Raw genomic sequence first — 72089 nt, forward strand, 5'->3', positions numbered from 1 at the left:
GCTTATACAATCATGCCTAATACGGTGTACCAAACGAGCCCTAAGAGTTCAAAATTTCGTCATTAGTGCTTATGAGAGAGAGAAAGAGTGATTTTGTTGGCTTATTTCAAATTTAAAGAGATAATCTTATACTTATCTTAGTAAATCTTATAAAATTAAAGAAGAGATGATATTATTGGATAAATATGTTTTGGTAAGTGAAAATAGTTATAGTTAGTATTCTTTTCGTGATTGTGGAGAGAAAAAGAATTATTAGAAATATTTTGGGTTTTATTGATTAAAAATATGTTTTTCCTTATTTTATAGAGAGAGATAGAGAAAATATGATAAAAATAATTTTTTGTTAAAAAATTTAAAATATGATAAAAACTATATTTTGTTCAGGGAAGATTTTCTTATTTAACCCAAAATAAAAATCTCCGGCCAAACAACAAAACTCAAAAGAGGGGTAAAAGAGGGAAAGGGAGAATGGGACCAAGTTGATAGTGTGGGATTGTGGGAAGGATTATATTTGAAGTCCGGGGAAGGTTATTTTCCACATGGAAACTCCAGCATGACATTTAATGTGACACATAAGCACAATTATTAACATCTTTTAACGTTTTTAACCTCAGTGTCTAACATGATCGACGATTTACAACATTGAGGACAATAAGAAGTATTTCATTATTCCATAAACAAACCAGTCAACACCAACACTTTCAGTGACTAATCTAACTATTCACTCAATATCTAATGTTCTATGTTGAAGTACACACAAGCTGTGATGGACCTAAGACTTCGTTTTGTAGAGAAGAGAGAGATAGAGAAGAGAGAATAGAGAAGAGAGAAGTTGAGTAGAGAGAAAGATGTGAGAAATAGAGTAGATCTAGAGGTTGTTTGGTATGATAAAAAGATAAGAGAGATGGAGGGGAGAGAAGATTACTTTGTGTTTAAAAATATTTTTTTTCTAATGTTAAACACTTTCTGGCGGTTATAAGGAAATTACTGGTCGTCCGAAACCGCCAGTAAATTGCAATTTGGAGAGTGAAAAATCGACGAAAAATCAGATATTAGTTATGGCGGGCTGGTACGATTACTAGGAGTCCCAGACCGCCAGTAAATTACGAAACTCTGAAGAAAAAAAAACAAAAAATCAAGCAACCACCCATCTCTCTCCAATTTGGAAACACACATACTTCCTCCTAATTCTCTCTTTCCCATCTCTCTACCAAAACCTTCCTCTACTAAACAAAGTCCAAGTATCCATAAAATGAGGCTATCCTCCTAATTTTTTTCCTTAATATATTGATATTATGGTGCCCACCAGAGTAGATTGTTTACATTTTAGTCCACCGGTGCAACAAAGGTTATTTTGGACAATTTAGATACCACCCTCCCTTCCCATCTCTCTCAATGTCATCTTAACCAACCACCACACCACTTCTCCTCCTCCTCCTCCTCCAATCATGTTCTCCCCTTTATGCACCACCAGGAACTATTCATCCACCTCCTCAGACCTTCCCTTTGTGTTATCCCCTCTCTGTCCCAAATTCTTGGAGAAGCAAATCGGAACTTGCCGAGTTAATGTACCAAAATCAAGAACTTCAGTCAGAAACAAGCTGCAAACAATCAAATAATTTTTTTTTTGAAAAAGAAAATTTGTTTATGCTGTAGGAACAAGAAGCAACTAATACCATCAAAATTCTATGAGAAGCTAAAAAGGTTCATTCCAAGAGAGAAAAAAAATCCCAGCTCATAGTGCAACACTACATTTATTGCCTCATTGTTTACGGCTGTTCGGGCAACCAAAGCCAATCTTTCTTCCTTGTTCTTCTTTTTCTTTTAAAAATCAAACAGAGAACCAGAAGAAATGTCGAAATCTAATAGGAACTAGTATTTTTACCCCGTGCGCTGCACGGCGAAACTTTTTATTTCTCATAAACTCATTTAAAATTATAAAAAAGGTGCTCAAATTATAGAGTTTTATTATTACTTTGTACATGAAAGTATTTTATGTAAAATCCTCCTCTTGTATTTTTAAACATGTATCAATACATAAAATATATATACTACTAAAATTATTCTTAAAATAATGAAGAAGGAACTTAAATTATATGAAAATGAAGTTTACTATTAATTTTAACTTAAAAAGTATTTTCATGTAAAATGTTTCTCCCGGTGAGAGCTTTTTACATTGTAATTTGATAAAAAAAAAAAGGGAAGTAAAACACTTTCAACCTTGTTCTATCCAGAGAACATCAAAAGGGGTAGAGTCCCAAAGTGTGAGGGAAACAGTATGAACGATTTAGAGAGAGAAGCTCTAACCACCTAGAAAGAGAGAGAATAACTGAATTTCAATCTGAATATTTCTCAAATGAGCTAAGAGTCCATTACAATTGGTAACCGTCCCCTATTTATCGGTGTGGAGTTGGGCCTGGCGCCTCTAATGCACCTTATGTAAGATCAAGTTTTGATCGTGTAGTACAACTCTATGTTTTGATGATTACAAGTTAACATTTTAGTATGAACAATTATGGTACTCTAACGTGTTTTCTGAGTGTGCTTTTAACAGGCTCTGACCTTATCTTAGTTTCACACAAATCAGAAGCATTGTGATTAAAGAGTGACCCAAGCAACGCTTTCGCAATCTCTATGTTCAATATGAACAGTAGAAAAGCTTCAGAAGATCTGAAGTCAATCAAGCTCTGATATGGATTCAACTCACTTGAAGTTCTGAAGATCCAGACGTTCTGACAACCCAGACACTCTGAAGGTTCAGATGTTCTGATGGTGTAGAAGACTCTGAAGATACAGAAGCTGAAAAGTGAAGACTCTGAAGTCCAGAAGCAAAATGGCTCTGAAGACCAAGTACTTCTCCTCTGAGTTCAGAATCAGAAGATACAACGGTCAGAGGATCCATGCTTCCCTCTGACTCTGATCAACAAGCTTCACAAGTTTCAACACGAAGCATTCCTCTGATCAGAAGTCTACTAGGTTAAAGGTCAAGTCACTATCCAAAGTACCAAAGCAAATGTATTATCCTGACGACCTAACCTAACATTCTCAGCCACAACAGAAGCTGGAAATTCCATATCTGCCCTCCAACGGTAGCATTTCCATGCAATGTTCAAATCCTAATCCTTGGAGTATATATAGAGGCTGAAGATTGAAAGATGCGGTTGGAAGAATCTCATACGCGCAAGCTATACTCAAATCTTCTAAGCATTCTTTCTTCATTGAATTCATTGTGTTTACTACAAGCTTTTAAGAAGCAATTTCCTTGTAAACAATATTTCCTAAACAGTTGTTTAGTTTACCTTTAGGAGATCAAGGTTGATCGGATCCTAGAGAAGACTAAGAGAGTGAATCTTAGTGTGAGCTAAGTCAGTGCATTGTTAGTCACTTGTAGGTTTCAAGTGCAGTTGTAACAATTCTCTGATTAGTGGATTGCCTTCATTCTAAGAAGGAAGAAATCACCTTCACGGGTGGACTGGACTAGCTTGAGTGATTCATCAAGTGAACCAGGATAAAATCCTTGTGTGCTTTTCTAATCTCTTATCTTAAGCACTTTACTTGTGTCTCGAAAGATTTGCTAAAATCTTAAGGTGGAAGTTTTATTCTGAAAACGCTATTCAAACCCCCTCTTTCTACCGTTTTTCATACCTTCAATTGGTATCAGAGCGCAAGTTCTGATTACCACACCTAACAGTGTTTAGTGATCCGGGCCGGTGTGAAAAACAAATGGCTACCACCTGTGAGATGCAAAAAGATGATTACAATGCAAAGCCTCCCATGTTTGATGGTCAAAGGTTCGAATATTGGAAAGACAGAATTGAAAGTTTCTTTCTGGGCTTCGATGCAGATCTCTGGGATATCATTGTGGATGGCTATAAGCGTCCAGTTGATGCAGATGGCAAGAAGATCTCCAGATCAGAGATGACTGCTGAGCAAAAGAAGCTCTACTCACAGCATCACAAAGCTAGAGCTATTCTTCTTAGTGCTATTTCCTATGAAGAGTACCAGAAGATTACAGATCGTGAGTTTGCCAAGGGCATCTTTGAATCCTTAAAGATGTCTCATGAAGGAAACAAGAAAGTGAAAGAATCAAAGGCGCTGTCCTTGATCCAGAAGTATGAATCCTTCATCATGGAACCTAACGAGTCCATTGAGGATATGTTTTCCAGATTTCAGTTGCTGGTAGCTGGAATAAGACCTCTTAACAAAAGCTACACTACAAAAGATCATGTCATAAGGGTCATCAGAAGCCTTCCTGAAAGATGGATGCCTTTAGTGACTTCAATAGAGCTTACAAGAGATGTTGAGCATATGAGTTTAGAAGAACTCATCAGCATACTGAAATGTCATGAGCTGAAGCGCTCAGAGATGCAAGATCTGAGGAAGAAATCTATAGCCTTGAAATCCAAATCTGAAGAGGCTAAATCTGAGAAGTCAAAAGCTCTCCAAGCTGAAGCAGAAGAATTTGAAGAAGCATCAGAAGATTCTGATGAAGATGAGCTGACTCTGATCTCAAAAAGGCTCAACCGCATCTGGAAGCACAGGCAGAGCAAGTACAGAGGCTCTGGAAGGGCCAAAGGAAAGTCTGAATCCTCATCAGGCCAGAAGAAGTCCTCAATCAAGGAAGTCACATGTTTCGAGTGCAAAGAATCAGGGCACTACAAGAGTGACTGTCCAAAGTTGAAAAAGGACAAAAAGCCAAAGAAGCACTTCAAGACAAAGAAAAGTCTGATGGTGACTTTTGACGAATCAGAGTCAGAGGATGTTGACTCTGATGGTGAAGTTCAAGGACTCATGGCTATTGTCAAAGACAAAGAAGCAGAGTCAAAAGATGCAACTGACTCTGACTCAGCATCAGAAGAAGATCCTAACTCAGACGATGAAAATGAGGTATTCGCTTCCTTCTCAACCTCTGAACTAAAACATGCTTTGTCTGATATTATGGATAAGTATAACTCTTTATTGACTAAGCATAAAAAGTTGAAAAAGGATTTCTCTGCTGCTTCTAAGACTCCTTCTGAACATGAGAAAATTATTTCTGAGTTGAAAAATGATAATCATGCTTTAGTGAATTCTAACTCTGTGCTTAAGAACCAGATTGCTAAGTTAGAAGAAATAGTTGTTTGTGATGCTTCTGATAGTAAGAATGAATCTAAATATGAAAAATCCTTTCAAAGATTCCTGGCTAAAAGCGTAGACAGAAGCTTAATTGCTTCAATGATCTATGGTGTAAGCAGAAATGGAATGCATGGCATTGGCTATTCTAGACCTAATAGAAATGAGCCTCCTATGCCTAAGGCTAAATCTTTATATGAATGTTTTGTTCCCTCTGGGACTATATTGCCTGAACCATTACCTGTTAAAGTTGCTAACCCCCCTCTAAAAAAGGGAACCTTCTCCATGTCTAAATATCATGCTAAAATTCCTTTACACTACCATGTTGAGAAACTCAAGGTGATCAGAACCTCTGAGGTAACTAACAAGAGAGGACCCAGAAAGTGGGTACCTAAGGATAAGATTATCTATGTTTTAGATATCCTTGATAGCTCCACTGAAACACCAATCATGGTATCTGGACAGTGGATGCTCGCGTCACATGACAGGAGAAAGGCATATGTTCCAAGAGCTAAAACTTAAGCCTGGAGGCGAAGTTGGCTTTGGTGGCAACGAGAAGGGTAAAATTGTTGGTACTGGTACTATTTGTGTTGATAGTAGTCCATGCATTGATAATGTTTTATTGGTAGACGGCTTAACTCATAACTTATTGTCTATAAGTCAATTAGCTGACAAGGGTTATGATGTTATTTTCAATCAAAAGTCCTGCTGGGCTGTAAGTCAGATCGATGGCTCTGTTCTGTTTAATAGCAAGAGGAAGAACAACATTTATAAGATCAGATTATCTGAGTTGGAATCTCAGAATGTGAAGTGCCTTCTTTCTGTTAATGAGGAGCAATGGGTATGGCATAGACGGTTAGGGCATGCCAGTATGAGAAAGATTTCTCAGCTGAGTAAGCTCAACCTTGTCAGGGGCTTACCCACTCTGAAGTTCTCTTCAGATCCTCTTTGTGAAGCATGTCAGAAAGGCAAATTCACAAAAGTCCCTTTCAAGGCAAAAAATGTTGTATCTACCTCAAGGCCGTTGGAACTTCTGCATATCGACCTGTTTGGACCAGTGAAAACTGAGTCTATAGGTGGCAAGAGATATGGGATGGTCATTGTTGACGACTATAGCCGCTGGACATGGGTAAAATTTCTATCCCGCAAGGATGAGTCTCATTCTGTGTTCTCTACCTTCGTAGCCCAAGTGCAAAACGAGAAGGCTTGTAGGATTGTGCGTGTCAGAAGTGACCATGGTGGAGAGTTTGAGAATGACAAGTTTGAGAGTCTGTTTGACTCCTATGGAATTGCACATGATTTCTCTTGTCCCAGAACTCCTCAACAAAATGGGGTTGTTGAGAGAAAGAACAGAACTCTTCAGGAGATGGCTAGAACCATGCTCCAAGAAACTGGCATGGCAAAGCACTTTTGTGCAGAGGCAGTAAACACAGCATGTTACATTCAGAACATAATCTCTGTGAGACCAATTCTGAATAAGACTCCTTATGAATTGTGAAGAAAATAAAACCCAACATTTCTTATTTTTCATCCTTTTGGTTGTGTTTGTTATGTTCTTAACACTAAGGATAGATTGCATAAGTTTGATGCTAAGTCTTCTAAATGCCTATTACTTGGTTACTCTGATCGATCTAAAGGTTTCAGATTTTATAATACTGATGCTAAAACAATTGAAGAATCTATTCATGTTAGATTTGATGATAAGCTTGACTCTGATCAGTCAAAGCTAGTTGAGAAGTTTGCAGATTTAAGTATAAATGTTCCTGACAAAGGCAAAGCTCCAGAGGAAGATGAACCAGAAGAAGCTGGTCCCTCTGATTCACAATCTCAGAAGAAGAGCATAATCACTGCGGCTCATCCTAAGGAATTGATTCTGGGTAACAAAGATGAACCAGTCAGAACCAGATCAACCTTCAGACCCTCTGAAGAGACCTTGCTCAGTCTGAAAGGATTGGTGTCCTTAATTGAACCCAAGTCAATTGATGAAGCTCTTCAAGACAAGGACTGGATTCTGGCTATGGAAGAAGAACTGAATCAGTTTTCCAAGAATGATGTTTGGAGCCTAGTGAAGAAACCTCAAAGCGTTCATGTGATTGGAACCAAATGGGTGTTCAGAAACAAGCTGAGTGAGAAAGGAGATGTAGTCAGAAACAAGGCAAGGCTAGTTGCTCAAGGCTACAATCAGCAAGAAGGAATAGACTATACTGAAACATTTGCTCCAGTAGCAAGACTAGAAGCAATCAGACTGCTGATCTCTTTCTCAGTGAATCACAACATAATTCTTCATCAGATGGATGTTAAGAGTGTCTTCCTAAATGGTTACATCTCAGAGGAAGTCTATGTTCATCAAACCCCAGGTTTTGAAGATGAGAAGAACCCTGACCATGTTTTCAAATTGAAGAAATCTCTCAATGGTCTGAAGCAAGCTCCCAGAGCATGGTATGAGAGACTCAGCTCATTCCTTCTGGAAAATGAGTTTGTAAGGGGTAAAGTAGATACAAATCTCTTTTGCAAAACTTACAAAGATGATATCTTAATTGTGCAAATTTATGTTGATGATATTATATTTGGTTCTGCTAATCAATCGCTATGCAAAGAATTTTCTGAGATGATGCAAGCTGAATTTGAAATGAGTATGATGGGAGAACTCAAGTACTTCCTGGGTATACAAGTTGATCAAACACCAGAAGGAACGTACATCCATCAGAGCAAGTACACTAAAGAACTTCTGAAGAAGTTCAACATGATAGAATCTACAATTGCTAAGACTCCAATGCATCCTACATGTATCCTGGAGAAAGAAGATGCAAGTGGTAAAGTTTGTCAGAAGCTCTATCGTGGTATGATAGGATCACTTCTATACTTAACTGCATCTAGGCCAGATATTCTGTTTAGTGTTCATCTATGTGCTCGTTTCCAATCAGATCCGAGGGAAACCCACTTAACTGCTGTTAAGAGAATCCTGAGATATCTGAAAGGCACCACTAACCGTGGCTTGATGTATAAGAAAACATCAGAGTATAAGCTTTCTGGTTACTATGATGCTGATTATGCTGGAGATAGAACAGAGAGAAAAAGCACTTCTGGAAATTGTCAATTTCTGGGAAGCAACTTAGTCTCATGGGCAAGCAAGAGGCAATCAACCATTGCACTATCCACTGCAGAGGCAGAATATATCTCAGCAGCAATTTGCAGCACTCAGATGCTCTGGATGAAACATCAGCTGGAGGATTATCAAATCCTTGAGAGCAACATCCCAATCTATTGTGATAACACTGCTGCAATCTCACTGAGTAAGAATCCTATCTTACACTCAAGGGCAAAACACATTGAGGTAAAGTATCATTTTATTAGAGATTATGTTTAGAAGGGCGTACTTCTTCTGAAGTTTGTTGATACTGACCATCAATGGGCAGATATCTTTACAAAGCCCTTAGTAGAGGATAGATTTAATTTCATTATGAAAAATCTGAATATGGACTTTTGTCCAGCATGAAGATGGATCAGAACCTCTGACTATGATGCTTCTTTATCAGAAGATGTCTAGTTCAGAAGGTAACTCTATCAGAGTTTAAGTACCCATTGGTGCTCACTCTGAAGCTGAGACAGTAAACGTGTGTTAATAGGTATGATACATCGTTCCTTGTGCTCGTGCTGACAGTCTGTCGTAATGAGTGTTGATGTGCTTCTCTCCATCGTGTGTTATGTGTATTAACTATTGCTATGATGTCTTTAATTTTTAACCGTTGATTTTACTTTGTTTTTTAATCAACAACGGTTATTTTCAAAACCCACTATACACACACGTTCTCCATCACTTCCTGCGTTACTCTCTCTCTCTTCAGTTTGCAAAATCCCTTAATCCCCACGATCTTTCTCTCTCTTCATTCATCCTCTTTCTTTCTACCCAAACCTTCAACCGCTTCAAAGATGGTGAAATCTAACAGAGGTGAAACTGTCGATGGAAGGAGATTTCCAGTCATGGAAGTAGGTCAGATTACCGGCCAATCGAGCTCTGCAACACAACGAAATCAACCAGAAGCTCAAGCTACAGGGCAGATGATTCCTCTCGCACAAAGGGGTTGTGCCGTTACGTGTTTCTACTCTCCTGATGAACTCCAGGTTCTTGCTGAATGGAGATTCGACCTTGACAACATTGCTGCAAATGGGTTTGATCTTCGTCCTGAAGTTAAAGCTCAAGGCTGGGAAGAATATTTCAACAGGCTTCGTGGTCCAGTCTACATCAAGTTGGTAAAGGAATTCTGGAAACATGCCGACTGTGATGATAACCAAGTGGTTTCCTACATTGCTTGCAGAAGAATCATCATCACGGAGAAATTGATTGTTGATCTTCTGGGTGAGCACACTGGCACAGACTACAGATTCCAACAGACGGAATCAAAGGTGAAACCCAAGACCAAAGAAGGTACCAACAAAGCTCTCTACACAAACTATAAGTCAGGCAAGAGTGACTACAAAGTGGTAGAACTTCATCCTAAGCTGAGGATTTGGCACAAGATTCTGCTTCATTGCATCAATCAGAGATCAAAGGGAAGCTCTCCAGACTACATCAACTTTTGTCAGAAAGTGATGCTCTTCTTCATTCAGGATCGCAAGAAGATCTGCATTCCCTTCTTCCTGTTCTCTTACCTCAAAGAATGCATCAGGAAGTCCAGAACAACTGCTTCTTCAAAGTCTGCTATCAGATACATTCCTTTTGGAAGATTTCTCTCAGACCTCTTCCTTGAAAGCAAGTTGATAGAAGATCTGACTAAGGCAGGCTGCACAGAGGATCTGACAACTGTTGTTGGTGATGTCTTCACCTCCACATCCATGAAGAAGATGGGATTGATCAAGACAAAGGTTGCACCTGATCATGAAGATACCTTTGATGAAGTCAGACAGAGAAGAGTCCCTCTGACCAATTACCCTCTGTGGTCCCAAGCTGATGATCCAGTTGCTATCTTGCACTATCTAGCTGACTTGAGGGAACAAGGTTATGAAATAGATGTGGACGAGTTCTTCAGAACCCTGCCACCAGCTCCAGAGTTTGATTCTCCTCCCAAGAAGAAGAAGAAGAGAAAAATAATAATAGAGGAATCCTCTGAAGAGTCTAATCCCTCTAACGGTGTTGATCAGAAGAAGAAGAAGAATGACAAGCGTAAGAGGAAGCATGTGGAACCCACCAAGCTAGATGCTCCATCTGATGGCGATGATGATGATGCTCCTCCACCAAAGAAGTCAAAGAAGCAAGTGAGAATAGTGGAGAAGCCAACTCGTGTGGAACCAGCTGTTGAGGTAACCAGAACTGAGGCTCCTGCCAGGGTTACTCGGTCTGCAGTGAGATCATCAAGTAAGTCTGCTGTTACATTTATTGATGATGATTTAAGCGCATTTGATGCACTCCCAATCTCTGCACTTCTTAACCGCACTGCTACCCCACTCTCTCCAATTCAAGAGTCTCAACTAGCTGAACAAAACACCTCTCCACCCACTTCACCTAGATCTTCATTTTTTCAACCCTCTCATGAAGAAACACCTCTTTGGATCATGCTTCAGACTCCAAGACCCTCTGAACCTACCTCACCTATAACCATTCAATACAACCCATAAGCCTCTGAACCCATTATTTCAGATCAATCACACCATGAACGCAGAACCTCTGATCACTCTGTCCTCAGAGCATCAGATCATCCTGTTCGCAAAACAACTGATACAGAAAACACAACTCCTTGTCCCTCTATATCTTTTCCCACAAATGTTGCTGACTCCTCACCCTCCAATAACTCTGAATCCATTTGCAAATTTGATCAAATTGCGAAAGAAAAAGAGTCTGCAATTCCTGAGTACTACCATACCGTTTCAAGCCCAAGGAGATATCCTGGACCTAGACCAGAACGTCTAGTTGATCCAGATCATCCCATTCAAGTAGTCCCTCTGAATGCAGCATCTCCTTCATCTCAACCTATCCAACCAGCACTTCCCTTACAACCAGAACTTGTTCAACCAGAACCTGTTCAACCAGAGAACTCAGTCTCTAACCATTCCTCGGTTAGATCTCCAAACCCTGAGGTTGAAACCTCTCAGCCTAACCTTGAGATCAACACTTCAAATGTCCAAACTCTAGATGTTGGTTCTCCTCAAGGTGTTTCTGAAGCCAATAGCAGTAATCACCCTACTTCTCCTGAAACCAATCTCTCCATTGTTCCCAATACCTATCTCAAACCCAACTCCCTTCTTGAGTGCATCAGTGTGTTTAATTATGAAGCATCATTAATGATTCGCAATGTGCAAGGTCACACTGACCTTCATGAGAATCCTGACTCTGTTGCTGAAGAATGGGATCATCTGTGTGATTGGATGATTGCTCAAGTTCCTATTATGATGAGTCATCTCACAGCTGAAAGGGATCAGCGGATTGAAGCTGCTAGGCAGCGTTTCAACAGAAGAGTGGCTATGCATGAACAACAGCTAAGGGTTGAGTTACTTGAAGCTATTGAGGAAGCAAGAAAGAAGAAAGAACAAGCAGAAGAAGCTGCACGCCTAGAAGCTGAACAAATTGAAAATGCAAAGTTAGAAGCTCTGAAAGAAGCTGAAAGGCTACAGGCTGAAGCTGAAGTTCTCAGAGGTCAAGTTCTTGCACCAGTGCCTTTCACAAGTGCTGCCTCACAATCCACTCAAGCTCCTCACTCTGCTCAGGATGTTCCATCTACTTCTACTAAGCCAAGTTCTTCCAGACTTGATATTTTGGAACAACGTCTCAACACTCATGAGACTCTCCTGTTCAACATGAATGAAGCACTTCAAGAGCTCCTGCGTCGTACTGTCAAACCTTAGTTTTAGGATCTCTATCGTTTTCTTCTTTAATTGATTAACTTTTAGTTCTTTGTTTTCTTAACCTTAAGTTATTTGCTTCTATGTTTTATATCTATTTATTGCATTATGTGATTATTTATGGTGTGTTTCTTATTGCATTTATCATAACATATGTTTGAAAACTTTTTCTTTATATATATATATAGCCATTACATATTACATCATACATCTACGTTACTCTACAATGGAGGATCCTTCCTCATTCTTCTACATTCCTGGCGCTGCTCCACTCTTTCCCTCTCCAGACGATCGAGTGTGTATTATATGTTGCCGAGCCTGTTGCTCAGCTCATCCCTTTCCAGACTCTCTTCCATCGCCTCTAGTTTCTTCTCCACAGCTTCTTTTTCTTCCAGCAGATTCAGCTCCAGCTGGCACAACTCCTGAATCTCCTCCACGAAGCAGAGGAACTCCTTCAGATATTTCTCCAACTCTGGACTAAGATCCTCTTCCAGCAGCGTTGTGATAAGCTCATGTATGGTTCTTGAACCATCTGGATGCCTCACATTCATGAATACATCTTCTTCAAAGGCCTTCTTTTTGAGCTCTTCTAATGCAACCATGTATGATGCCATTTTCTTATATTTGGAATTGATCTTGTTGTGAAGCTTACTGTGTTCCTATTCGCTTTATATAAGCATCCTTTTCTCTCCGAAAGTTATTGCTACTGCAGTTTCTCGAGGATCAAATATTGGTAACTGAAGCTTCTCTTTACTCCCGTGGCCGGTAGTAAACGTTCTACACATGAATTAATTCCTGTCTTTAATTCGCTAATCTCTTTTTCATCATTAATTAATTCTCCATCTTTTTGAACTTAGTCCTTCCTTAAGGGGGAGTACCTCGTACTTTACGCTAGGTTTTTCACACCCCAGGCTTTTTGCTTATGACAAAAAGGGGGAGTATAACCCAGTTTTTTGATGTATATGCTGATTAGTGTGATTTTGTTTTTGGAGAATTTAAGAGTTCCACTGTTATGACCATAGATATGTCACTGGGCAAATACAAGGAATACATTTCACTTCTTCTGAAGTGTTTTTAGTTGACTCTAATACCCTACTCGTGACTCTGAATACTTATGCGCTCTGATTATCTCATTTTATCTATGTCATGCGTTTTCACTCTGAACTCTTATATTATTTAGCTCAGAATCTAGATATTACTAATGTTCTCATTAAGTCTTAGATTCAGGGGGAGCTAAGCTCAGAATAAAGCTGTGACTTGGATTCAGAATGAGCAAAATAAACCATTCACATCAGGATAAGTCTAATTCCAATTCTCTAAACTCTGAGTGAATTCAGTTTATTGTTTAAGAATTGTTCATCAAAATACTTGGTTTTGTCATCATCAAAAAGGGGGAGATTGTAAGATCAAGTTTTGATCGTGTAGTACAACTCTATGTTTTGATGATTACAAGTTAACATTTTAGTATGAACAATTATGGTACTCTAACGTGTTTTCTGAGTGTGCTTTTAACAGGCTCTGACCTTATCTTAGTTTCACACAAATCAGAAGCATTGTGCTTAAAGAGTGACCCAAGCAACGCTTTCGCAATCTCTATGTTCAATCTGAACAGTAGAAAAGCTCCAGAAGATCTGTAGTCAATCAAGCTCTGATATGGATTCAACTCACTTAAAGTTCTGAAGATCCAGACGTTCTGACAACCCAGATGTAACACCCTCTAAACCCCGCATAATAATATATCATAAATCAGAGTAAAATGCATAACACAGAGGGTGTCACACTTATTCTCCAGAAACATAAATCAAAACACCTGTCATGCTCATAATAAATATATAAATTTTCCAACTTTAATGTCGCAACATCATATGTATAGCACAGCGGATTTATTTCAACTCCAAAATTTAACATAAAGAGAGTTCATAGGTAACTCTTAACATCAAGGTACAAAACTAAACGTTTCACGGTGTTACATAACAGAGCATGACTCCCCTAACTAAACCGTAAATGAAAGACTAGCTCCTCCAACTAACCCTCGTGAGAAGCTCCACTATCTTCGGTACCTGAGCGATGTCGCATAGAACATCATTCCAACAGAAGGGTGAGAACTCATATCATATGGATAAGCATAATAATAAATAATGTAAAAGCTTATCTATGCCCCACATAAATTACTCACATTCACTAACAAATAATAAATTATGTAATTTTAACATAATTAATCAAGTTCACAGCTATGGCAAATACTCCATAAACTATAGCTCAATTAGAACATATATAATAGTCTCTAATTACCACCACATCAAATCTCTCCAAAAATATCACCATAACACATATGACTCAAGTGAGACCCGTGCAAATGCCTTTGGTACCAAAGTTGTTATCCTTAGCGGTATCACCGCGTCCACTCCAGACAGATAACCACCAATAAAGCCCTCGCTCTATGCTTCAAAACCACTCCAGTTTTGGGACAAGTCACTAGCCTCCACGAGAACTAGCAAACATTGCCTCTTGACAACTATGCAGTGTATTGTGCAAAACTCAACTAACATATGCATATTCAGACCATCTCCAAGTTCTAATTATTTTAGCATATTCATCACCAGTTGCACAAAACACATATTACATGTTATCAATTATACAACTTGCAATCACAACAACTTAGCATCTCAAACATAACATCAATTCAGAAACAACATCATATAATGATTATTAAAAATAGATGTAAATTAAATATAATTCATATATAACAGGTTCTGCAACTATTTCCTAAAGACTGGATTTCTCTCTAAATTTTCCCAAAAACTCGCGACATGCTCATGCTCGCCATCTCGCGACATCTCACTGCACAACTCGCCATGTCGCGACATCTCACGACATCTCCCTACGCAACTCGTCATGTCGCTGAATAACTCGCCATGTCGCGACATCTCACGACATCTCCCTACGCAACTCGCCATGTCGCGACATCTTGCGACATCTTCCTGCGCAACTCGCCATGTGCGCGCACCACACATCTAATGAACCATTAAACAGATGTAAATTATCAAATATACTCAGAAAAATCTAATATTTTTATCATGGTTCCGTATACACGTTTTGTAAACCTCTATAAATTTTCAAGTCACAATTCAAAGTACAAAAATCAGGAAAAATCGTACACTAACCGCAGTTCGTAAGAAACTGGACAGCTTAACCTATACTCACTAAAATACACATAACTCGAGCTACAGACGTCGGAATGACGTAAAACCAGTGGCAAAAGTTTCGTAACAGAAAAACCTACAACTTTTATGAAGACTACTTCTTCAAATTCGGCCATTAACATAGCACGAAAAAAAGGGTACAAGAGAACGTAAATTTCTGCGCATCATGCAAGCCTATCATCTACCCCCAAAATCATCTAAAAACCAAACCCTAACTATTTCAATTTGGGAATTTTTGCAACCTAGGGTTCCTAAATCATGCTTTCTATCATTATCCACTATCATACCAATCTATAAAACATGAATTCAAACCCTTACCTCTTGTAGATCAGTTCTAAGTTTTCTCCTCTTTTCTCCTCTCCTTCTCTGCTTTCACGTGTTTCTTGTTCTGCTTCTCTTCTAATCCTTATTTTTTTTCTTTTCTTTCTTTCTATTTCACTCCTCACCCTTAAATAGCCATACAATGGGCCCCACTCTCAATTACTCACACTAAACCCTAAAACCTTATTTATCTATATCACATAATCACTTAATTATCTAACAAAATCACTTAATTACCATATACCATAATACTAATTAAAATAAAATAATAAATAACCTAATAACAGAAAATGGGGTGTTACACCAGACACTCTGAAGGTTCAGATGTTCTGATGGTGTAGAAGACTCTGAAGATACTGAAGCTGAAAAGTGAAGACTCTGAAGTCCAGAAGCAAAATGGCTCTGAAGACCAAGTACTTCTCCTCTGAGTTCAGAATCAGAAGATACAACGGTCAGAGGATCCATGCTTCCCTCTGACTCTGATCAACAAGCTTCACAAGTTTCAACACGAAGCATTCCTCTGATCAGAAGTCTACTAGGTTAAAGGTCAAGTCACTATCCAAAGTACAAAAGCAAATGTACTATCCTGACGACCTAACCTAACATTCTCAGCCACAACAGAAGCTGGAAATTCCAGATCTGCCCTCCAACGGTAGCATTTCCATGCAATGTTCAAACCCTAATCCTTGGAGTATATATAGAGGCCGAAGATTGAAAGATGCGGTTGGAAGAATCTCATACGCGCAAGCTATACTCAAATCTTCTAAGCATTCTTTCTTCATTGAATTCATTGTGTTTACTACAAGCTTTTAAGAAGCAATTTCCTTGTAAACAATATTTCCTAAACAGTTGTTTAGTTTACCTTTAGGAGATCAAGGTTGATCGGATCCTAGAGAAGACTAAGAGAGTGAATCTTAGTGTGAGCTAAGTCAGTGTATTGTTAGTCACTTGTAGGTTTCAAGTGTAGTTGTAACAGTTCTCTGATTAGTGGATTGCCTTCATTCTAAGAAGGAAGAAATCACCTTCATGGGTGGACTGGACTAGCTTGAGTGATTCATCAAGTGAACCAGGATAAAATCCTTGTGTGCTTTTCTAATCTCTTATCTTAAGCACTTTACTTGTGTCTCGAAAGATTTGCTAAAATCTTAAGGTGGAAGTTTTATTCTGGAAACGCTATTCAAACCCCCCCCCCTTTCTACCGTTTTTCATACCTTCACCTTAATGGGTCGGTTGGGCCTCGGGGAGAAAGACCCAAACTCCTGACGCATTCTTTACCTAAGGCCAGCGCTCCTGGGCGAGGGGCCCTGGAGCCTCGCCCAGTCCACAAGTCCACAAGACACCGAGCTTGAGGCGCGAGAGCTAAGTGTGTCTTTAAGCAAAAAGCTAAGGCGAGCGCCGCATGAAACTAATCAATGCTAAAATCCAAAGCTTAAGGATGAAGAGCAATGGTCAACATGGCTCAGTAAACAAAGCATTTAAAATCTATATATCCCCAACTCCTCGCTACATTGTCTTTTCCTCGGGCGGACAAAGTCCACAAGCAAACTTGTAGCCATGGCTCTTGGCACGCTCGTTCCAACGTAGTTACACACATGCTTTGAACCGCAACCCTTTGACATGTGTCAAGCCTCCGCCACACGTCATGCCCGGAAGTGATGCTTAGGTCAGCGAATCCATTGTATCCCAACTGCTATCTTTGAAACGTCTCTTCGAATCGTAGTGAATCCTGAAAATTTGAATTTAATCCAATCAGCCTTAACCGTTGTAACTTTTCATTTAATGCGCTACCCTCGATTCTCGGAAACCGCTCTATGCTCCTCTGAGTAGTCATTTAACCCTCGTCATGATAAGGCACGACTTCCCAACCGTTTCTTATATCAACTTTTGAATTCCGCTTTCTCCTCTTATTCACTGCTTCTGAAATTTCAACAAATTGCTGATAACTTTGCATCCTCTACCTCTTCGTCCTTAACCCCCTTTGTTATCGAAAAAATGACTTCCCAACGACGTACCAAAGGATCTTCACGATTGATCGAGGTCGTACCCGATACAAATAATTAATTAAGAAAACTGTAGTAACTAGGAAGTGACTCCTAGGTCGTTTCCCAAGGATTATCGTTTCAACAAAGACTCAGTATTAAGAACGCACAACGCACACACACTAGGGGGGTTCTGTGATTCAGTTTCAAAATACTAGCAGAAAGTAAAAACAGATTAATATAATCAAGTAAAGACGGACGAATCCCTTTGTTCAGTATATCGCTGCTCAATCACGGGTATCTAAAGATCAATTCTTGTTATTAGTTTCCTAGTTCGTGAGAATTAATTAACTAAGCGATAACTAATTCACACATTCCTAAACTAAGCGATTAAGAATCGTTTACGCCCTAATATGAACTAAGAGAACATACATCATCTTCTATTTCTAATCATAAGGAATTAAGCAAACCTAAGCCAGAAGTAGAGATGAAGAAAACTAATCAGGCGAATTCTATTAAGCACTATACCTCAAGAGCACGATATACTTTGCAAAGGAATTCGTTCGAAGGGAATTAGCCTTCCATGGATGGGGCGAATTCAGCAATTAATTTGGAGGAAGTAGGGGATAAAAGCATAAACCCTAGTAGAGCTCTAATAATTACTGAAAAAACGAAATTATATTAAATAATAGCAGAAGGCAAAAGGTAATTGTTTCTCTCAGCACAAACCCTTAAATAAGAGCTGAGATCACAAATCCTAATCAAAATCAAATCCTAAAAGATAACAATAAATCCTATCAAATCCTAAAGATAGAGTTTTAAAATAACAACCTAAATAAGTTTGAATCTTAAAGATATCAAACCTAATTTATTCCAAAATTAAATCCTAATATTTCCTAAAATACAATCTTCCTTCCAGCACAATTAAATCTTCATTCCACAAATCTCGAAAATGCCCTTGATGTCAAATAAAACCTGAAAATAAGAATAAACGTAATTAGACCAAATAATAGAAATCTCTGTCAAGCAAGGTCAATTAATTACGAATAATCATTAATAATGACAAATTAAGGCTATATAAAATGGGTTAAATATTGCTCATCAACGATCTCGCAACACCACCCAAGTATCTCTATCTTCGGTTAACCCTCCCTCCGCCGGGGAGCTTCCCCATAATGAGAACGAGAAAAATCCTTTTTGGCACCAAATCTTCTCCTCCCTTTACCCATTCACAGTTCGAGATCCCACCCAGAAGGCCATCTGCCAACCTTCTGAGTTGTCCACTGAGAGGAACGTGACTTGTGTTTGAAGTTGGATTAGTATTATGAAGGAGAACGTTCAGGAAATACCTAGGAATAGTACCATAGTCGCTATAGGTTATAGCACGAGTCTTATTCACTTCCGCCTTAGGGAGAAAGCGTTGGTAAATGGAATATGAGACACGAAACCCTGGACTGTACGAACGATCGATTTCAATTCTCGGAAGTTTGCCGAAACCGAGTTCCTGATAACTCAGGAACCTTAAAACGAACTGTAGATAAATACTTTTTCTATTCGGAGCTTCAAAAGAAGATTCCACACGCGTTCACCCATTTCTTTCGATGTTTCCAATCTTTCTTCAGAAGGAAGTTTTCTCTTCCGACATCAACTGCAAAAAGTAACTTTTCGGGTTAAATCGATTAACACCGTTAGTGAATCGTTTGTTTAAATTCCAAGAAACCTGTTTCGTGTTCTGGAATTCTGTCTCCGGATTCTATCTTATAATTCACAGAGTAATGTGCAGGAAAAATCGGAATCGCGAAATTTTCATTTTCCCGCATTTTCCCTCTCCTATAAATAGCTTGAAAAACCAAAAATCTTCACCATTTCACCCATGGAGGCCGCGGCTTGGAGAGGAGAAGGAGGAGGAGAGATTTTCGCCGATTCTTGCCTGATCGTTGCACTGACACTTGCTATAGGTAGGCCTCGAGGTACTGATGCTTTTCCTTACCTCTAATCGTAAATTCTATCGCTTTTCTCTATGTTTTTCTGTGCTCAAAGTTTCGAGCTTTTTGTATAACTGTCCAAATAACTTGATTTCAGTGTCTAAACTTATTCTCTACTAACCCAAGAGTACTTCTAGTGGATTACTTTTCGCCGAATCTCGCCGAATCGCCGTCGAACTTCAATTCTGCTCAAAATACCCATTTTATGCTAAGGTTCCGCTTTTTGGATAAAAAACTCTCGACTGAGCTTAGCGTCAGTAGGATTAGTTGTTATAAATGTCGTTAGGATCACGCTCATCCAATTTATTTTTCGAAATTCCGATTTTGAGTTTCCGAGCTAAAAATCTTGACCAAAATACCCCTGTTCTAGTTTTCGATCCAATAATTTTTCTGAGAGTTTCCCTGGCCTAGATATCGCGTAAGAATACCTAGGAATTAAATTAGATCAAAGAAAAAGTTCGGGAAACCCTATTTCTAGAAGTGGCCGAAACTTGGTGTTTTGGTACCTTGTCCAAAAATAATTTTTTGGTCTGTATGACCTAAGCCATTGCGTAGCTCTTTCAATTGTCGAAATTTTGGCATTGGTTTCGTGTCATTCGGAGTTCTGCAGCTCAAGTTATGTGTGTTTTAGCAAACAAAGTTCTATTGTCAATTCGTGCCTAAATAGGAACTCTGAAGCTTTAAAAGCTTTCTTTTCAGGTTTTGATTAGTGTCATTAGGTTATATTGCTCCTTAGTGACTAAGAAATGATATTTTGCTTAAGGTTTGGAACGAGTTGAGCTGAGGAAAGGGTCTTTGGAGAAAGCAGTGAGGTTTCACAACTAAGGAGGACGCCCGGGGAACTTTCTAAGTTCGGGAGCTTTATTTGGATTGGACTGCGATGTTGAGCTAGGATGGAGAAATAAAAAGGTAAGGGTAACTCGGTTTTAGCGCGTCTTTGAGTCTCGCATGCTTTTATCGCACTGCATGCGTTTAAGATGAAGGTGTTTAATTTGATTGGCAATTGATTGAAATATTTGCATGTTTTGCAATGTTGTATGCTTGCTTATGTTGAATGTTTTCTAAGGCTTGTGCCAAATGTTTTCTGTAGGCTTCGGCCGAGTGAACTTATTGAGACGTGTGTCTCCGTTTTCTGAGAGGCTTCGGTCGTTTACTGGTTTCTATCATTGAACTGAGTTGGTATGCAATTGAATTGATTTATGTTTGTTGATAATATGAATAACATGTGGTTATCCTGATTTGATTATTGAATTAGAGATTGTTGTTTGAGTGACTACTGAGTTGGATGAGATGTTTTGATTTGCTTGAAGTGGCAGTGGAGTGGATATTTTCACATGACTGTCCCGTCTTGCGAGGCGTTATCAAGTGGTAGTGGAGTGGATATTTTCACATGACTATCCTGTCTTGCGAGGCGTTATCAAGTGGCAGTGGAGTGGATGTTTTCACATGACTGTCCCGTCCTTCGAGGCGTTATCAAGTGGTAGTGGGGTGGATATTTTCACATGACTATCCCGTCTTGCAAGGCATTATCAAGTGGCAGTGGAGTGGATGTTTTCACATGACTGTCCCGTCCTTCGAGGCGTTATCAAGTGGTAGTGGAGTGAATGTTTTCACATGACTATCTCATCTTGCGAGGCGTTACTTATTTGTAGTGGAGTTTATATTTTCACATGACTATCCCGTCCTTCGAGGCGTTATCAAGCGACAGTGGAGTGGATGTTTTCACATGACTGTCCCGTCTTGCGAGACGTCATTGTTTGATTGATATTGTTGAAGATTATTGATATCTGATTTGTTGTTATATGGTTGAGGATTGTTGATATCTGATTTGATGTTATATTGTTAAGGTTGTTGATATCTGATTTGAGGTTATATTGTGGAGGTTGTCGATATCTGATTTGATGTTATATTGTCGAGGATTGTTGATATCTGGGTTGATCTATATTGTTGAGGTTATTGTCATATGATTTGATTCTATATTGTTGAGATTGATTATATTTGGTCTAATTCTATGTTGCTGCTTCTATTGATATCTATCTTGGATTATATTGTTGGTTTATCTATTTGTGAATATCTGAGCTGTTATATGCTGTTAAGTTGATGTATGAATAAATATTATATTGTTAAGTTGCTGATATCTGAGTAGAAATATTTTTGAGGTTGTTGATAGTTGATTTAAATCTATATTGTTGAATATATGTCGTCATCTATCTTGAACTAGGTTGCTAGCTTATGTGCCATGTTATGAACTTATATCTGAATAGCATGCTTTTCTCTTTTATACTGTGGTAATTGCATGGAGTTAACCCTTTCTGTTTGCTACTTGTTGCTTGGACGCTTAACGCTATTAGGCGATGGAGAATCTTCGAAGGAGCTTAACCTTTGTGCGAGTGGAGATGAGGACTTGAAGAACTGTGGAAGACTCGAAGAATAGAGTCGGGTGTAGGGATCTCTCCTTGGGTTAGAAAGCTTACCGTTATTGGTTTAAGCTTGCATAATGATTTTAGAAATTTATATTTGGGGTTTCGGGTACTCGCCTTGTTCAAGACTAGATGTAATTTGATTTCAGTTGGGAGTATGCATGACATGTTTCGGAAATACTTTGAGAGGAAAAAATAATACTCGTTTTATAAATCCTTTTGGAAATCATTGCATATTTATTTTAGTAGGTTACTATGGTGACCCCTTGAAATTCGGGGCGTTACACATCCCATTGCTGATGATCAAGCGGGTTGTGCTCCGAACCAGAGACCCTCTCCTATCGACTTCATGCTAACTGATTCCTTTTTCGGAAGTATGAGGGGGTCTGAGAATCCTGACCATGACGGCGTTGCACAGGAAGCCATCCTCGACCTTTTGCGTGCGGGGTGTCTCTTTGCCCAACTATCTCAGGATTCCGCCACTTTTGTGGAGGTGGAAAAGCTTCACCGGGAAGCCGAGGATCACCGCGCGGCTACTTAAAAAGCGTACGACGAGCGCGACAAATTGTTGACCCAAGTGGTGGCCCAGACGTCGAAGCTGAAAAACTTGGGTGTTGAGATGAGCCAGCGCGAGGAAGACCTCTCTGCGTGCAAAGGAAGAATGGAAGGATTGGAGATAGAGCGGGACGAGCTGCAACAGGAGGTGGGAGCGAAGACTGGGGCGATCGATGCGAACAAGGCTGCTTGCCTTGTTAAAGACAGAGAGATCACGTCCCTTCTCATTGAGTTAGGGGCGAAGAACGAGTCTCTCGCCGACGTGAGGTCCCAGCTTGCGTCAAAGGACCAGGCCCTGGCAGATATGGACTCCAGAATCAAGACTTCTCAGGCAAGGTTGGTAGCTGGAGTTGCAGCCAAGGTTGTGGAAGAACATGGCCGCAGTTTCTTCCTCGCCAAGGCTCAGGTCCAACACCTCTACGAGGGAATTAACCTTGATGGCATGGGAGCTTTCAAGAAAGTTACTTCACAGGGGCTTGTTGGTCTTGAGGATCCCTGATATTAAGGTTAAGTATTTCCAACATTAGCCATGAAAGTCCCAAGTCTTGAAGTCAGTCTCTGGTTCACCAAGGCACATAAGTGCTTCTCTGTTAAAGCATTCATCATAGTCATGGTAGCAAACCTGAAGATAAAAAAAAACTAACTACATCTCTACCTTACCATGTTTACATTGCATTCAATTTCTTTCTTATCATACCGACCACACAATGAGTTATATCGGGTTCAAAAAGAGGTAAAGAAATTTATTTACCAACACGCCCATCCCTTCTTAACACGTAAGCATGTCAATGAAATTAAACTTCTGCAAAATCATCTCCCAAACACTGACAATAGTAATCCTGAAAATGTTATTAACTTGACCACCTTTTAATCTATTAATTTTGAAATATTTCATCACAAATTATTTATAACACTAAGGACAACCAAGTTCACTTCTAGCTTTTGGAATAAACGAATAGATTGGCATGACATTATATAAATACATCTCAACATATCTAGGGAACATGTCTACCTTATCATAAGAATAGCAAGGAATAGCTCGGATGCATCACCTGTACACTTGAGGTGATGCATCCAAAAGTGCAAAACTTATAATGCTTCTCTTTTTCTTAGAATCCTTAATGAGAAATCTCCTAACTGTTCGAATCATTCCTCCCAAGCCCACCGTTCCCAAGCCAAAGGAAAAAGCACTACTACAGAATTAGCTTATTGCCACGCCTCAATTGCCACGGTTATAGGCGGAACCGTGGCAATAGCTCAATTGCCACGGTTTTAGGCGGAACCGTGGCAACAGAGAGAAGTATTTTATTATTTTTTGGGGGAACCGTGGCAATAGGTTGAGTTTTCATAATCCCCCAACATTTTTCCACTCCCTCCCACACACTCCAAAATTTTCAGAGAAACCCTAAACCCTCCCCTTCTCCGGGAGTTGGGTTTGGGGCCCCCCCTATGGGGCTCCCCGCCCCACTTAAAGTGGGGAAATTACTGGAAAGCCCCCCCCTTTAATAGAATACGGAAGTCTCATATCCGTATTATATTAGTATGTAAACCGGCAAGGGTTTATTCAAACCCATTTCCGTATTTTGCCCTTGCTCTTCTCCCCTCTTCAACCTTCGATCTCCGTCGCTCCCCTTGCTTGAACCGTGTACTTGAAAGGTTCCATCATCTCCATCAAAGCTCTTCACAACCCCATTCTCAGAATTGAAACCTAGAGGTAAGGATTTTTGGATTTTCCCCATTTAACTTGAAATTATGTTAATCATTCAACCATAGGGTAGTCGATTGTTGCTTGTGTAGAGGTTTTGTTGGCTGAAATGTCTTGAATGTGGTTTGGGTTTAGGGCCGATTCATCATTGTCGATAATGGCGTTTCTGGGTAAATACGGATCACTGGTTTCCGTATTGAATATGGAAAATGGTCTTCCGTATTTAGTATGGAACCTGGTTTTCCGTATTGAATACGGAAAACCGTTTTCCGTATTCATCTCAGAACCAAACCCAACCCTTATAATTGATTCTGGGTTCAGAATCAATTATAGAAGGTTTCCAAAGCATTTGTGAGTAGTTTCTAGATGCCATAATTGATTATTAGGAAAATAAAAGTTGATCCAAGCATGCATAATCCACAGAAGATCCGATTATCATCTATGTACTTAAAAAATTCTAGGAATTTTCCATTTGCTTGCATCATGTTTATGTCTATGGCTGAAATGGTATATATAGTGAATGTTTTCTCTGAATATATAGTGAGAATGAAGAACAGAAAGAGGTCTCATGCTTCTAGTGAGGATGTCGGGGCTACTGAGGATAGACACCGGCGGTTACATGCTTCTAGCCGGCGCGGCGATCATGCTGCAACCTCTCAGGCGGTGGAGGCTTCAGCTCCAGTTGTTTCTCCGCCGTCTCCCATGATTGAGGTTCCTCTGGTTGATTATCCGCCGTCTCCCACGGTTGAGATACCTACAGTTGATTCTCCGCCGTCTCCCACGGTTGAGTTACCTCGCGAGGAGTCATCAGGCGAGGAGTCCTCAGGCGAGGAGTCCTCAGGCGAGGAGTCTTCCGGCGAGGAGTCATCCGGCGAGGCCTCATCCGGCATGGGAGGATCTGACGAGGATAGTATTCCTCCGCCTACTGTTGATGCTGATGTCCTGCCGCCAGAGCAGGGGGAGCAGGGGGCACAGGGTGGCGAGGAGGACCTGATCCAGAGGTTGCCGCCGTTTCCGGAGGGGCCTGTTGAGCTGTCGCTCCTCACCCATTATGCTGATCACAAGGCTCCCTGGGCGTGGCATGCACTCCTACGCACAGACGAGCGGTATGTGGACCGTCGACAGTTGAAGGTGGCCACAGCTGGGGGGAAGGTTTGGAACCTTGCTTGTGATGGTGATTCAGACAGTCACAGGCGGGTTCGAGAGTTGATTGAGCAGACGGGTCTTCATCAGCTACCCTATTGCAGCTACCCGGTGACAGATGCAGGCCTTATTTTGGCCCTTGTGGAGCGATGGCATGAGGAGACTAGTAGCTTCCACATGCCGTTCGGGGAGATGACTATCACCTTGGACGACGTGTCGGCTCTTCTCCATCTCCCCATGGGGTCGAGGTTCTATACGCCTGGGAGGGGGGAGAGGGACGAGTGTGCAGCGCTCTGTGCTCAGTTGATGGGAGGATCTGTTGGTATTTATGAGGTTGAGTTTGATACGAATAGGTCCCAGACTATTCGCTTTGGGGTCTTGCAGACCCTGTATGAGGCTGCGTTGGCGGGTATGTCTTAATTATTACTTGATTAAATTGCATCTATTATTATTGTATTGTTATAAACTATTAACTTAATTCATTTCATTGTAGAGCACCGAGATGAGGACGCTGCGCGGATTTGGCTGGTGAACCAGCTAGGCGCCACGCTCTTTGCTAGCAAGAGCGGAGGCTACCATACAACCGTCTACTGGATAGGGATGTTGGAGGATCTTGGTCGAGTGTGCGAGTACGCGTGGGGCGCGATTGCGCTCGCTACGCTATACGACCAGCTTAGTCGAGCGTCCAGGAGGGGGACGGCCCAGATGGGAGGTTTTAGCTCGCTCCTGCTAGGATGGGTCTACGAGTACCTTTCTGACCGCGTCATTATCCGTAGGGCGGATCCGGAGTACTCGTAGGACCAGCCTAGGGCGCGGCGATGGGCTATATCCCGGGTCGGGCATGTAGGCCTTGATGAGAGGCGAGTCATGCTCGATGAGCTGACGGTGGATGACATTATATGGACCCCATTTGAGGACCATCGGGCTCATCGACCACGGGATCCGAGGGCCATGTATTCTGGCTACATCCGGTCGCCATTTGGCCGTGTTGTTCGACGGCATCTACCAGAGAGGGTTCTGCGCCAGTTTGGCTACATACAGGATGTCCCTCGACACCCCTCTGAGATCCAGACGACTGGGTCCCTTGCTGAGACCGCAGATGCTGGCTTTGCTGAGTTTGCGCCGCACCTCCGCCCTCAGGGGATCCCTGCTTCATATCCGGGAGAGGCTGTGGAGGATTACATGAGGTGGTACAGCGCTGTGTCCCATCGGTTCATCATCCCTGATGATAGGAGGGAGGAGTTCAGTGCGGTGGTAAGTTTGAATTTTATTTTCCATTCAATTGTGATTTTTTGTTCATGATATTTTATTTGTATCTAATGTATCTACATTATTTTTGCAGACTGTTATGCGTCGGGCCGTGGACTTGTTGGAGCAGTCACTCGAGGTGCCAGATGCTCCTGCAGAGGGCACGCATTCCCGATCCCTCACTGAGAGGGCGCTGGATCTTATTAGATCCAATGCCTTCATTGGTACCCAGGGGGTAGCCTTTGCTGCTGTCCGAGGAGCTAGAGCTGCGGGAGGCAGAGGTCGTGGAGACAGAGCGCGTGGAGGCAGAGGCCGTGGAGGCAGAGCCCGTGGAGAGGGTGCTCCTGCAAAGGGTGCGCGTGGAGGCAGAGGCCGTGGAGGCAGAGCCCGTGGACCTAGAGGTCGTAGGGGGGCCGGTAGGGGTCGGGGCGAGTGATTGACTGTATATTTGTATATTTTTTGTGTATTTTTATATTATGACATGTGACTCTTTGTATTATGACTCTCTTTATATTAATCATGCTTTCTATTTCCACTCATTATATGCCGACTCTTATATTGAAAAAACCCGTATAACTACACCGTAAATAATCAAAGGCAGGACTAATGACAGGACTCTGATGACAGAGTGGTTGTCTATGTTAATTATCCCTGATGCTGTTTCAAAATAATAAGGCCCATCAATATAACAATGACCATCAAATTAATATTATTAAAAGCAACAAATGAACATCATAAGGGCAAGGCCCATCAGATTAATATTACAGAGCGTTTACAAATGAATATCACACAAAAGTGTGGTGTCAATCTGAGGTGATGTCTACATAGCTTTGGTGACTAAGAGGAACACCAAAAGTAACAAGCCAAGCTTCGAATTCTGATGTGAACCTGCGTAAACGTGTATCATATGGGACGCACCAGCTTACTGATGTAGGATCAACATACCGTTCCCACTGGAGAGCAATTGGCGGCATAGAATGTCCAGGAGTTAGATGGAGCTACATTATAGAGAATAACAATAAAATTAGATAACTTGCAAATACAACAAATCAATTCACCAATTGGATATTAGTGTACTCAATCAAAAAATACCTGTACAAAGTGATTTATCACATGACCAACAGCTATAACATGATGTACATCCGGTGGACCTTCTCCTCTTAGTGGAAGGTATGACCAACAACCCGTAGAGGAGATGGATATGAAAACCACTTGGAACCTGGTTGCTACAAGGTATCCCATCTCTGGCAGTTGCATCCATTTATCCTCGGTAGCCGGATCACCAGGAGGAAGAGTGAGTCGGGAATGAAAGGCATTAACCACATGGCTTGATCAGCTAATAGAGACTTCATACACTCCAGTGCCCAAACGTAGTCATCTGTGCCCTCATTAACAATGTAGCAAAAGGCTATGGAGTATGTCTTATCTGTGGAAGTCAGTCCAACAATCTCAAGCAAGGGAATTGCATATTTGTTTGTCTTGTATGTGCAATCCATAATCACTACATACGGGAATGTGTTGAACAGTTTGATAGCATTTGGATGAGCCCAAAATACATCTCTAATGACTTCCGATCCAGGCTCATGTCTTTCAAAGTGGACATACTTGTCACCGTCCAACTTCTTCAACAAGTGTTGCATTTCTGTCAATCCCCCGCGGAGGGATTTTCTTAACCTCTTGCAAACACCATAAATCTGAGATATGGTAGTCAAGTTTGAAGGATTGTTTTCCTTCAAAGTCAACAACATCTTTCTCGGTGGAACCCAACTCCTTGTCATTTTTCCCACTTGCTCCTTCTCTCCGGGTTTTAGACGACCAACAAAATTGTGCCCAAGTAGTGACCTAGCTGGTTCATGGTTGTGTATACCTTCCATCACCTTTAGCCGCCAATCTCTATCTATGCCATTTTTCCTAGGTCGTCCTTTTAGTCTAAAAGGACAACCTGTCTTTTGTGATCTCGTCCCTTCAACAAGGTCAGGGTCTCTGTAGGGAACATATTTACCATGCTTCTCGCACCCCAACATGACATAAGCTTTTCTGCTTCGATTCCCACCATAATCTGACTTTGTGATCAACGTAACATATCCATTTTCAATCGCAATTCCATGAACCCAATTGATAAGATCATCACGGGTAGGAAAAATCTGTTATAATAATAAGAATTGATTACAAGGGTGATCAAGACATAATAAGAATTGATATATTACACTCTCAAAACAATGCAAAAATATGTTCAAAGAATACCTGATCAGTTGCAAATAAATGCGAGACATCTATACTTATACACGGGGGCACAAATGCTGGTGGTGGCACCTCTGTAGTGGCCTCTTCAGGTTGACCATTGTGAAATCCAGCTTCAATCAATTGTGACTCACGAAAGAGAAATGAATCTGTCATCCCTGTACATATTAAATATGGAACTTTAGAATCCGTAGTGAATGCGGAATTTCAAAATCCGTATTGAATACGGAATTGGAAAATCCGTATTTAATACGGACTATACATGTCCGTATTAAATACGGAAATGTGTATTCCGTATTTTATCACGCTCAGAATTCAAAAACTCATCCTTCTAACTACTCAAACTACTTAATCTAACTACTTAAACTAACCACTTCCACTACTTCAACATAACAACAAAGAACAAACAACACTTACCTCAAATGCATCCAATGGTGAGGTAGGAGAGGGTGATAGTGAGGGTGGTGGTGGTGGTAGGAAGAATGAAAGTGAGGTAGGAGAGGGTGAGAGAGAGGGTGGTCTGGAGGCATTGAGGGGGTTAAGGGGGCTGGTGAGAGGTTGGTGACAGAGGAGTAATGGTGGAGGGGTTGGTGGAGGGAGGAGTAATGGTGGAAAAGGTGATGTCTGTCAGAGATAGAATACGGAAGTTAAACTTCCGTATTCTATTTTAGTGAATACGGAAGTGTTATTTCCGTAGGGCATTTTTGGGTTAAAAAAATGAGGTGGGGCGCGGAGCCCCATAGGGGGGGCCCCAAACCCAACTCCCCCCTTCTCCCCTTCGCCTGACACTGCAATTTTTGCCTCTCCATCGATCTGCTATCTCCATCTCTGCGAATTTCACCCTCGATCTGTTCTCTCCATCAAAACCCTAAAGCTCAACCTGCTTGCATGCATCGCGCAACACTCTGCAAATTTCACCCTCTCTCGTTTCCCTCTCCTTCCCTCCCACTCTCCCTCTTGATCCGTTGCCTCTTGAAGTTGAACCCACGCCCAATTTCCCTATGAATCAGAGAAGCCTGGGTGGTGGCTCAGGCCTTGAAGAACCTCGGCGAGACAGAGGCTGTGTCGGCGATTCTTGGGGGCAATATTCGGAGGCTGGGATTCCTCTCGAGTTGGGGCATGTTGGTAGGCAAGATCCTTCAGAAGAAAGGCACAATCATTCTTCCCCCTTTCTCTTTCAAGTTCAAGGCATGTTTCTCATTTTCAATTTTCCCCTTTCTCTTTTCTACTTTTTTCTTTCTTTCTGCTACCCCTTTTACCACTATGATCTGATTCCAGCTTCAAAATCTCTCCTTTCAAGAAAACTATATGATTACTAACATACGCATGTTTTATTGAAGTTTTTGGAATTGTGAAATTGGGTACATATGTATGAGGGTGGGGTTTTGGGTTATGAAAAATTGGGTAAAAGTTCCATTTTTTTGCATTGAAGCTAAGTGGGTAGGGTGTGACTGTTTGATTAAGTATTAACATTGCTCTTTTGGGTTATTTTTCCACCTTGTTTGCAGGTATTAAGGTCATATGCTATGAACATGGCTGACAGGTTTTGTAATGGATATATTTGGTGCATTATTGATGTTAAGGGCATTAGCTCTAGCTCCTGTAAGTGCTCTGGCCCTGCCTATGAGTTATAATACAACAACTGCAGGGTGGTGCAATAACAATCCAAGGGTTGCTATCAACCCTTGACTTGCCTACTAGCCAGAATCATTCATGTTTACTCTGATTTTCATATATAGGGTGATTTGGCATCAGCAGTAGGGGATAAATGCATAGAGCTCTTGGAGAAACAACAAACAGAAGAATCTGAGGCTCTAAAAGTTCGTGCTAAAGCACTAAAAGAGCTGGTTGAAGTTATCAAGGGCACTGTAAACCAATCATCTAGCTCAAGAGGTATTGTTCCACATGATAAATTTTACCATGCTTATATCAATGCTAGTTTTAGCATACTGACAATGCTAGTTTTAGCTTACTGTCATGCTAGTTTTACCATGCTAATTTTCATAAATTTTGTGATTAGTGGGATTGTGGTGGTCTTGGATAGTATAAGTTAGATGAGTCGTGAAAGAACAAAAAAATCTCCGACATCGTAGGTTCTAATCCACTTGTCATTATTTTAATGGAGAATTTTACATTTATCTTAATTGCTGGCTTGATTACATATTAGTAGCTAAAATATTTGTTCTTGAATATGGCAACCTCTGCTGCAGAGTACCAAGGAAAAGTCTCACAGTTTGCCAAGTTCCAGAAAGTTAGTTGGTGAACTGAGCTTGGCTATTCTCTTTTTAGTTGGTCCCCAAAATGATCTCTTTTTTTCTTCTTCAGATTTCATTTCCCTTTACTAACAGCTTTGGATTTAAAGATTTATAATTCTTCTACAATTGATTTTAAAACCAGAATCAATTATAGGGAAAAGCTTTTGCGAGTAGCTTTTGCTTTACATAACTGATTCTAAAGAAAGAAAATATTATATCGGATTAACTTTTCAGCAGTTGTATATAATGATTTCATCAAATGCCTACATGTAGATAAAATTTAGAATATAGATGTCAAGGATCAATATAATATTAAAGAAGCTTTGGAAACATATACAACATCCTGTACTAAACACTGGAGTTTTCCCTGCACCTTATCAAAATTAGCATTCTTCATTCATCAAGAAGTGATTAATTAACAATCAATTATATAAAGCTGAGTTACACCTAGATAAGTAATAAAATGTAACGGGTCTAGATAACAAATTAACAAGTCCTGCTGTAGTATCACTGCACAATCAAAGTAGTATCCTTAATTACCAATAAACATAATTATACATGTTGACAGACTATTAACATGTTTGTTTCCACTGTGATATGCTCTATAATGACTTCTAATTAGAAGCTACAAATCTTAACTTCTGAGTAAAAGTACATTGGCTTGAATGTGGCAGCCTCTGCTGCAGAGTACCAAGCATTGTTTTATTATTGATTGATATTTTCTGTATATTTTTTCACAGGTTGATAATATTCTGAATATCCATGATGTACCAAACATTTGGCACATGCCCCTTTTACTTAGAGTGAGTCTGTAATAAAGTTTATATTTTGTTTAGCTCTCTTCATGATTGACTGCTATTTTCAGAGTCAAAATGCTCACCATTCAATTCTACAGCAGCTTAACTTACTCAAGTGAGTTCTTAATTTGTCTTTTACTTGTTTTCCTCTTCAAAAATATAGTGACAATGGGAAACATCATTCTACTTCACTTTTTATAATTTTTTCAGCCGCGCCACACCTCCTGATTTACAGCAATGGACACCGATGGCAGATTCCTATGATAATCTTAATGAATCCGTTAGTACTATGTCTATATGTGTAGTTTGCATTGCTCTTTCTAAACTTTTCATGAAATATTGTACATGAGAATGAGATCATTTTGAAATTTACTGGTGGGAAAATATGTTTGGTTTGACTGATTCATATTTATCTGTTGTAAAGGCGTGTTCTATATATGTTATGGAAATTTTGAGTAAAGATTAATATATTTACTATGTTGCTGTCAATTGGTTTTGAAAATGTGATGTCATTTTCAATCATCTGAGTTATGAATGCAGTGACTGCGGTTGAAGCTTTTTTTTGGGTAAGCAAAAATGGTTTTTGGTGACAGCAAAATACAAATCCTATGATCACAAAATTGGTTTTTGTTTTCATGTGATTACTGCTTTCCTTCTCTTTTAATTTTTGATTTCATGTTTCATTAGAAATAGGGGTAGAGATATAGACCTGTTTCACATATGTTTGTTAAAAAGCATATAGCTTCATTTTATATTCTTGCACTATGACAGCCTGAGATAAGATGCATATAGAAGTAGCTTGCAAAATTTAAGGGAATGATTTATAGAAGTAGCTTGCAGTCACATCTTTTGGTTTCTAATTAGATGAAATTCAGTTACATCTGTATTAGAAAGAATATTGCATCCACTCATCTTAATTGAAGAAGGATATATAACAAACTGTGGCTAATGGGCGGGTTAAACCATGGCAAAAGAGGTCATATATTGCCACGGGTTAAACTATGTACTAAGCTTTCTAAAGGAGATAATTGCGCACAAAAAATCTACAATTCCACAAGCGGTATGGAACTTTGACTAAATTCTTAATTTTTCCTATTTTTAAGTGTGACTCTAAATTTTGTTACTTTTACCATCATTTTGCAGTACTTCTCTGATTGTCAATTTGGCTTCTATGATGAGGATCAACTAAATGAAATTAAAGAAGAGTGGGCTACTTATGTGTTAAAGAATTTTGCCTAGTGTGGGCTATTTGGTTTAATTCTTTGTGAGAGTATGGGCTACTTATGGTATGGAACTGTACTGCATGTTTTTTTAGAGTATTTGGTTCAAGCAGTGTATTGTACTGGCTAGTGTGGGCTATTTGGTTTAATTCCTTGTGAGAGTATGTTCTCAACAACAATTAATATTGTTTTGGACAAATTAGTGTAAATGTATTGTTTTCTTATTCAAGGTTGGAATATTTGAGTAATTTGGCTAGAATATGTGAATGTTGGTGATTTTATGCAATTTATTTTTCAATATAAACGTACTAAAATTTATGCACACACCAGGTAAAAAAAAAATCAAAAATTCTGTATCAATTTCATAGACCAGGTGTATGACCTATTGTCACGGTTATAACTGTGGCAATAGAGGCCACCTATTGCCACGGTTATTTACTGAACCGTGGCAATAGAGGGAACCTATTGTCACGGTTACGCTTTACAAACCGTGATAACAGGCTAATCAATTGTCACGGTTAAGTAGGTAACCGTGACAATAGGTGACCTCTATTGCCACGGTTACATTTTGCAAACCGTGATAACAGGCGTATCAATTGTCACGGTTCCGCCTTTAACCGTGACAATTGAGCAATTGTCACGCCTTCTATTGTCACGCTTTCTGTAGTAGTGAAGGAAGGTCATTGGTATCACAAAGTTTAATTGTAACACATTCACATAAATAACTAAAAAGATTAAAATATGTAGCAAAGATAGCCTTGTACCCACAGTTACACATTTAAAATGAGAACAGACAATTATGAAGGTATTAATCAAGGAGAATATATTTGCTTTTAAATACATTGATAACAGATAAGAACCTAACTCATTAAAAAGGTTGTGGGAAAATTATAAAGTGATTGAAATCGAGGAGAAGAGCAATTGCAGTGGGGCAATAGCGAATACCTATTGGGAAGGATGGCAACCATGAAATTGGAGGATTGACTCAATAATTGTTCTTTCAACAACAAAAAAAGGGACCAGTAAAGATAAAAAAAAATTATAACCGTCTTGTGTTAAGAATTGGGGGGAAAGATAAAAATATAACACAAAAAAAAACCTTTCCATGAAGGTAGATGTATCAAAGTAGAGCAAGAATAATACTGAAAGAAGATGTCAACAAAATAGCAAGAAGAGTCCAAAGGGAAATTGTTCCTAGCCTGCTCATTAATGAGAACCTTTCAAATAGATTTCTTTGATCCATGTGTCATTTCCATCTGGTGAGTTGTCTGCAAAAACACTCATGACAACAAAAGAAGCTAAGAAGAATCCCAAATCAAAATAACATAGACACAAAATTCCAACAGGAAAACAAACATAAATGTGGAATTCATGTCATGTCATCTATATACTGTGGATCATATGCATTTAAAATATAAACTTGTTGCTTAAAATTCTTCAACTTGGAGAAGGGGAAGATAAATAACCATCTCAATTTTTTTCAATTCGACAAAATACAATTAATTGCAAAATCAATCTCCAGTATCATGGATATGGCTAAAATAACCTGATATGAAGATGTAAGATGAACCCAATTAATTGGGGGACCATAGAAAATAAAAATGCATGATGAAAAATTCACTGAAGTAATTCAAACCTAATTAGAAAAACATATCAGAGAGGGTAAAGGTTGAAACTATCAAGGCTGGCCACATCTCCAACACAAAATTTACGCCTCCAAAGCATTCAAAGCATTTAACCATGTAAAAATATTGTTCAATCATGTAATGTTTCCAAACAGAAAATTAATGCATAATTATAGAGCACATAACACATATAGCTTGCTAAGACAACTATAATCTATAACATAAGACGAAGCATCCAAGATAGGAACTGGTAGAACCAATCACAGATTTCAAAAGGCACATCATTTCCTAAAGGGTTGTAAACATTCTGGTTGCTCAATAATGTCAAACAATGAGCATTTAAAACCAAAAAAAAAACAGAAAAAAATTCTAGTGAAAGGAATTTTTATACCTTCAAAGTAAATTTTTCTAGAAGCAATGCCTGATGCATACTTGAGACCAGCAGGAAACACCCCTGAAAATCAAGAAGAAATAAATCTTTAGTTAAGTAAGCATGATTCTTATCTTCAACAGTGGAAAACCATTTGGAAACTTGAAAGATAAGTCATTCAGTGTGATCTTGTAATTTCCGTTTGTTTCTAAGTCGATGAGAGTGTTTGAAAGCGTAGTTAAGTACTATGCTTCCGTTCAATCATTTTAGTACAAAAGTCTCAACCAAAACATAACATCCAAATTTCTTCCATCCAATAATCAAGAGTGGAATGATGTGATGGGATTAGGGTTGAAGGAAGATGAAAGAGAATGGAGATAAGAGAAAAGATGATGAAGGAGGAGAAACAGGGTTTTGGATATTTTAAACGCTATCAAGGAGGAAGACGACTTCTTTTATAGTTGTCCGGTATCCATAATCCATAATATATACAATCAGGGGTTCTTCTAGGTCCAGTCATCGCATGTGTGGCACCTCATGATTGACTAATTTCATTAAAAATCCTACATGACATTCATTCCTCCTTTTTCTCTTAATGTACACCCTTCTTCTTAACCTACACTCCTCTCTATTAAAAAGCTTATATAAGACTCTAATTCATCATTCATTTCTCCATAATTTGAATCTCTCTCCATCATCTAATTTTCACAACTCTCAAACTTTCTTGGTCTCTGACCATTGATTCTCGGTATTCATCCTTATTTTCCATTCAATCGACCAGTTAAATCTAAATTTTTTTTCGTTAACTATTAACAAGTTGAGTGTTTTTTCAATTGCAGGTGATGATTACCAGATCAAGGTTTGAGACTACAAGTTGTCCAGGTGTTTATCAATTTCTTAAAAACCAATATAAGACTCTCCGATTGTTTCTTTTTCTCTCCATCATTTTATCACTTCATCACAATTCTCTCTTCCTCTTTTTTTTTTTTTTTGCAGCTTCTCACTATTCTTCATGATTGAAAGACATTTTTCTAATCAATATTTTCATACATTCCCAATAGCGTTGGCCTGGGCTAATCATTAAAGTAAGAAACGTTCAAAATATCCATGTTTAAATAATTCCCGAGCTTTGGTACCTCGGGAATACCCCGAACTCGTAAGTCTCATGATATATTATAATTTTTTTGATGATTTTCCCGAGCTTTGGTACCTCGGGAACACGCGAGATTTACCCGAGCTTTAAATCTCGGGATATTTTATAACGCCTCCTGATGCCTATCCCGAGATTTGGTGGCTCAGAAACATCCCGATGATCTAATTCCCGGAATCCTTCTAAGGGCTATGCCTCGATAATTTATAAATGTGGATTTCCCGAGGTTTGTCAAGCTAAGAATGTGAAAAATGTGTTCCCGAGGTTGCCAAACCTCAGAAATTATACCCAAAGAAATTGGATCAATTCCCGAGCCTTATACCTCGATAAGAATAACAAAAATTTCTCGTTCAAAAATTGATTCCGATGTTACCAAACCTCGGAAAATTATACCGACTCAAAATATCGTTTCCCGAGACCTAGGTCTCGAGATGTTTCCGGTGCCTATCGCTCGGTATTTTAATCTTGCCCAGACCCCCATAAATACCATGCTAGCAACATTATAACTCCCTCATAACTACCTTAACTTCCTCATAACTCCCCCCCCCCCATTTAACACCCCACAAAACTCCAATCAACTCTCCCTCCTGCATCTTCCCCGCTTCCATCTTCACTCACAAACCATCACTCCACCCCTCCTATTCTCATCTTCCTCACCTAAAGCTCGAGAACAACTTGCAATTCCGAGATCTAAAGCTCGGAAAAACCCTCAATTAGAAATGAAATGAGGAACGTGAACACACACACAAACAGGAAGGCTTGTGAAAAGGGAGCGTGTTAAAAAGGGGGCAATTTTAGATTTTTAGAAAACACATAGGTACCAATTCTAAGAGGGGGTACCAATTTCAACTCCCTAAAAATAACAACTTTCAGTTAAAGTATTTCTAATATCAAATTTGGAACTGGCAAAGTTTATGAAATACACGATTGTTGCAAATTACATAATTCTCAAACAGTTTTCAAACATGAACTAAAATTTCTCAAACATTTTAGTCTAAAATTTAGGGTAATTCAGTAAACCTATTTTTGTGAATAACAAAATTGGTCATATACTGGAACCTGATTTGGAATCCTACACATTTTGGATTAATGGGTTTCCCACATGATGATAAAAATAACAACTTTAAGTTAATGGGTTTCCAATGTCAAAATTGGAACAGGGATAGTAAGCAGGAGGGTGATCAAAGCAATGCAATGCAATGCAACAATCACATACCCCAGCATCAACATACTTAGCACCAATCCATAACATGCTGGACAAATAGTTGACCTGCAACGAGCTCATGCACATCTTTCGAGATGAGGCGTTCATGTGGAGTGGAAGCTATGGTGTTCCTCACACTCACACCTTGTGATCCTGGATTCATTGGATTCGACATAGGCCAATCAGAATTAAGTAATTCATTACAGAAGTTAATTGATGACAAACATTCAAACAATAAAATTGGACTGGGGGTCTCGCCCAGGGGCACTTACCTTACGGCGACGCACAAACCAGGGAGTTGGGCCTCCCCCCAAGAGGCCCAACCAGCCCACTAAGAACGTTTAGGAGCGCTAGGCCCAACTCCTAGCCTATAAATAGGGAACGGTTACCAATTGTAAGGGACTCTGAGCTCATTTAAGAAATAACAAACTTGAAATTCAGTTACTTTCTCTCTAAGCGGTTACACGCACTCTCTCTCAAGATTGTCACGTTACAATCCTTTCACTCTAGGTACTGTACCTCATCTCTATGTTCTTGGATAGAACATTTGGCGCCGTCTGTGGGGATTGGTAGATTTCGATTCCCGAACTACGTGGATTATGATTTGGTTGAGAGAAGTTTGATTTTCTGTGAAATTTTCTTTGATTTTTGGATTTTCGGTTGAATTCCTGGATTGCTAGTGGAACTTGATGGAGACACGTCGTCGACGACGCGACGGAGAGTAGGAGCAGAGGCGCGGTTCACCACCGCGTCGCGTGAGAGGCAGGCCGCGACGCGAACAAGTCCGTCGCGAGCAATCCGAGCAACCGACTCCTCCTCCGCCTCCACCGCCTCCTCCTCCTCCTTCCCCGACGCCTCCGCTACCTTCTCCGCCGTCCTCACCCGAGCAACGGAGATCACTGGTGCGCTCGTCAGAGGTCTCAGGAGAGGGAACGTCGCTGCCTCAGGCTCCGATCACCGATCGAGATTAGAGACGTCTGATCCGTAACGTCGACGATATACGGCAGCAGAACAATTATTTGCAGGAGCAGTTAGAGTATTATCGTCTCGAGCAGCAAGACGAAAGTAATATCCACACATATTCACAATCCGCGCTTCAGGATCTATTTATTATAATAGAATAGATAGATAAATACATAGACAAATATATAGATAGGTAGATAGATTCACATATTACTTAAGAAACTCATGTTACTTTTCTAAAAAGTCACATGACTTCATGTTTTAATCTGGACCATTCATTCACATGATTTTTTTAAGTGATCATATGACTATTAATTTATTTTAATTGGATCATTCATTATTATATCTAAAAGTTGTATTTATTCTCATATTCTCACATCTATATATATTAGTAAAGCTCACTTGAGCTAAGTTTTAAATACAAATGAGATTCTACTAAGAAAAAATTGGTGTATTAATGAGAGAAGCAACAAAAACTTTTGTAACTGAATAAAAATTGTAACACACTACTAAACACAAAAAAAGAACGTTACCAGCCCTTCATTTACTATCTAATGCAAGTTTCATCTTTCCCCTTCTCTCTGCCCTTTCATTTTCTCTCAGATGCAGCTTTCATCTTTCACCTTCTTCTTACAATATTGAATCCAAATCACTCTATATATAGCCATGTGAAAATATTCACTACCACTTATTCACTGCACCACCTTCACCTTCTCTTTTGTCATTGCCATTAATCTTCACTAGCCATGTGTTGTTCTCATCACAGTACTTGGTGCATTAGTTTTCAAATTGCCTTAGATCTTCCTCACTATTATTGTTCAAGTTGTGAGTTGAGAACAATCTACTACTTTACAATAGAGAGTTCTTTAATCCACTACTTTTTACCATACATACTTTTGCAGGATATAAATTGTTCATTGTGGTATTAAACTAAAGGATGTTTCGTTCCATTTGGAATTTGAAATTACACTTAGTGTCGCTTTCAGTACTTTCTGTATAGAATGTGAGTATTATTTAAGCCCTCTATAGTATACTAATTTTGTTGTTTTCACTTTGTAATGGATCCTCATTTTTTTCAGTTTTTATTTCCAGGTGCAGGAAAATTAAAATTCTAGCTTTTGCTTCTGAAATGTGTGCTAGAATTTCAAGGTCAGTGTGCTTTTTTATCCATTGGTGGATTATATTCAATATATTAAATTGGTTTTTATCAACAAAAAAAATTGTTAAAAAATGGTAGAACGGAGAGAAAGCACATCCAGACTACCGAGCAGGATGTCGGTGACATGCTAAGGAGGTCAGTAGAGGTTCACTCTTGGGTAGGAGCGCCAGAGGATCTCCTCGAAGAGGGTTGCCCACCAACTGGTAAGGAGGATTCGAAGTCGGTTGTGCCATTGGCAATTAATTGGTTTTTATCAATTTGTGATTATGATTTTTATAAATTATCACATCCTATTGATTTTGTTATAAATTGATATCCTATGAGCATGTATCCTCTTTTATGCTTCTATAAAATTTATCAGACAATGCAGCACACACCACATGTCTTTCCCCTCAGCTTTTTTCCTTCGCTTTTCTAATATGTCTGATGTTGCAGAGTACAAGAAGGAGTTATCTTAAGATTACGATAGATAGATCAATTATTCTTTTTAAAATTGATAGGCAGATCATTAAACTTCTAGATTGATATTTTAAATTTTCACATGCTATTTTAGATTTTTGATTCCTATCACTTATGTGATAAAAGTAAACATAATTTTCAAATTCAGATTTGAAATTTTCTGATTATGCAATCATTAGGTTTCAAGATAATAGTTGCATTTTGCTCATACTTCTGACATTTTTTAATAGAAATAAAAATGGAATTCAGTTGTAAATTAAAAATTGTCAAAAATAAAAGAATGAAAGTAGATGTAGAAAGACTCAATTTATACTTACTAATTGAAGGTTAAGATTAGTGCAGGATGTACATTTTCATGACTCATTGGTACTTTTTAGAGAATACAATTTAACACTTTCAACTTTATAAGAAAAAATTTCACTTAGCATCCGCGCATATATTGTGGTTATAATTTAATGATTCTTCATAGTATTTCTATTTTTATATTTTTTTTACTAAGTAGTTATTGATTATCATAAAGTAATTTTCCTATTTAAATACATATATGATAATAAATTGATTAAATTAGAAGGTATATATAAAATATCATGCATATCATGTTTAATTTTGAAATTTATGGGTGATAATAATTATAATTTTGATTAAACATATGTTTTTTAATAATATTTAATATGAGTTTTACATAAATATGGACAAATTGCACTAACTTCCTCTGAGGTTTATCATTGTTGCACTCACCTACAATAGGCAAAACTAAGTAGTATACGATAAAGTGTTTAATGAGCTCCCTAAATGCAATTATATTTGATATAGCTACAATTTTTATTAATTGATAACAACTTCCACTTTTGCACATTTTTATCTTTATAGTCAAGTGTAGACGAGCTTATGAAGTTTTTTAACTAAGTCTTTAAAATTTATGTGAGTTTTTTTAACCACATGTATCATCTACTGAAGAAACCATGTACTACTCGAGTGCGATGAAAGTCAAATGCCTTTCATAGAGTGTCGTTCTTAACGATTGAACCTTAGGGGTTAAAAGAGTTAAATTTAACCACTATGCATGATAGACATACATCAAGTAGAACGATTTGTGTTTGTAAATAGTGCTTATGAAATTTTTACAATTTTTTATTGTCTACGAAACTATCAAAGTTTATATTGAATAAAATAAATTATTATCTTAATTCATTTATCAATTAATTAAATTCAATAATATATTTTCTTACAAACTACATAATAACTATTTAAATGCTCATTATACAATAAGTAATATAGTTTTTTAATGCATCACTAGAATATTTTTGAGAATTAAACTTTCTATACCATAGTTCCCATAAAATTTCAACGACAAACATTGCTTCCAAGGCCAAAACACATGAAAGTAAGAGATAAACATCATTTTATAAAAGTCTTTTTATTTTATGGAAAATTTTACATAAAACACAGATTAAGTTACTCAACTCTAATTATATATTTCCCTCGTGTTACATATTATAGAGAGTGCACTATTATTAAAACATATGATCACCAAATGAATTGAAAATTAGTTTTATTGAGCAACATAAAATATTTGTTTTGATATACTGTAATACTGAAAAATTAGTTTATAGTAAATATTTTATTGAACTTTATCAACTAATTACATTTCATATATTTATCTTATTTTTAATTATCTTCTACACAATACCTTTCTTATATTATTACATATATTATTTATACGAAGATAGATTTAACACATAATTTACAAAAACCCGTGCAACACACGGGTTTAATTTCTAGTATAATCATATTTCTCATGAGATACATGTCTTTTCTTTATATATATGAGGAGAGTCCATTGACTCTAGAAGTAAGTAATCATGACCATTGTTATATATCAACATCGACCTTTAATTTCTAATAAAATTAATGGTTAAGAACTTACTTATGTAGTCAATGGTCCCCTCCTAAAAAATATTATTTCTCTCCTCCAACTTTCCACCACTACTAGAAAATAAACATTTCACATAAGAGTTTTTACATCGGTGGATAAAATAGTTGATGTGAAAGATAACACAATGGCAATATTGAAATTATAGGGAACTCTTATGAGAGTTTTCACATCAATTGAGAATATGTCATAGTGTTCGTATTATCCACTCATCTTCACCAAAGTAATATCCACACATATTCACAATCTATCTATCTATCTATCTATCTATCTATCTATCTATATATGTAAAGCACACTTAAACCATTGCATTAAGCAACAAATGGGTTCCTTTGTAATAAATACATTGAATAATAAAAAAAACCTTTCAAAAAAACACATCTACTTTATTATTCATTAAATTAATTTATAATTGTTAAACTTTTCAATTTCTAATATTTAAAATTAAATATAAATATCATTTTAATTTTAATTATTGATCAAAACTTGAGGAAATTTTTTAATAATAATAATAATTAAAATTAATAACAATATTATATAGTTAACATATTTTTTAATATTTATAAATAATGTTTTTTTAACAATTATTTATAACTAATGTAAAACTTTACAATTTGTTTTTTTAATATTTATAACTAAAATAAAACTTTATATATATATATATGTGTGTGTGTGTGTGTGTATACACATGAAAAATATACTTGAAAGAGACTTGAAATTTTGCATTAAATACGTTAAGCAATAAAAATTTCTTCATTTGTATTAAAATAAAATAAAAAATAAAAAATCTCCTTTGTATTCTTGAAAAAATTAATTTTATTAAATAATATTTTACTCAATTAAATTGATAAATTTTATAATTCAAAAAGTTGAAATTAAATTATTGATTTTGGTCTTGACAGGTGTATAACTATTTGAAAAATTATGGTCGTGGCTCTCGATGAATGACTCTTCTGGTGTAAAGTATAAAGTATGAAAAAATTCTTTACTACTTATAACTTATCTGATGATATTAAAAACTTATTACTTAATTCCATATAATTTAAATTAACTTTATGATTTTTATATTATTAAAAAAAATTATTTTTTAAAATTACATTATTACTAACTATTAAATATTACTTATTAAATTTAGTAATATTAATGTTAATTATTTACAAAAGATAATTTTAATAATATTTATTGAAATGTCTTAACACAATTATTTTTTATAATTATAAATTATTTTTATTTTTATTTAACCTATAATAACATTAAGATAATCTTAAAAAATATTGTATATAAACCCGTGCAACGCACGGGTATCATATCTAGTATCTAGTATATGAATCGTAGGAATTGGACTATGCGTGAGATTAAAGAATCACTAGGAAACAATGAAGGAGACACAGACACTGAAACACTAGATCAATGTATTCATGATCTACTGTAAAAAAAAAGGTATTCATGATCTATTTCATTGCAACCCTAAATTGGTATTACTTTTTGGACCCTTCATGTATACCTTGTATGAAAAGCAAGCTAATTGGACTTGTGAGTTGTTAACTATCAAATTTTACTAATTTACTGTCCTCCTTTATTGCAAAAATCATAAGTTCTTTTGGAAAGAAGGAAGCACAAGTTTTGCAAAAGGAGACACCAATTTAGCAACAATGAAGGAAGAAGATGCAAAAGGTATCATATCAAAATGAATTCAATGTGGTTCCTAAACCTTCTTATTTGTTTTTTTGTTAACAACAAAATAACTTATTTTATTGAATAAGGAAGATACATGAGAACATCCCTCCCTTGAATAGGGGAATACCTTAAAACCAAACCAACACACCATTCTCAAACATCCCCATGGCAAGCTAACCATCAAAATTGTGCCTCATTAAAATCTTCCTAAGAAAAATACATTTGACTATTAATATAGTTAATATGTATAGATCAAGTCATATATTAATATTGGTTGATATAGATATATATCATTAATATTCTAATATAAATATTATGACAAATCAGTTATTAATTTGACTATGCATTAATGATATTATTCCTTTAAAAATTATTTTATTAATTTTCTATTGATATATTTTATAACTAAATATGACACTCCATTATCGAAAAAATACAAAAAATAACAAGTATGAAGACAATATTAGATGAAATTATTCTATTATATTATTATACTAAATAAAATAATATTAAATATTTTTAAAATAATTATATAATATATAAATTAGTTTCCATCATAACCTAATTTTATGCTATTATTATTATTATTATTATTATTATTATTAATATCATTTCTACTTTATATAGAATTGCATTATATAATTATATATGTATTCTTGACATTTAATATATTAAAATGGTAATATAATATCATATAATATATTATAGAAATATATTTATTTATATAATATATATAAAATAGTAATATTTTATTTTACTTATTTTGTCTCTTATCTACACGGTCATCTTACGTATGATCCAACATATATATAACAAGAAAAACATAGAGGAAAACAAAAAAAGTTTAAATCCTTCAAAATGAACGTGCGTAGGCATCCATCTTATATCTTAGTCATATCTCTTGCTTTGGTTTTAGTGTCAGGTATGCAGTAAAATATTTGTTTATTTAGCTTTCCGATGAACAGCTTCCAGACTCAAAGTCTAATATGATTCATGCTATAATTTTCTTATCCAATAATTAAAAAATTAAAACTTGTGTTGTTAAATGAGTTTTTATTGGAACATCGGAATATTTTAGGAATTGATTTTTAGACCTCCCCTCACCACAACTCATATTTCCCCATCTCTTACAACTTAAGATATCATTCGGGGGAAAAAATATAGAGGGTTGTTAAATGAGTCTGATTCAACATAATTTTTTAAAAGTAGTTTATATTCTTATAAATTTTAATAGCATATAACAATAATAAGTTCATCCTTTAAATATTTATACCATATGGTTTAATATATATATATATATATATATATATATTATCCAAGCAACTAATATTTTGAAAGATTTGAAGTGTAATTTTTTAATAAACTTTGTTCTTTGTATAGAACTAGCGATTTGCGCAGAAATTGATTTACAGGCAGGACTGTCTGAATGCCTAGGAATTTGTGAAGATGGTCGCAAATGCTTCCTACAATGTGTCGCACGTGGCCACTATCAAGGTGGAGGTTGTTATGGTGCCATAATTACTCCGGATCCGCAATGTTGCTGCCGTAAATAAGGAGATATTTGTACCCTCTGAATTTTATGTAGTGGCAGCATAGAGAGACCCCTATAATAGGTGGTCAACATATTTAGTAGTTAAAGGTTCTTGAATAAAATAAATTAGCAATTTAAGTATTTAACTAAAAGCCAAAAGCTAGTTGATTTCATTATCACATGATTAACATAAAAATATAAAATAACCGAAAAAAATATCATTATATATTTGCTTAAACAACACATTATTGCTTTTTATTTATAATATGTAATTATATTTTTATGTGAGAACATGAGAATAAATCACAACTATTAAATCTAATCATGTATGATCTTGATTACAATAAACTAGATGTAAACTCACGCTTGGCGCGGGTGTAGAATGGCTCCAACAACACATGGTGATTTGGAATTATGAGAACTACATGAATTGGATCCATTGAAAAGTAATACATCGCGACACCATTGTGGGCATTTGTGGCATCCCCAATTGCTATCAGCTGAGATTTTCATCTTATGAATAATTTGATTTTTTTTATAAATAGTTCTAAAAAGAACTAAAACATGCGCGAATGACACATTAAGCCCCATCATATCATCATTTCCTTCAATGTCACTAACATCATTAAATGCTTCGTCTTTGCTATCTTGGTGAGTTACTATCGCATCCTCAGTTTCTTCTTCGCTCTCAATTTTGTCCTCATAGATAATTGGCACTATTTCAACTTTATCTATCTCCTCGTCAATAATATGTTCAAAAGAAACCACACACAGGAACAATATCTAATCACTTCTACACAAAATTAAGAAAGCTACCCATGTGTAAAGGATGTCTATGAAACTTTACCTCTAAAACAGGATGTCTATGAAACTTGACAGTTGGACTGCAGGTTTAAAAGTTGAGACTGTAACCTCAATTAGCTGCACAAAAAACAAATCATATAAGGGGAGAAAACTATTGTGGGTGAAAATATAATTAACAGTCACATGTGTCCTTTTATGAGCATGTCATGTCATTTTGGTAATTTTGAAGTGAGACGTGAGAACAAATAAAGAGCAGGAAGGAAGAAGGTTTGTTCACTTCCTTTGTCCGTTAGAATGGTAATTAAGTCCAGAGAAGGGGCGTTACTAAAGAGCAAGAAGAACGACTAAATAAGAGAGATGAGTAAATGGGAGAGAGTTTTGTGGTAAGGTGAACAAAGGTGAAAATCAGAAGTTGACACCTCATACTAAAATCTGATGTGGCAAGTGTAGATTGCAATAAAGAAATGAGTTGGCGACGCCACAATCCGCGCTTCAGGATCTATTTAATATAATAGAATAGAATAGATAGATAGATAGATAGATAGATATATAGACAGATAGATAGATAGATAGATAGATAGATAGATAGATAGATAGATAGATAGATAGATAGATAGATAGATCATATACTGTATTACTTAAGAAACTCATGTTACTTTCCAAAAAAGTCACATGACTTCATGCTTTAATCTGGACCATTTATCCACATGATTTTTTAAGTGATCACATGACTATTAATTTATTTTAATTGAATCATTCATGATTAGATCTAAAGGTTGTAATTTATTCTCATGTTCTCACATAAAATCACATTTCTAATGAGATACATGTCTTTTCTTTATACATATGAGGAGAGTCCATTGACTTTAGAAGTAAGTAATCATGATCATTGTTATATATCAACATCGACCTTTAATTTCTAATAAAATCATGGTTAAGAACTTACTCATGTAGTCAATGGTTCCCTCCTAAAAAATATTATTTCTCTCCTCCAACTTTCCACCACTACTAGAAAATAAACTTTTCACATCAGAGTTTTCACATCGGTGGATAAAATAGCTAATGTGAAAGATAATACGGTAACAATATTGAAATTATAATGAACTCTTATGAGAATTTTCACATCAGTTGGAAATATGTCATAGTGTTCATATTATCCACTCATCTTCACCAAAGCGATATCTACACATATTCACAATCTATGTCTAGTATATGAATCGTAAGAATTGGGCTATGCGCGAGATTAAAGAATCACTAGGAAACAATGAAGGAGACACTGAAACACTAGATCAATGTATTCATGATCTACTGTAAAAAAAAAAAGTATTCATGATCTATTTCATTGCAACCCTAAATTAATTGGATTTTGAACTCACATGACATGATCGTGTGAAAGATCTAAGTCATTAATTCTATTTCAATGAAATTTGGACCCTTAATGATTATATGAAGAGAGAAAATTTAAATTATGCAGAAATTAAAACTGACCATCGAATTTCTTTAAAAAATAAATTAAAAGTCTACATCAGAGAGCGTATCAAGTGAGAGCAATGTTTATTGTGAGAGATGAGATGATTAAATCGTGACCGTTTGATCTAACATGAGTGGTTGAGATTAAATGCTAATTAATGATCATGTGACATTTTTTAAAAAGTCATGTGACTTTATGTTTTAATCTTGACCATTGATGTAAAATCAAACCGTCTACATCATTCACATTATAAGATCTTATCAAGTTTAACACACCTCCCATAAAATCCTGAAACTCAAAAACACCCTTAATTTTTCTATCGATCACACTTAAAGGAGGAATTTAGCATGCACATCTAAAAACTTGTGTAAGGTTACACATGACCTTTTTGACCTGCAATAGGAAGTTTAGCAGGTAATTTGTATTTTTTAAAATAAAAATATTTAATATATTATGATATAATTAGGGAAATAGTTAGTGAATGATTATAGTTAAGTGGGTGTGGTAACTTCTTGAGTTACTTGTTCAATAAAAAAAATTAATATTTTTTAAGTAAAACATTAATCATTAACAAATTAATTCATCATTTTCATCTTAGTAACAAACCCAATTCACCCAACCCTAAATAATTCAGAAACCCTGACCCATCATCATCATCTTCAACCTCCATACCAAGATCCAGTTGGAACCCTCAATCATCTTCGCCTCTATGCCCAAAAGATCAAACCTGGTGTCAACAAGAACGAATATGAAGAACGAACACCCAGATCCCAGGAAACCAAGTTCGAAGCTTTTGCCCAGATCGCAGATGAGGTCGCGATCATGGTTTGGGGTTCAATGATGTTGTGGTTCAGGTGAACGACGGTGCGGTAGTGGTTCTTGTTCGGAGTTCGAACGGTGAAGGAGGCAGATTCAAGCCACCACCTTTCTTCTTCAGATCTGATCTCTGTTGTTACCCACAAGTTTTCAGTGGGGTCAATTTGTATTGTGGGTGAGGTTGCGGGGTTGGGTATCGGATCTGGGGTGAGGTTCGATTTGTATTTTGGGTTGCAGTAAGGATGGGGTGAGATTGGGTGTGGGTGTGGGTGTGGTGGGTTCTGGGTTCGAGTGGGTTCCTTGCTCTGTGTACTGTCCTTTTTCTGGTAGCTGCAAGGGGAAGTGGAAAATGGAGCACTGGGAACAAAAGTCTCTTCGTGGGCTCGTTTTGATTTTTCATGCCAAAGATGCAAGTTGCTCTCACCTCCCACAAGAGCTGGTCTCAAGCTAAAATATTTACTCAATGCAACTGTGGTGGTGTGGTGTTGATACATAGGCCTGTCAGTTACCATCCAAATTGTTGGTTTCTTGTGTTCTGCTCAATGAAGACCAGTTGAATAGTTGACGTTGGGGAGATGCTGTTATTGATTTTGTTTGAAGGGGATCTTGGGGAGCAGATTCACACAAAATTTTGGGGCTTTCGAAAGTTTTGGGATTTTGTGGGGTTGGTGTTTTGGTTGCATCTAAATGGAAGAGCAACACTAATGGTGATTATATTTTTTTTTTTCACTTTTTAAATTTTTTACTTCTCAGATTTACCTTAATTATTTATCACCTGGGTTAATTTTAAACTAACCCTAATTATTCTCTAATTATTAACTTAAATATTGTATAATATAATAACTATTTTATTTTTCAAAAATACAAAAAATACAAAAAACCTGATGTACCAGGTCAAAAGGCTCATATGCAACCTTACACCACTTTTTAGATGACCATAATAAATATTTCCACACTTAAAAGTGTGTTTCTAACTAGTTGTTGTTGGTTACGACTTTCAACGGCTAGAACACAATTTCCTTGTCAGAAGTGGAAATGAGCTCATGCACATCTTTCGAGATGAGGCGTTCACGTGAAGTGAAAGCTTTGGTGTTCCTCACACTCACACCCTGTGACCCTGTGACTTGGACCCATTCCTTGAAACACCGATTTGTTGTTGTTTCACCTGAAAATCGAGTCAGGCATTTTGTCAAACAGTAACAAGACACTCTAAAGAAGCAAGGCAGTGCTAGTTCGAACCTCGCACAGCTACTAGAGTTACTACTCCAAGTTCCAACCACAACCCACAAGGACAACATCATTTAATCAACCAGGTTCCATGAGTCTAAAATTCAAGAGATTCTTGGAGGGCTTGCTTAACAACTAACAAGGTAGTTCACTTGTGATTATACCGTTTTTTTATTTCTAGATATATAGCTGCATTTTACTTTAACCTACAATGATTTTTAATATGCTTTGGTTTCTCAATTTTTCTGAGCAGGAACCTGAAAGTCGATTGTGGACATTGGAAAGTGGTTTTATGGGTTCTGTTCTGCTCATTCTATCCACCTAGTAATGGACATTGTGGATGGGAATAAAGGTTTAGTATATTTGATTTAGGATATAGCTTTTTTCTGGTTTTGCTGATTTAAGTCATGTGGGCAATGCTTGTGATTTGTATAATTTCGGTAAGATCAATGACAAGTGATGATTAAGGGAAAGGGAAATTACAAATATCTATATTTCCAGCACATGCACTGAATTTCCTCATCCTTTATCTTCTCTTCTTCCTTCTAGCAATAATTTTTGTGTTTCTTCTTATCTGCTGTTCATACTGAAAAAAAAATGTCTTGTGCTCTGCATTTCCAGTTCAATATCACATGTTCTAAAGATTATTGGTTCTGTTCATCTTTAACTTGTTAGTCCATTTTATTTTCTGCTGATCAACTAATAGTTGTTCTTGCTGCTAGTATTGTTTCCTTATAAATTTGATGCTAAAAGGGAAGACATGACACTGGAAAAGCTGGTCAAAGACTAGCTTTCCAAAAGTTTTTTTTCTTTATTCTTTTAGGTAGGTTTAATTCTACACGTTGCAATGATGCTGTTATGGCTGGCTAAAAGAGATGCCTTATCTATTGCGTTCTTATATTCCCATCCTCTATGCTATAGTGTTTGCAATACTTCAACACTGGATTTAGGTGTTGCAATGTATAAGTACCAGGAATAGCATGGTAGTGTTTCTAAGGAAACACATGAATGTAAGTTCTTTATCTTTTTTTTTTTTGATAAGCCGAATGAATTAAAGAAAGCACAAGGGGTGCTTGAAACCCATATACCTAGTTATCTAACAACATATAAAGAGAAATAAGCCATTTGAGCCCACCAAACAACCTCGAGTACTCAAAGTAATAGAAGTAGGGTTTGCAATTGATTTTCATCCCTAGTCCCTACAAGTAGCAAACAAATCAACACCACCATCCCAAGACAAATAAGGTTGCACCAGTATGAATCTGTGAGTTTTGCAAAGTGCAAAGTGGAGATATCCAGATCATATTTCCCATTCAACCCAACACCTTTCCAACTATGTCACATCCAAATAACTCAATACTCCCGCCTTTTGCCATCTGTTATCAACCCAGGTGTAGATGAAGAAAATCATAAGCATATGATCCATGGGACCCTACCTTTCCCACTCAAATTCTTCTGCTCAACAGATACCGCCCTATTTCACATTCCTCAAAAGCCTCTTGCTTTGCAGCCAATGAAGCTACAATAAATCACATTTTAATCCCAAACATTCACAAAAGCTACTGTTGAATAGAGACCAGTGAATACCGTTCTGAGACACCTGCTGTAATTACTGATCCCACCTGTAGTTGCTGTTACAGGCCTCTCCAAAATTAATTCCCTCTAGGTGACACTAACGCTTCTTCCATAGCTACATTAATTCCCAACATAACTTCCCCCTTCCTCTTGTTCGTGTTCCTGCTATACTAGGGGAATTGCATATTGTAGCTTGAAACATGGAAGGCTTGCAGGAATTAAGACAGGTTAAAATAGGATTATTGCACAATCCACGAAATTCATGATTGACTTAGTTCTTCTGCTAACCCCAATTAATGCTTAGACCTGTTCTGCCCTATACCCTTGATTAATAAAAGTATTGGTCTTCCTTTATTCAACATTATTTTTCTTATCCTATTTGGTGGAGACATTGCAAGAGAGCTGGACTGACTTTTCTGATATCTTGGTCAAATTAATATGGAAAATTAGAACAATTATTAAATTATTCTATAATAAGGATTATTCATGTGCCATGACTCTTTCTATTTTAGTTGAATCACTTTCTAGTTCTTCTGCAAACCCCATTAGTTCTCAAACCTATTCTTCCATAAGCCTACAATCATTTTTCTCTTAATTTTTCTTTTTTGAAAATATAAGCATTTCTCTTTCTTTATTTTGCATTATTACTCTTGTACTATTTGGTATATATTTCAAGAGTTCTTGGCCAATTTCTGCATGAATTAGTTAAATTAAAATTTAAAACCATTATAAATTTATTCGGTAATGCCTTCTAAGTAATTTGTCGAATCACCATTTTAAGTTCAGTTTGCCACTAATTAGGATTAAGCTTTTGTTTTTGTGTTAATGAGAGTTGAATCAAGACACATTGTGTGCTCTATGACTTGGAGTCTTTCACATTGTGATCCAGTAGTCATTTCGGTATTCTAAAGGGAGTATACATCTTGTATGGTTCTTGTGATTGTGAGAGTTGTTACTTTGTTCAGGAGAGAATGTGAACTGAACTACAGATTCTTTATGATTGAGAACCAAACTATGTTTCCTCTTATGTTTTATAGAGGAATTAATATTTTCTGAATTCATTAAGAGAAAAATAATGTTATCATTGCACATGTTTGACTGTTTACTCACAGCCTTTTTTATGTATTTATTTTTGTCATTCAGAGAAGCAGGTGACCTCTCTTATTGCCTTGGTTTATATATTACTTTCCTTTTGGCTATTATTAGGATTATAGGCAATAACACCCAGAAGTTACTGTTTTGGATCATCCAGATGCGATACGACATTTCCGTAATCATCAGTATAAGCTTCAAGCTGTTGCTGATATGAACCTCTCTGATTCCTATGATAATATTTTGTCTTCATCTTGATTTATAGCTGTGTTGAACTGCTATCATGCGAAGCTGTATGTTCGGTCAAATGAAGTTAAGAGCTAAGGAATTTTGCCGTATTAAATATCCAATGCAGGTAAAGTTGGGGTTCTTGGGCAATTAGTTATCACAAGAGATGCACCTGTCATCCCGAGTTGGCTTACCCCTTGGTATGTATACATTGGTTTTTCAACTATTTTTAGATTCTGCAGTTATTTGATTTGTCAGAGCATGGACACTTGGACATTTATTGTTACGGGGGTTGTGTTTTATAGGCAAAGTCATTAGAACTTATGAAAAATAGGCATGGTAACCCTATCTTATTGTGTCTGCGCAGACTACTTAGACTTCATATTGAAATGCTTAAAATGAACTTTTGTTGTGTGTAATTGCAAAATTGTTTCAATTGCATAGCCACTGGTGTGCATAACAGTTCTACCAGTTCCTTGATGAACCTTTTTTCATAGATGTTGTGACTTGTAAGTTGATTGGGAAACTTCTACCGTTCTCTTAGAATCATTCTTCTTCCTTCTGTTACTGTTCGATCCATATTCCTTGCTACATTTATGGTTGGACTTGTTCAATTGGTAGTTTAAGTTTTCATATTCTATGATGTTGCAGATTTCTATTTTAGGATTTCATTCACAAGTGTTGGTGAATTCTGTAATATAGCATTAGAGTTGTGTTTTTGTGTGTCGAAGCTTGTTTATGATATATTAGAAAATAATAGAAGAGTAAGCATGTTGATCGAAATTGAGAAACCTTAGCAATTAGTATTTGTTCCGGTATAGAAACAATAGTGACGGTGATAGGCCCAAAACCCTAGCGGAAGTAGGATCTTGTAATAACCTAGCCGCCTATGTAATAAATGCCAAAATGTCCTTTCTCAAGGTACAAGTGCTCCCTTAGGGGTACATAGAAACCCTAAGAAACAAACTTATTGGGCTGTTTTGGCCTTATAACTCTCGGCCCAACAGCCCTTACATGCAATCACCCGCCCTATGGCGGTTGTCCTCAATAGCCCAGGTATTAACCCTGGCTGGTCCTTCCCAGTCGTCCGTTGCTTGGCAGTTTGAGCCGCCATTTGGCCGCGATGGGCAGGACCCCTATTCTGACGAGGGGTCTCGCCCAGTCCAATATTGTACGTTTCAAAATTGTCAATCAGTTGGGGAATATTCATAAGATTGAAATACAGAAAAGCATCTTTATAATTGTTGAAGATAATGGGAAAGTAGAGAGAGAAGAGAGGTAAAACTCTTAACTAAATCTGAAATTCTGTTATTATGAAAATTTGAACTTGCCGAAACTCAGCTTTGTATATTATATAGTAGAAGCAGCACGAGAGCTGTTACAGCAATGACCAAACTAATTCTAACTGAAATGATTGTACTAACATAAAATGTTAAATATACAGTGCTAGTGCAATGGAATGGCTGAGTTTCAGATTGGATTTTATATCCTCTACTGTATTTTCCTTCTGTTTGGTTTTCATGATATCTTTTCCTAGTTCAATTACTAATTCTGGTGAGTGATGCAGACCCAATTGCTAGTAGTAGTAATAGGCCCAATATTACTAGAGTCCATGAAAGCAGGAGGAAGTGTGATGCACCAGATCTGTCCCTGTGAGCAAAATAAAACACCTGCTGAAAGAGTGTGGTGTGGGGTAGGGTAGGTCGGCAATTATCTTCTTGGGCTTAGACTGGGAGAGATAGAGACACTGTAATTTGTCTGTTTTTCTTCTTCTTCTTGTAGTTTCCAAAACTGGATCTGAATTCATCTTAGAATTCCAGAATTAATCAATACAAAAGCATTAAAGTTCAATTTCCTTCTCTGTAATTGCTGGTACCTAACATTTGGTATTTTGGAACTCTCGGTTCAGGTGCCACCACCAAAGCCGCCGAATCGGGTTTTAAAGGCGGTGGCTAAGGGGATGCAAAGGGATGAGAAGCTGGCAGAATCAGCAGCGAATACGAGGGATTGTGCGGTGGGGTTTCAGACCAATGGAAGAGCAAAATCAGAACAAATAGAAGTTATAGCACCTGCAAATTGTAAGGGAGAATAAATTGGTTATTCAGAACAATCATTCTGCAATTATCTATGTTTTGTTCCCATTAGCAATTGTCAACTTGCAAGAGCTCCAACTTTCACCCAACACTTCAGATACTATGGTGGTGTCGTGCTTTCAGAGACCAAAACCAGGCTGTAGATGCGAGTTTTCTTAAATTCCAGCACCTTTGACCGATGGCAAGTGGGTGTTAATGTGTCATATTATATCTGCCTTATATTTCTGCTGACTTAAAGAAGTTCGAACCTCGCACAGCTACTAGTTACTACTCCAAGTTCCAACCACAACCCTCAAGAACAACATCATTTAATCAACCAGGTTCCATGAGTCTAAAATTCAAGAGATTCTTGGAGGGCTTGCTTAACAACTAACAAGGTAGTTCACTTGTGATTATAGCGTTTTTTTATTTCTAGATATATAGCTGCATTTTACTTTAACCTACAATGGTTTTTAAAATGCTTTGGTTTCTGAATTTTTCTGAGCAGGAACCAGAAAATCGATTGTGGACATTGGAAAGTGGTTTTAGGGGTTCTGTTCTACTTGTCTTAAGATTTGGGAAGTGGCTTTTCTCACTGCTTGTCTTAAGATTTGGAAAGTGGTTTTAGGGGTTCTGTTCTGCTCATTCTATCCACCTAGTAATGGACATTGTGGATGGGAATAAAGGTTTAGTATATTTGATTTAGGATATGGCTTTTTTCTGGTTTTGCTGATTTAAGTCATGTGGGCAATGTATGTGATTTGTATAATTTCGATAAGATCAAAGACAAGTGATGATCAAGTGAAAGGGAAATTACAAATATCTATATTTCCAGCACATGCCCTGAATTTCCTCATCCTTTATCTTCTCTTCTTCCTTCTAGCAATAATTATTTGTTTTGCTTCTTATCTGCTGTTCACACAGAAAAAAAATGTCTTGTGCTCTGCATTTCCAGTTCAATATCACATGTTCTAAAGATTATTGGTTCTGTTCATCTTTTACTTGTTAGTCCATTTTATTTTTTGCTGATCAACTAATAGTTGTCCTTGCTGCTAGTATTGTTTCCTTATAAATTTGATGCTAAAAGGGAAGACATGACACTGGAAAAGCTGGTCAAAGACTAGCTTTCCAAAAGTTTTGTTTCTTTATTCTTTTAGGTAGGTTTAATTCTACACGTTGCAATGATGCTGTTATGGCTGGCTAAAAGAGATGCCTTATCTATTGCGTTCTTATATTCCCATCCTCTATGCTATAGTGTTTGCAATACTTCAACACTGGATTTAGGTGTTGCAATGTATAAGTACCAGGAATAGCATGGTAGTGTTTCTAAGGAAACACATGAATGTAAGTTCTTTATCTTTTTTTTTTTTGATAAGCCGAATGAATTAAAGAAAGCACAAGGGGTGCTTGAAACCCATATACCTAGTTATCTAACAACATATAAAGAGAAATAAGCCATTTGAGCCCACCAAACAACCTCGAGTACTCAAAGTAATAGAAGTAGAGTTTGCAATTGATTTTCATCCCTAGTCCCTACAAGTAGCAAACAAATCAACACCACCATCCCAAGACAAATAAGGTTGCACCAGTATGAATCTGTGAGTTTTGCAAAGTGCAAAGTGGAGATATCCAGATCATATTTCCCATTCAACCCAACACCTTTCCAACTATGTCACATCCAAATAACTCAATACTCCCGCCTTTTGCCATCTGTTATCAACCCAGGTGTAGATGAAGAAAATCATAAGCATATGATCCATGGGACCCTACCTTTCCCACTCAAATTCTTCTGCTCAACAGATACCGCCCTATTTCACATTCCTCAAAAGCCTCTTGCTTTGCAGCCAATGAAGCTACAATAAATCACATTTTAATCCCAAACATTCACAAAAGCTACTGTTGAATAGAGACCAGTGAATACCGTTCTGAGACACCTGCTGTAATTACTGATCCCACCTGTAGTTGCTGTTACAGGCCTCTCCAAAATTAATTCCCTCTAGGTGACACTAACGCTTCTTCCATAGCTACATTAATTCCCAACATAACTTCCCCCTTCCTCTTGTTCGTGTTCCTGCTATACTAGGGGAATTGCATATTGTAGCTTGAAACATGGAAGGCTTGCAGGAATTAAGACAGGTTAAAATAGGATTATTGCACAATCCACGAAATTCATGATTGACTTAGTTCTTCTGCTAACCCCAATTAATGCTTAGACCTGTTCTGCCCTATACCCTTGATTAATAAAAGTATTGGTCTTCCTTTATTCAACATTATTTTTCTTATCCTATTTGGTGGAGACATTGCAAGAGAGCTGGACTGACTTTTCTGATATCTTGGTCAAATTAATATGGAAAATTAGAACAATTATTAAATTATTCTATAATAAGGATTATTCATGTGCCATGACTCTTTCTATTTTAGTTGAATCACTTTCTAGTTCTTCTGCAAACCCCATTAGTTCTCAAACCTATTCTTCCATAAGCCTACAATCATTTTTCTCTTAATTTTTCTTTTTTGAAAATATAAGCATTTGTCTTTCTTTATTTTGCAATATTAATCTTGTACTATTTGGTATATATTTCAAGAGTTCTTGGCCAATTTCTGCATGAATTAGTTAAATTAAAATTTAAAACCATTATAAATTTATTCGGTAATGCCTTCTAAGTAATTTGTCGAATCACCATTTTAAGTTCAGTTTGCCACTAATTAGGATTAAGCTTTTGTTTTTGTGTTAATGAGAGTTGAATCAAGACACATTGTGTGCTCTATGACTTGGAGTCTTTCACATTGTGATCCAGTAGTCATTTCGGTATTCTAAAGGGAGTATACATCTTGTATGGTTCTTGTGATTGTGAGAGTTGTTACTTTGTTCAGGAGAGAATGTGAACTGAACTACAGATTCTTTATGATTGAGAACCAAACTATGTTTCCTCTTATGTTTTATAGAGGAATTAATATTTTCTGAATTCATTAAGAGAAAAATAATGTTATCATTGCACATGTTTGACAGTTTACTCACAGCCTTTTTTATGTATTTATTTTTGTCATTCAGAGAAGCAGGTGACCTCTCTTATTGCCTTGGTTTATATATTACTTTCCTTTTGGCTATTATTAGGATTATAGGCAATAACACCCAGAAGTTACTGTTTTGGATCATCCAGATGCGATACGACATTTCCGTAATCATCAGTATAAGCTACAAGCTGTTGCTGATATGAACCTCTCTGATTCCTATGATAATATTTTGTCTTCATCTTGATTTATAGCTGTGTTGAACTGCTATCATGCGAAGCTGTATGTTCGGTCAAATGAAGTTAAGAGCTAAGGAATTTTGCCGTATTAAATATCCAATGCAGGTAAAGTTGGGGTTCTTGGGCAATTAGTTATCACAAGAGATGCACCTGTCATCCCGAGTTGGCTTACCCCTTGGTATGTATACATTGGTTTTTCAACTATTTTTAGATTCTGCAGTTATTTGATTTGTCAGAGCATGGACACTTGGACATTTATTGTTACGGGGGTTGTGTTTTATAGGCAAAGTCATTAGAACTTATGAAAAATAGGCATGGTAACCCTATCTTATTGTGTCTGCGCAGACTACTTAGACTTCATATTGAAATGCTTAAAATGAACTTTTGTTGTGTGTAATTGCAAAATTGTTTCAATTGCATAGCCACTGGTGTGCATAACAGTTCTACCAGTTCCTTGATGAACCTTTTTTCATAGATGTTGTGACTTGTAAGTTGATTGGGAAACTTCTACCGTTCTCTTAGAATCATTCTTCTTCCTTCTGTTACTGTTCGATCCATATTCCTTGCTACATTTATGGTTGGACTTGTTCAATTGGTAGTTTAAGTTTTCATATTCTATGATGTTGCAGATTTCTATTTTAGGATTTCATTCACAAGTGTTGGTGAATTCTGTAATATAGCATTAGAGTTGTGTTTTTGTGTGTCGAAGCTTGTTTATGATATATTAGAAAATAATAGAAGAGTAAGCATGTTGATCGAAATTGAGAAACCTTAGCAATTAGTATTTGTTCCGGTATAGAAACAATAGTGACGGTGATAGGCCCAAAACCCTAGCAGAAGTAGGATCTTGTAATAACCTAGCCGCCTATGTAATAAATGCCAAAATGTCCTTTCTCAAGGTACAAGTGCTCCCTTAGGGGTACATAGAAACCCTAAGAAACAAACTTATTGGGCTGTTTTGGCCTTATAACTCTCGGCCCAACAGCCCTTACATGCAATCACCCGCCCTATGGCGGTTGTCCTCAATAGCCCAGGTATTAACCCTGGCTGGTCCTTCCCAGTCGTCCGTTGCTTGGCAGTTTGAGCCGCCATTTGGCCGCGATGGGCAGGACCCCTATTCTGACGAGGGGTCTCGCCCAGTCCAATATTGTACGTTTCAAAATTGTCAATCAGTTGGGGAATATTCATAAGATTGAAATACAGAAAAGCATCTTTATAATTGTTGAAGATAATGGGAAAGTAGAGAGAGAAGAGAGGTAAAACTCTTAACTAAATCTGAAATTCTGTTATTATGAAAATTTGAACTTGCCGAAACTCAGCTTTGTATATTATATAGTAGAAGCAGCACGAGAGCTGTTACAGCAATGACCAAACTAATTCTAACTGAAATGATTGTACTAACATAAAATGTTAAATATACAGTGCTAGTGCAATGGAATGGCTGAGTTTCAGATTGGATTTTATATCCTCTACTGTATTTTCCTTCTGTTTGGTTTTCATGATATCTTTTCCTAGTTCAATTACTAATTCTGGTGAGTGATGCAGACCCAATTGCTAGTAGTAGTAATAGGCCCAATATTACTAGAGTCCATGAAAGCAGGAGGAAGTGTGATGCACCAGATCTGTCCCTGTGAGCAAAATAAAACACCTGCTGAAAGAGTGTGGTGTGGGGTAGGGTAGGTCGGCAATTATCTTCTTGGGCTTAGACTGGGAGAGATAGAGACACTGTAATTTGTCTGTTTTTCTTCTTCTTCTTGTAGTTTCCAAAACTGGATCTGAATTCATCTTAGAATTCCAGAATTAATCAATACAAAAGCATTAAAGTTCAATTTCCTTCTCTGTAATTGCTGGTACCTAACATTTGGTATTTTGGAACTCTCGGTTCAGGTGCCACCACCAAAGCCGCCGAATCGGGTTTTAAAGGCGGTGGCTAAGGGGATGCAAAGGGATGAGAAGCTGGCAGAATCAGCAGCGAATACGAGGGATTGTGCGGTGGGGTTTCAGACCAATGGAAGAGCAAAATCAGAACAAATAGAAGTTATAGCACCTGCAAATTGTAAGGGAGAATAAATTGGTTATTCAGAACAATCATTCTGCAATTATCTATGTTTTGTTCCCATTAGCAATTGTCAACTTGCAAGAGCTCCAACTTTCACCCAACACTTCAGATACTATGGTGGTGTCGTGCTTTCAGAGACCAAAACCAGGCTGTAGATGCGAGTTTTCTTAAATTCCAGCACCTTTGACCGATGGCAAGTGGGTGTTATTATATCTGCCTTATATTTCTGCTGACTTACATGCTGGGATTTAAAATTGAGGTTCCCAAGTTTCTGAGTTCAATAATATGAGTGGGAAGCAAGAATAAATTTGGTGGTATCAAACTGCTGGAGACACATTGATTCTTTGCAAATTTGGGTCAATTGAAAAGAAGAGGCTGATTCAGTGGTGTCTCAACTACTGGTCGAGTTAAGGACTTGTGGGCTCATCATATCTTTGGTGATAGAGAATACTACTGCATGCTATTGGTATCCTGGTCGGAAGATGAACTAGTACATGAATTTCCTAAATTCCAGCACTTTTGACCGATGGCAAGTGGGTGTTAATGTGTTATATTTTATCTGCCTTATATTTCTGCTGACTTAAAGAAGTTCGAACCTCGCACAGCTACTAGAGTTACTACTCCAAGTTCCAACCACAACCCACAAGAACAACATCATTTAATCAACCAGGTTCTATGAGTCTAAAATTCAAGAGATTCTTGGAGGGCTTGCTTAACAACTAACAAGGTAGTTCACTTGTGATTATACCGTTTTTTTATTTCTAGATATATAGCTGCATTTTACTTTAACCTACAATGGTTTTTAAAATGCTTTGGTTTCTGAATTTTTCTGAGCAGGAACCAGAAAATCGATTGTGGACATTGGAAAGTGGTTTTAGGGGTTCTGTTCTGCTTGTCTTAAGATTTGGGAAGTGGCTTTTCTCACTGCTTGTCTTAAGATTTGGAAAGTGGTTTTAGGGGTTCTGTTCTGCTCATTCTATCCACCTAGTAATGGACATTGTGGATGGGAATAAAGGTTTAGTATATTTGATTTAGGATATGGCTTTTTTCTGGTTTTGCTGATTTAAGTCATGTGGGCAATGTATGTGATTTGTATAATTTCGATAAGATCAAAGACAAGTGATGATCAAGTGAAAGGGAAATTACAAATATCTATATTTCCAGCACATGCCCTGAATTTCCTCATCCTTTATCTTCTCTTCTTCCTTCTAGCAATAATTATTTGTTTTGCTTCTTATCTGCTGTTCACACAGAAAAAAAATGTCTTGTGCTCTGCATTTCCAGTTCAATATCACATGTTCTAAAGATTATTGGTTCTGTTCATCTTTTACTTGTTAGTCCATTTTATTTTTTGCTGATCAACTAATAGTTGTCCTTGCTGCTAGTATTGTTTCCTTATAAATTTGATGCTAAAAGGGAAGACATGACACTGGAAAAGCTGGTCAAAGACTAGCTTTCCAAAAGTTTTGTTTCTTTATTCTTTTAGGTAGGTTTAATTCTACACGGTGCAATGATGCCTTTATGGCTGGCTAAAAGAGATGCCTTATCTATTGCGTTTTTATATTCCCATCCTCTATGCTACAGTGTTTGCAATACTTCAACACTGGATTTAGGTGTTGCAATGTATAAGTACCAAGAATAGCATGGTAGTGTTTCTAAGGAAACACATGAATGTAAGTTCTTTATCTTTTTTTTATAAGCCGAATAAATTAAAGAAAGCACAAGGGGTGCTTGAAACCCATATACCTAGTTATCTAACAACATATAAAGAGAAATAAGCCATTTGAGCCCACCTAACAAGCTCGAGTACTCAAAGTAATAGAAGTAGGGTTTGCAATTGATTTTCATTCCTAGTCCCTACAAGTAGCAAACAAATCAACACCACCATCCCAAGACAAATAAGGTTGCACCTGTATGAATCTGTGAGTTTTGCAAAGTGCAAAGTGGAGATATCCAGATCATATTTCCCATTCAACCCAACACCTTTCCAACTATGTCACATCCAAATAAGGATTATTCATGTGCCATGACTCTCTATTTTAGTTGAATCACTTTCTAGTTCTTCTGCTAACCCCATTAGTTCTCAAACCTATTCTTCCATATGCCTATAATCATTTTTCTCTTAATTTTTCTTTTTTGAAAATATAAGCATTTGTCTTTCTTTATTTTGCAATATTAATCTTGTACTATTTGGTATATATTTCAAGAGTTCTTGGCCAATTTCTGCATGAATTAGTTAAATTAAAATTTAAAACCATTATAAATTTATTTGGTAATGCCTTCTAAGTAATTTGTCGAATCACCATTTTATGTTCAGTTTGCCACTAATTAGGATTAAGCTTTTGTTTTTGTGTTAATGAGAGTTGAATCGAGACACATTGTGTGCTCTATGACTTGGAGTCTTTCACATTGTGATCCAGTAGTCATTTCGGTATTCTAAAGGGAGTATACATCTTGTATGGTTCTTGTGATTGTGAGAGTTGTTACTTTGTTCAGGAGAGAATGTGAACTGAACTACAGATTCTTTATGATTGAGAACCAAACTATGTTTCCTCTTATGTTTTATAGAGGAATTAATATTTTGAATTCATTTGGAGAAAAATAATGTTGTCATTGCACATGTTTGACTGTTTACTCACAGCCTATTTTATGTATTTATTTTTGTCATTCGGAGAAGCAGGTGACCTGTCTTCTTGCCTTGGTTTAGATATTACTTTCCTTTTGGCCATTATTAGGATTTTAGGCAATAACACCCAGAAGTTACTGGATCATCCAGATGCGATACGACATTTCTGTAATCATCAGTATAAGCTTCAAGCTGTTGCTGATATGAACCTCTCTGATTCCTATGATAATATTTTGTCTTCATCTAGATTTATAGCTGTGTTGAACTGCTATCATGCGAAGCTGTATGTTCGGTCAAATGAAGTTAAGAGCTAAGGAATTTTGCCGTATTAAATATCCAATGCAGGTAAAGTTGGGGTTCTTGGGCAATTAGTTATCACAAGAGATGCACCTGTCATCCCGAGATGGCTTACCCCTTGGTATGTATACATTGGTTTTTCAACTATTTTTAGATTCTGAAGTTATTTGATTTGTCAGAGCATGGACACTTGGACATTTATTGTTACGGGGGTTGTGTTTTTTAGGCAAAGTCATTAGAACTTATGAAAAATAGGCATGGTAACCCTATCGTATTGTGTCTGCGCAGACTACTTAGACGTCATATTGAAATGCTTAAAATGAACTTTTGTTGTGTGTAATTGCAAAATTGTTTCAATTGCATAGCCACTGGTGTGCATAACAGCTCTACCAGTTCCTTGATGAACCTTTTTTCATAGATGTAGTGACTTGTAAGTTGATTGGGAAATTTCTACCGTTCTCTTAGAATCATTTTTCTTCCTTCTGTTACTGTTCGATGCATATTCCTTGCTACATTTTTTTTTGGAAGGCTCCTTGCTACATTTAGGGTTGGACTTGTTCAATGGTAGTTTAAGTTTTCATATTCTATGATGTTGCAGATTTCTATTTTAGGATTTCATTCACAAATGTTTGTGAATTCTGTAATATTGCATTAGAGTTGTGTTCATTTTGTGTGTCGAAGCTTGTTTATGATACATTAGAAAAGAATAGAAGAGTAAGTGTTGGGAACCCAACTAAGCAAGAATACAGATGAGTGTAAATGAGAATAACAGAGGACTGAAAAACAGATTGCTTATTGATGAACTTGGAATATTACAGAGAAGGAATGGTTTCCTTAATCTGACCAGAGCTAAGCTCCTATAGGAAGCTTCAAAGCTTCCTACCCATTTCTAGCACAAAATATCTAAAGATACCTCTCAACCTCTCTCTACGTTCCTTATATCATGGAATGCTTACAATCATCCTCTCCTACCAGCTGTTAGTTAGTTACTTAGGATTTACCCTCTTGCCCCTTCTAGAATACACTACCCATTCCTTAGGTCCAGCTTTCTCTTGATGGATTAGTGTTCCGTTTGGGCCTCCTATTGGGCCACAGTCCCTATCAGTAAGCATGTTGATCGCAATTGAGAAACCTTAGCAATTAATATTTGTTCCGGTATAGAAACAATAGTGACGGTGATAGGCCCAAAACCCTAGCGGAAGTAGGATCCTGTAATAACCTAGCCGCCTATGTAGTAAATGCCAAAATGTCCTTTCTCAAGGTACAAGTGCTCCCTTAGGGGTACATAGAAACCCTAAGAAACAAACTTATTGGGCTGTTTGGGCCTTATAACTCTCGGCCCAACAGCCCTTACATGCAATCACCCGCCCTATGGCGGTTGTCCTCTATAGCCCAGGTATTAACCCTGGCTGGTCCTTCCCAGTCGTCCGTTGCTTGGCAGTTTGAGCCGCCATTTGGCCGCGATGGGCAGGACCCCTATTGTCACGAGGGGTCTCGCCCAGTCCAATATTGTACATTTCAAAATTGTCAATCAGTTGGGGAATATTCATAAGATTGAAGTGCATAAAAGCATCTTTATAATTGTTGAAGATAATGGGAAAGTAGAGAGAGAAGAGAGGTAAAACTCTTAACTAAATTCCTGCACCTTTGGCCGATGGCAAGTGGGTGTTATATTATATCTGCCTTATATTTCTGCTGACTTACATGTTGGGATTTAAAATTGGGGTTCCCAAGATTCTGAGTTCAATAATATGGGTGTGAAGCAAGAATAAATTTGGTGGCATCAAACTGCTGGTGACACATTGATTCTTTGCAAATTTGGGTCAATTGAAAAAAAGAGGCTGATTCAGTGGTGCCTCAACTACTGGTCGAGTTAAGGACTTGTGGGCTCATCATATGTTTGGTCATACAGAATACTACTGCATGATATTAGTATCTTGGTTGGAAGATGAACTAGTACATGAATTTCAGAGTAATATGCTGAAGGTTCAAGGTCCACTAAGTGCTCAGCAAATAAGCTGCAAGTATCCACTAAGTTCTCATTCTCTATTTACCGCTCTGCTTTATTAACTTCAATTATTGGTGGCGGATCAGTATGTATATGTAAGTCTTTTATTTTCACCTTTCATAACTTCTTCACAGTTTTCTTTGCTTTGATTGTAAATGACTCATTCAGTTGATTGCTTCGAGTTCGGGGTAGCAAGAATTTGATTATTTGATCAAATTATTGATATTTGGGGACACGGGAGTTGGGAATTCTCTGTTTCACCCCCGATAATTTTCAAGATCTCTCTCCCTTACAATATGTCAGTTTTTTATTTCTTATTTTAAATGCTATTGCTTTGCGTTTTGATTCGTATATTCAAAGTTTATGCATCTTTGAAGATATCATTCTCATTGTCATGCACAGACTCAAACATATAGCATTAGTAATGGGTGTAGGCTTAGCTCACTGACTTTATTATTTTTTTTATTTGGTTCAGTTCTTTGTTATTTCTCCTATCTAGCTTCTACTGTTATGTCCATTTGTTTTTTCTGATCTTTTTCTTTAGAGAAATTGCTATCTTATCCCTCGTTCACAATGCACATATTAAATATTGATTTTCAGATGAATTAGTATTAGAAGTTTTGAATCTGTTTCATTTTGTTTTTGTATATGATTCTTCCATATTGGTAATTGGTATTACTTTTTGGACCCTTCATGTATACCTTGTATGAAAAGCAAGCTAATTGGACTTGTGAGTTGTTAACTATCAAATTTTACTAATTTACTGTCCTTCTTTATTGCAAGAATCATAAGTTCTTTTGGAAAGAAGGAAGCACAAGTTTTGCAAAAGGAGACACCAATTTAGCAACAATGAAGGAAGAAGATGCAAAAGGTATTATATCAAATAGTTATTTTGATTTTCTTTTCTTTCTTTCCTAGTTATCCATTAATTTCATGGTAAATTGTGTTCCTATCTGTCTGTCTGTAACTGATAAATCTCTGAAATATTATGCAGAAACTCAATGTCTTTCCTTTGACCTTGAAAATTTGGACTTGGTTTTAATTTCACAGAAACTCAATATATTTTATTTTACGGCAAAATTCATGCATATGTTCACTTCTTAATTTTAAAATCTCTGCTGACTGTCAAGTTTCATTACTTCTTGTATAAGTTACTGCTCACTGTCCAAATCTTATAGCCAGAATTTTTGTTCACTCCCGTGTGCTATAAAGGAGGTTCTTGTTGGAAAACCCCCGAAACTAGAGGAGGTTTAGAACCTCCCCTAAATAAAACCCCCACAGATATCTTGTGGGAACATTAGTTCCTGAACTTAAAATATATATTGGAATTATTGTATATAAATTAGTTACTTGACTCATAAGTCAAGTTAGTTAGAGCTGTTAGTTAGATAGTTGCAGTTAGAGTTTGTTACTAGTTAGTTTTCTTCATCTTTCACTAATTAGGAACTTGCATATAAGCTGTAAACTTCAAGCATTGAATCTAAGAAGAATCATTCAATCAATTCATTGTTTCTAACAATATATTTGCAGGGGTTAGAAACCCCACAAGATGCAAACAAAACCCCCGCTAAATGACCTTTTTTTGGTAGATTCCCCTGAATTGGTATTTTCGCTAGGAATCTCAATTAGCTGCTAACTTGGTAGGAATGAAGCTATTGACCTTCAAAATGACATCAAACGTGATTAAAATGGAAGGTAATGAAGTTAAGAGGGTGAGGTATAGATGGTGCTTGAGTGTTTGAAGAGAAGATAGAAAGAATCCAAACATGGTTGTCTTTGGATGAGTTCTTGACAAAACCTGGATAAGTGATGAAGTAAGGGAGTAAGTTCAAGAGAAGGAAACTCGGTTAGAAAGAAGAAGTGAAGGGTTGGGTATATTTGAAGTTGTTTAAGCCTTGGTCTTCTTGGTGCTGTGTAGATCTTGGTGAAAAGCAAATATCATGGCTTTTTTTATGTGAGTGAAGTGTTTTCAGGCAAGAAAGGAAGAAAAACTTACTTCAAGAGTTGTAATGTGAAACTAGTCTACTTGTCTTGTCCTATGTATTTAGACCATACGTGAAGTACCTTGGGAGAGGACGGAAAGATTCTTGGCTTGAAAAACTAAATATAAAATATTTTAACACTAGAAACCACATATATTATCATGTGGGTTTATTATTTATATAATTATATGTAAATCACCGAACACAGCAACATTTTTTTTGAAAAAAAATTATATAAGTAATTTTACTGAAACAAAATCCCAACAGAATAAAGCTTACAACAATGTCTTTGATCATCCCATCCACCTAACTCCAAAACTCAAAAGGAAAAAGAGAAATAGAAAACTTGTAAATGTTAAACAGGAACTGAGATAAATAAAAAATGAGCCCACAATAATCCTTTCTAATTCCTGAAAACTGTACATTATGGCAAATATATAACCTAGTTTTCATCACAAACTTCTGGTGCTAGTTTCATTCAATTATCAAGACCCAACAGTAATTGACAAGCTGTCTTTATCCAATGCTAATTATGAACTGCTAACCTTTGCTTCCCCTTATTCATACACACCCAAAGAGAGATAAGTGGGTGAAAAAAATGAGAGATAGGAAAAGCAAAGAGAGACAAGGAGAAAAAGATGTGGAATGGGAAGCTGGTGTGGATGGATTAAAACCCACTACATCAAACACGACAATTGGGCTTCTCACTTGGAATGTTCCATCGTCCCAAACCAAAGAAGCTGACACAATAGGTTCAGTTAGCGCTCCATCAAGAGTGAGCACAAATGTTTTTGTTTGACCAAGAGAATTGAATGCCAAAACATTTGGTGTCACTTTGATTTCGAGACCCTTAGCAGCAGTCACAACAGTGGCTTTATATGTTGACATTGGAGAGCCAACATTTGTGACTGTCCTCTTGAACCTGGCAAATACAGTATGATCTGAGTGAGGGACTTGCAGAGAAAATGAAGGGTAATTTAGATCCCTTGCTGATTCATTAGTTGTCCCACAGAAGCTGGTATTACCCCCCATGATGAGTTGTATAGACATTAGACTATAGCCCTGCCCACACAAAAAACTTGTATAGTCCCTTTCTGTAGCATCATATACTAAACCAGGAGTCAACGCCTTGGATGGACTAATCTGGCCTGCTCCATATGCCAACTCTGCTTCCACGTTATTCAAGGGACTAAGCGGTTTCGCTGCAAGGCGCACAAGTTGATTGTTTGAATTAGCTTATCTTTTTAGCAGAACAACAACAACAACAACAAAAAATAGCTTATTATGTGTTTAAATGAATGGATCACCGGTCTGATTCCTGAAAATTGTGAGTATTTGGAACTAATTATAGCTATTACCTGTTGTCATTAAAGCTGAACGAATAGCAGCAGGAGACCACGTAGGATGAAATGATTTGATGTAAGCTGCTGCACCAGACACGTGTGGGCAGGACATTGATGTGCCTGACATAATATTGAATTTTAACTCTCTGCGGTCATAATCAGAGTCCGAAACAGGGGCTATTGGAGACCAACTAGCTAGGATGGTTACTCCAGGAGCAGTCAAATCCGGCTACAAAGTTAAATGAAAAAATTAACAAAGTTTACTCTAAGAATGTTAGCTGGTAGAAATATACTTAATTTGTTTTTTCATAGAAAAGTACCTTGAGAATTTCAGGGGTAATTAAGTTTGGACCTCTTGATGAGAAATTGGCTACCTCAGGGGCTGAAATATCTTCTAACTCATCGGTCTTAAATATGGTTGCACTTGAATCCCTGCAAATTGTTTCAAGCAACATTCCACTTTAGATAAGTGTGGCTCTCTAAATTATTGATAATGAGCGTAACTTGTATAATAAACCTTGTACATTTTATATATACCTTGTGGATCTTATGTATTTGAATATAGAGACAGCATCCTTCAAGTCGAGGTAAGATCCAGGCAAGGCATAAGCGAGTGCGAGTGGTGCAGAAGTTTGAGCGGTTGAGAGGAAACCAGCGGGACCAGTTTCATTTGGGTATGCACTCTGGCAGAGAACAATTTTGTTCTTCACCAAATTTTGGTCCAACGAACCATGGTTGCAAAACCTGCATTACACGAAAAATTATAGATTTTTTAATGATTCTTGCATTCTATGGTGCCAATTTAGAGCATATGTGATTACTTGTTCTTAGTTGTTTAGTAATGTTTAGTTTTACATCATTTGTTAAGTTTATGGGCATCATATATAGCTTACCTTGATTTAGATCCATTGATGCCTGCTTTAGTATTGGGTGCATCACCCGCAAAGATGAGAGGATATAATTTTCCCTTAAGGTCAAATGTATTTAATGAGATTCCCTACACAAGGAAAGAAGATTTCAGTATTCTTGACTTTTAATTTTATGAAAAAAGAGAGCTCTTAATCAAATTCATCATATTAGATATTATAAAATATCAAACCAACTGAATTAGCTTAGGATATATAAGGAACATTACCTCATAAATTCTGTTGTCTCCTAATTTTACTCTTGTCACAAAATTTCTATCTATGGTGCTAGCCGCCACAGAAATTGACCAAGGATGAACATTATCTACAGCCCCAAGTGTTGGACCCGAGTTCCCAGCCGATGCTATTGTCAGTATCCCATGCCTCATGGCATGAAATGCTCCTATGGATATACTGTTTCCAAGATAATTTCCAGCCTTGTCAGTGTCACTCGCTCCTATTGAGACCGAAAAGATGTCAACCCCATCAGCAATTCCATCATCAAATGCAGATAAAATGTCTGCATCATCGCATCCGTCGTCCCAGCAGACTTTGTAGACCGCAATACGTGCTGATGTTGCCCCTCCCCTTGTTGTTCCTTCTGCCAGGCCTAACATGCTTGCCCCGCTAACTGGGTTACCAGCTGCTATTGAAGCAGTATGAGTCCCATGCCCAATTGAGTCTCTTGGAGACAAGAATTCTTTATTCAAGGATTCTTCTCCGTAACATCTAGCACCAATTATTTTACTGCCAGAAGTCAAGAACAAAAGAACATCTATTAGTAATGAAATTTTTGTCTCTCTGTATATAGAAGTTTATTCTAAGTGAGTTAATGTATTACTTGTTGCAAGTGAAATTAGAAGAGGTTTGACAGGTTCCCTTCCATTTACTAGGTGGGGGACCTAATCCTTTATCATTGAAGCTTTCAGATTCTGGCCAGATTCCAGTATCAATTAATCCGATGATTATATCACGTTCAGCATTTGTTCTTTCCACGTTTAATGGAAAGCCAATAAAATCCCAAGACTTTGTTGTCTGAAGTGGTCTCTTTGTACTGGGAAAGACAGATATCACCCCATCAAGTCCTGCATTATCAACCAACTATCATGATTAATAAATCAACAAAGTCAAGCTGAAAGGAAAGTTTTTAAGCGAACAGAAGACATACCAGCCACTTTATCTGCTTCTTCTTTAGTTAGCTTCGCAGCAAAGCCACTAAAACTACGTTTGTAGTGGTGTGTTAGAGACTTCGGTGCTGCATTCCTGTCAGCGGCAACTTGTTGTAACATGTTTTCATGAATGGAAAGTGAAGCAGCTTCATCATTCATGCTAGCGCCTGTGTAGATAATATAAGTCTGTATTCACAAAATATATATATATCAGAAACAAGAAAAGTAAACATGTTAGTGAAATAAGGAATCATTGCCTAAAATAACAATGTGGTCAGGTGATAAGAGAGGAAGCCTCACAAAGTGTATAAGCTGTAATGAAAAACACGATTGATTAATAATGCAAACCAGATTTTTTGATATTTTAGCTGTCTGTAACTGCTGTAACTTTTATTATGCTCAGTTGATCATTTGGATTTTGGGAGGGTTTCTTTCTCAGGTGATTGAGTTCAATTCATTACATATTTGGAAAATTTCCTAAAATTACTTTTGGAGTCAAAATCAATTCTAGAGAGAAGCACATCTGAGTTGCTTCCTGTGTACCAGAATTAATCATGTTGAAAGCCCCCAATTAGCTCAAGGTGGTAAGCATGAAACTACTATTTCTAATTCTGCATCCATGCGAAGAAGTTTTATGAATAGGAAGTGACTAAGTGAAAAGGTAGCAATTGGCCAAATGAATTCATCCTGGTAATTTGCATAATTAGAAACTAAGATTTATATGCATGAGTGTGCACTAGTCTCATAACAACCTATTGAAGAAGAAATTTGGGTTGTCAGTTTCATAGAACATTAGACTAGCACTGTATAACTTAATTTATTGTACTCTACATCATGTTGAAAATACTTTTTTGGAAAGTAAAACCAATTATGTTCTGGATATTGATATAATAAGTAATTATATAATAGAACCAGCACAAATTGAACCTTACAAATGTAAAAGGCTTTCTCTAATCTCTCATCTAGCTGGGCACCTTGGAACTGATGGACCAAAACTCTTGAGAACACAGAAAGAGTGTTGCATCACTCGACTGAACTATGTAAATACTAGATAATGATAAGTGTTTTGACATATAAAGGCTTCTGGCACATATATATCGCATTTCTCCCAAATAATTTTGTACAGTAAATCATATTTATTTTCATCCAATCTCATATAGAACCTGTTATTGCATATTTCTGATTCAGTTTTAAGTGTGTTTTTCAATATTTGTTTACGCACCTATGCTTATAATTCTGTTTTCCAGGTGTAGCCTGAGAATAGTAACAGAAGAAAAATGATATTAATCTTGGCAGAGAATAGCTACTTCAGCCTATTATTTTGACATTTTTAAACTCTGAAAACAGTTTCATTAACATCAGTTTCTGCCTATGATGTTTGGTAGCTGGCCTTATATTGTGTTTTTCTTGATCTTTAAATGTTACAGCTTCAATATGGAAATCCAGATAAAGCAACTATTCTTTAATCAGGGGGATGTTGATGAAGTTGTGTTGGATGTTGGAGAGGGACAAAAGAGAAGGAGTTTCTTCTAGCTTTGGTGGGGTGGCACCACCACTGGTTTGGCTTAGCTTTATCAGATTGATCATCTGGATTTTGGGAGGGTTTTTTTCTCAGGTGATTGAGTTCAATTCATTACATGTTTGGAGAATTTCCTAAAATTACTTCCCGTGTCAAAATCAATTCTAGAGAGAAGCACATCTGAGTTGCTTCCTGTGTACCAGAATTAATCATGTCGAAAGCTCCCAATTAGTTGAAGGTGGTAACTAAGCAAAGAAGTCCCCACCCCCCCACCCCCCGGCTAGTAACTATGATCATATGCTGTCCTAGAGTTCATGTTAAAACAAGTTGTTTTCTATGACTAAAGGGAAGGAAATCAAGTAATAGATATAATGATTTGAAAAAAATCATAGTATTAGTCAATAGAGCAGTGCTATATTTCAGTTGTGTCATGCACGAAATGCATTTTCTGGCGGTTTCAAACCGCCAGAAACGAATAAGTGCCACAAATTTCGAAAACCCAACTCGAAATTTCTGGCGGTTTTAAAACTACAAGCGGCTTATAACCGCCACAAAT

At 37.2% G+C, this 72089-nt stretch overlaps 3 protein-coding genes and 1 long non-coding RNA gene across 4 annotated transcripts in view; 2 read left to right on the top strand and 2 right to left on the bottom strand.

The window, feature by feature from the left end:
- The first annotated feature begins 24969 nt into the window (after window positions 1-24969).
- LOC130713774 (protein MAINTENANCE OF MERISTEMS-like) lies at window positions 24970-26071 on the top strand. Its single transcript, XM_057563574.1, has 2 exons — window positions 24970-25666; window positions 25751-26071. The coding sequence occupies exons 1-2, from the start codon at window positions 25003-25005 to the stop codon at window positions 26053-26055; spliced, it is 969 nt and encodes a 322-aa protein (XP_057419557.1). The 5' UTR covers window positions 24970-25002; the 3' UTR covers window positions 26056-26071.
- Window positions 26072-27233: 1162 nt separating this feature from the next.
- On the bottom strand, window positions 27234-27803 carry LOC130715961 (uncharacterized). Its single transcript, XM_057566128.1, has 2 exons — window positions 27598-27803; window positions 27234-27503 (listed from the first exon to the last, which is right to left on the bottom strand). Exons 1-2 carry the CDS (start codon window positions 27760-27762, stop codon window positions 27309-27311), a joined length of 360 nt encoding a protein of 119 aa, XP_057422111.1. The 5' UTR covers window positions 27763-27803; the 3' UTR covers window positions 27234-27308.
- Window positions 27804-58887: 31084 nt separating this feature from the next.
- LOC130715603 (uncharacterized) lies at window positions 58888-60850 on the top strand. The gene is made up of 2 exons (XR_009011706.1): window positions 58888-60411; window positions 60522-60850. It is a non-coding gene; the product is annotated as an uncharacterized LOC130715603 (long non-coding RNA).
- A 6308-nt stretch (window positions 60851-67158) lies between these two features.
- The window catches only part of LOC130712170 (cucumisin-like), a 5727-nt gene continuing 796 nt past the window's right edge, over window positions 67159-72089 (bottom strand). Inside the window, exons 3-10 of the mRNA XM_057562008.1 lie at window positions 70014-70200; window positions 69687-69930; window positions 69076-69646; window positions 68834-68937; window positions 68478-68684; window positions 68261-68372; window positions 67956-68169; window positions 67159-67799 (exon numbers count right to left, since the gene is read on the bottom strand). Coding sequence (XP_057417991.1) covers window positions 67159-67799; window positions 67956-68169; window positions 68261-68372; window positions 68478-68684; window positions 68834-68937; window positions 69076-69646; window positions 69687-69930; window positions 70014-70200 — 2280 coding nt within the window. The remainder of the gene's footprint in view (window positions 67800-67955; window positions 68170-68260; window positions 68373-68477; window positions 68685-68833; window positions 68938-69075; window positions 69647-69686; window positions 69931-70013; window positions 70201-72089) is intronic.

This window comes from Lotus japonicus, chromosome 4 (assembly GCF_012489685.1).
Source record: "Lotus japonicus ecotype B-129 chromosome 4, LjGifu_v1.2".
NCBI classification, from domain to species: domain Eukaryota; kingdom Viridiplantae; phylum Streptophyta; class Magnoliopsida; order Fabales; family Fabaceae; genus Lotus; species Lotus japonicus.

What these genes read in the sequence shown, in the direction of transcription:
- LOC130713774 (XM_057563574.1), top strand. Translation starts at nt 25,003, where the DNA reads ATGGGAGGATCTGACGAGGATAGTATTCCTCCGCCTACTGTTGATGCT. An exon ending in GTATGAGGCTGCGTTGGCGG is followed by an intron (nt 25,667 to 25,750) that starts GTATGTCTTAAT and finishes ATTTCATTGTAG; the next exon opens with AGCACCGAGATGAGGACGCT.
- LOC130715961 (XM_057566128.1), bottom strand. Translation starts at nt 27,762, where the DNA reads ATGCAACTGCCAGAGATGGGATACCTTGTAGCAACCAGGTTCCAAGTG. An exon ending in TGATAAATCACTTTGTACAG is followed by an intron (nt 27,504 to 27,597) that starts GTATTTTTTGAT and finishes TCTATAATGTAG; the next exon opens with CTCCATCTAACTCCTGGACA.